This window comes from Nerophis lumbriciformis, linkage group LG22 (assembly GCF_033978685.3).
Source record: "Nerophis lumbriciformis linkage group LG22, RoL_Nlum_v2.1, whole genome shotgun sequence".
Classification (NCBI taxonomy): Eukaryota; Metazoa; Chordata; class Actinopteri; order Syngnathiformes; family Syngnathidae; genus Nerophis; species Nerophis lumbriciformis.
Genome location: NC_084569.2, coordinates 37,474,273 through 37,532,458, shown reverse-complemented (window position 1 = coordinate 37,532,458; position 58,186 = coordinate 37,474,273). Strand labels below are relative to the sequence as shown.

The window sequence follows — 58,186 nt, the reverse complement described above, 5'->3', positions numbered from 1 at the left end:
GACTACTGCGCAGTACGAATCCGAAGAGGTAAACAAGTGATTGTTATTGTTTTTGCAAAACCAATGCACACAACATGTAGACGGACAAACTGTATATAAGAGGAGGAAAATGTGAGTGTCGGTGAAATTCTTCTTTTTGACAGTCTTGTGTTTTTGCGAGTGGGAAATCTGGCTGACGTGGCAATTTTACATATGATTTGCATATTTAAATGGGGGCGTGGACAAAGAGTGGCCCAGTCACGGCAAAATTGATTGGTATGTACACAATTACCGTCTTTTTCGGACTATAAGAAGCACCTAAAATCCTTTCATTTTCTCGAAAAATCGTGCGCCTTATAACCTGTCATGTCTGTGTGATCATGTTTTGTTTTGGTTATGTTCGGTTTGGTTTTTGGACTCTTTGTGCACTCTTGTTTGTTTTGTTTCCATGACAACCCATTCGTTTTCACCTGTCCTCATGTCACGCACCTGATTAATTTGGACTCACACACCTATATCATTAATCATCCATCCATCTTCTTCCGCTTATCCGAGGTCGGGTCGCGGGGGCAGCAGCCTAAGCAGGGAAGCCCAGACTTCCCTCTCCCCAGCCACTTCGTCCAGCTCTTCCTGTGGGACCCCGAGGCGTTCCCAGGCCAGCCGGGAGACATAGTCTTCCCAACGTGTCCTGGGTCTTCCCCGCGGCCTCCTACCGGTCGGACGTGCCCTAAACACCTCCCTAGGGAGGCGTTCGGGTGGCATCCTGACCAGATGCCCGAACCACCTCATCTGGCTCCTCTTGATGTGGAGGAGCAGCGGCTTTACTTTGAGCTCCTCCCGCATGGCCGAGCTTCTCACCCTATCTCTAAGGGAGAGCCCCGCCACCCGGCGGAGGAAACTCATTTCGGCCGCTTGTACCCGTGATCTTGTCCTTTCGGTCATAACCCAAAGCTCATGACCATAGGTGAGGATGGGAACGTAGATCGACCGGCAAATTGAGAGCTTTGCCTTCCGGCTCAGCTCCTTCTTCACCACAACGGATCGATACAGCGTCCGCATTACTGAAGATGCCGCACCGATCCGCCTGTCGATCTCACGATCCACTCTTCCCCCACTCGTGAACAAGACTCCGAGGTACTTGAACTCCTCCACTTGGGGCAAGATCTCCTCCCCAACCCGGAGATGGCACTCCACCCTTTTCCGGGCGAGAACCATGGACTCGGACTTGGAGGTGCTGATTCTCATCCCAGTCGCTTCACACTCAGCTGCGAACCGATCCAGTGAGAGCTGAAGATCCTGGCCAGATGAAGCCATCAGGACCACATCATCTGCAAAAAGCAGAGACCTAATCCTGCAGCCACCAAACCGGATCCCCTCAACGCCTTGACTGCGCCTAGAAATTCTGTCCATAAAAGTTATGAACAGAATCGGTGACAAAGGGCAGCCTTGGCGGAGTCCAACCCTCACTGGAAACGTGTCCGACTTACTACCGGCAATGCGGACCAAGCTCTGGCACTGATCATACAGGGAGCGGACTGCCACAATCAGACAGTCCGATACCCCGTACTCTCTGAGCACTCCCCACAGGACTTCCCGAGGGACACAGTCGAATGCCTTCTCCAAGTCCACAAAACACATGTAGACTGGTTGGGCAAACTCCCATGCACCCTCAAGGACCCTGCCGAGAGTATAGAGCTGGTCCACAGTTCCACGACCAGGATCATTAATCATGTTCAAGACTATTAAAGCCGATAATTGCCAGGAAGTCAGCCTGGCGACATTAACTCTGTTTAACTTCTGCTACCTCCTTGACACCCATGCTATCTGATATCCTTACTACTCATGCCATTGTCATGCTGCCATAGTTTTCATGCTGCTCGTTTCTTGCCACGTGACTTTTGTGTATTCTTGTCACAGTAAGTGTTTATTTGTTTCATGTTCATAGTTTTTTGCCCAAGTGCTAGTTTTTGTTTCATTAGTCAAGTTTGTTTCTCCGCCTTGTGCGCGCCTTTTTTTTGTCCTTTTTGTTAGTGATAAAAATAAATTTGTCTTTACCTTCACGCCTTGTCCGCTCCAACTTTACTTGCATCTCGGGAAAACAAACTCCCCATAGACCACGTCGTTATGACATAACCCAATGCGCCTCATGTACGGCATGACTCTGGTTGTGCTTACCGACCTCGAAGCAATTTTATTTGGTACACTGTTTAATGATAAGCGTGACCAGTCATCATCATCATCATCGGCAGTCACTCCAACTCGAGTATGACGATCCTCCTGGTAGGGGTGTATCCCTTTATGGAGGATGCCTGTGCGTGACTTCGTTTTACGTGGGGAGACTGGTGCACAGACAGTCACCACACGATCCTTGACAGAATCGGGTCAGGGTCCAGTGGCATGGAGTTCAAGACGACTGGGGACCCTTTTCTGCTGCAGCCTTCTTCCGCCGTTGTGGTAGTTCTTAAATCTACCGTCTTCTCAGAATTTCCCCCTCAGGCCATGACATAGGTATCATTCAACTATTTGTAAGTCCATATATCATCCCAAAAGTTATACAAATATTTTATGAAGGTTGAAAAGTTACCTAGTGCCATACTTGCCAACCCTAACGGATTTTCCGGGAGACTCCCAAAATTCAGCGCCTCTCCCGAAAACCTCCCGGGACAAATTTTCTCCCGAAAATCTCCAGAAATTCAGGCGGACTCAGGTCCATGAGGACCTGAGTCCGCTAACCCACAATATAACCAGCATACCTGCCCAATCACGTTATAACTGTAGAATGATGGAGGGCGAGTTCTTGGTTTCTTATGTGGGTTTATTGTTAGGCCGTTTCATTAACGTCCTCCCAGCGCGGCAACAACACACAACAACAGCAGTCACGTTTTTGTATACCGTAAAGCAGTTCGTCTGCCGTAAACAGCAATGTTGTGACACTCTTAAACAGGACAATACTGCCATCTAGTGCATTTGATGAAAGCACTTTTGTGCGTGCCACACAGCAATGCATCATCAGAGAGGGTGTTCAGCATGGTTAGAAAAATAGTGACAGAGAATAGAACAAGGATGGACAATTCAACCCTTAACTCAACAATGAGTAGATGAGTGTTATGTGTGTGTATATGTGTAAATAAATGAACACTGAAATTCAAGTATTTATTTTATATATATATATATATATATATATATATATATATATATATATATATATATAATAAAATTAATATATAGCTAGAATTCACTGAACGTCAAGTATTTGTGTGTATATATATATATACATAAAATACTTGACTTGGTGAATTCTAGCTGTAAATATACTCCTCCCCTTTTAGCCACGCCCCCTCCCACCCCGACCAGGCCCACCACCCTCCCGAAATCGGAGGTCTCAAGGTTGGCAAGTATGCCTAGTGCTGCTTTAATTTCACTTTTTTTCAGCAGCGTGCTTCTGTAATTCTGACAAAATAAAATGACAAAAATGTTCACTGTAGACGACGCTGGTCTTACGGAATTTACAAAAAAGTAAAGGTCCTTAGCTTTCTGGAAATGTGCCCCCAAAACAATTTAGTTGAATATCTCTCGGGTAGAGACTAGTACGAGTACTATGGAGCCACAGGGGGCTAATATGAGTACTATGTATTTGAGATTATCGGACCATGGTCAGATATTTGGTAACCGAGGTCAACGCTATTTACGACCCACTGCCCTCTTGAAGTTGCTGTGGTCAGGAGACGGGAGGGGTTATCCATTGTCCTCCAACACCTGCCCCAGCTGGATCCAGGAAAAGCCCAAGCCCGAGAAATCCTCTTCTTTGTCTTCAAAGCGACCGAAAACAATGACTGTTTTACATACTTCCTATTTCTAATGAGACATGTGTTGGTGCGTGAACATTGAATATCTAATAAAAGAGGAGACGAAAACCTTCTTCGTCAGAGCGTGGTGCAGGACTGTACAGAGAGTGCAGTGGCCATGTCTCTCCTCAATATTGAGTCCAAATTGAATTCTGTCTCTGTTTGATTCCTTGCCTTTTGTCTTGTTTAATAGATGTCCTCAGTGTTTGAACGTGACAGCTTGTACCCGTGATCTTGTCCTTTCGGTCATAACCCAAAGCTCATGACCATAGGTGAGGATGGGAACGTAGATCGACCGGTAAATTGAGAACTTTGCCTTCCGGCTCAGCTCCTTCTTCACCACAACGGATCGATACAGCGTCCGCATTACTGATGACGCCGCACCGGATCTCACGATCCACTCTTCCCTCACTCGTGAACAAGACTCCTAGGTACTTGAACTCCTCCACTTGGGGCAAGATCTCCTCCCCAACCTGGAGATGGCACTCCACCCATGGACTCGGACTTGGAGGTGCTGATTCTCATCCCAGTCGCTTCACACTCGGCTGCGAACCGATCCAGTGAGAGCTGAAGATCCTGGCCAGAAGAAGCCATCAGGACCACATCATCTGCAAAAAGCAGAGACCTAATCCTGCAGCCACCAAACCGGATCCCCTCAACGCCTTGACTGCGCCTAGAAATTCTGTCCATAAAATTTTTGAACAGAATGGGTGACAAAGGGCAGCCTTGGCGGAGTCCAACCCTCACTGGAAACGGGTCCGACTTACTGCCGGCAATGCGGACCAGGGTCTGACACTGATCATACAGGGAGCGGACCGCCAAAATCAGACAGTCCGATACCCCATACTCTCTGAGCACTCCCCACAGGACTTCCCGAGGGACCCGGTCGAATGCCTTCTCCAAGTCCACAAAACACATGTAGACTGGTTGGGCAAACTCCCATGCACCCTCAAGGACCCTGCCCTCAAGGACAGTAAACTCCCGGGATTAATATTCACCGATTTTCACCCTCAAAGTTATAATAAGGGCGTGCTGTGATGGCACAACATTTGGCGCCCTCTACAATCTGTATTAACAGCGTGCCAGCCCAACACTTGTTATACAATAAGCATTTTCTGTTTGCACACGTACGTGACAGCAAGGCATACTTGGTCAACAGCCACACATGTTACATTGACGGTGGTCATATAAAACAACTTTAACACTCTTACTAATAATGCGCCACACTTTGAACCAAAACCAAACAAGAATGACAAACACATTTCGGGAGAACATAAACAACATAAACACAACAGAACAAACACCCAGAATCCCATGCAGCCCTGACTCTTCCGGGCTACATTATACACCCCTGCTACCACCAAACCCCGCCCCCACCCCAACTCCCTCACACATCACCCCCCCCCCTCTCTGTGCGGCGGTTGAGGTGGGCAGGGTTTGGTAGGGGGGGTGGGGGGGTGTATAATGTATCCCGGAAGAGTTAGGGCTGCATGGGATTCTGGGTATTTGTCCTGTTGTGTTTGTGTGGTGTTACGGTGCAGATGTTCTCCCGAAATTTGTTTGTCATTCTTGTTTGGTGTGGGTTCAAAGCGTGGCGCATTATTAGTAAGAGTGTTAAAGTTGGGTTTTTTTTATACCGCCACCGTCAGTGTGACCTGTGTGGTTGTTGACCAAGTATGCCTTGCTGTCACCTATGTGAGCAAGCGGAAGCACCATACAACGTGTGGCTGATCAGGCACGCTGGCTGTATTGGGTGCTATATGCTGTACCATCACGGCACGCATGACGCTGAACCATTCATTTAAAACCTGCGTGCCGCACCAGCTTTCAAATTCCACATACAGGTGTGGCCAGCGTGTCTGAGACCCCTGGTTTATACATAGCACAAAGCAAAAAAAAAACTTTGTATGCAGTGTTATTTCATTTAAAATTAAAAAAAAATTTTGCGGCTCCCATTGTTTTCTATAATTTGTGAAACTGGTCAAAATGGCTCTTTGACTGGTAAAGGTTGCCGACCCCTGCTCTAAGGAAAACATGAAACTGCTACAGGAAAATACCAAAAAAAGAGAAAAAGCCACCAAAATAGGAGCGCAAGACAAGAACTAAAACACTACACGCTGCATGCTTGGTTATGGTTTAAAGTCATATCCAACAATTGCGACAACGACTTTTGACTGTCAACTGAGTTTCGTTTTTTAGTGATTTCTGCTGGTGGTGTGCCGCCGGATTTTTTCAACGCAGAAAATGTGCCTTGGCTCCAAAAAGGTTGAAAAACACTGCATTACAAACATGCATACTTACATTTTAGCAGTGCAGAAAGAGGCCCATTCTCCTTCATGTTGTACAGTCAGGGAGGGTGTGTGTGTCCATGCACATTTATTTACGCACGACGCAAAACACCAGCAGTTCATTTAATATGTAAATATTCTATCCCCAGATATGCTGAAGACCACAGGTGGGTAGTAACGCGCTACATTTACTCAGTTACATCTACTTGAGTAACTTTTGGGATAAATTGTACTTCTAAGAGTAGTTTTAATGCAACATACTTTTACTTTTACTTGAGTATATTTATAGAGAAGAAACGCTACTTTTACTCCGCTACTTTTATCTACATTCAGCTCGCTACTCGCTACTAATTTGTATCGATCTGTTAATGCACGCTTTGTTTGTTTTGGTCTGTCAGACAGACCTTCATAGTGCCTGCGTTTCAACAAATACAGTCACTGGTGACGTTCACTCCGTCCCACCAATCAGATGCAGTCACTGGTGACGTTGGACCAATCAAACAGAGCCAGGCGGTCACATGACCTGACTTAAACAAGTTGAAAAACTTATTGGGGTGTTACCATTTAGTGGTCAATTGTACGGAATATGTACTGTACTGTGCAATCTACTAATACAAGTTCCAATCAATCAATCAAAAATGTGAAGGAAAAAAGACCCTTTTTTTATTTCAACCGTACTTCCCGTCAAAAGCCTAAAGACTGACTGCACAGTTCCTGTCTTCACAATAAAAGTGGCGCTCCATCGCGCCTGCGCTTTCAAAATAAGAGTCTCCGAAAGCCAGCGCAAACAAGCTAGCAAGCTACGGAGTTTGCCGCCAATGTATTTCTTGTAAAGTGTATAGAAACGAATATGGAAGCTGGGCAAATAAGATGCCAAAAACCAACCACTTTCATGTGGTATTAGACAGAAAGGAAGACTTTTTTTTCTCTTCCATTCGAAAACGTGGACGTTATCATCACTACTGTCTGATTCCAATCAATGCAAGTCATCAGAATCAGGTAATACACCAACTTATATTCTTGTCAACATGAAAGAAAGGAATCTATATGTGTTAAACATGCATGTATATTCATTAAAACACCTTTAACATGTAAACAAAAACGGCAAAATAAATAAATATAAATGATATACTGTATATATCAATGTATGTATGTATATATATATATATATATATATATATATATATATATATATATATATGTGTGTGTATGTTACTCATTAGTTACTCAGTACTTGAGTAGTTTTTTCACAACATACTTTTTACTTTTACTCAAGTAAATATTTGGGTGACTACTCCTTACTTTTACTTGAGTAATAAATCTCTAAAGTAACAGTACTCTTACTTGAGTACCAATTCTGGCTACTCTACCCACCTCTGCTGAAGACCGTCCGGGTTCATACACTGAAATTGTTCGGAATGAAGCCTGATAAACTTTAATAATTTAACGGTTTATATTTATATTTACTTGGATGGTTTTATGGAAGCATATCTTGTTGCAGATAATGTGCATTACTGTTGTCTGTTTGTAAAATAACAAATAAAATACAAATATATGTGCAGTACAGGCCAAAAGTTTGGACACACCTTCTCATTCAATGCAATGTTTCCTTTATTTTCATGACTATTTACATTGTAAATTGTCACTGAAGGCATCAAATCTATGAATGAACACATGTGGAGTTATGTACTTAACAAAAATAAGGTGAAATAACTGAAAACATGTTTTATTTTATTTTATCCATTTTCTTCCGCTTATCCGAGGTCGGGTCGCGGGGGCAGCAGCCTAAGCAGGGAAGCCCAGACTTCTCTCTCGCCCACTCACTCACTGACGTCACTCACCTCACATGCTGTCATATCTTAAAGGGCCACACACACACACACGCACACGCGACTCTCATAACAACTAACAAGACATCATGGCGATGCCAGAAGTCGAGTTTTTTTTAACATGGAGACATTCTCAATACTTTTCTTTTGTCGAGCACAAAGAAAATAACCATCCATCCATCCATCCATCTTCTTCCGCTTATCCGAGGTCGGGTCGCGGGGGCAGCAGCCTAAGCAGGGAAGCCCAGACTTCCCTCTCCCCAGCCACTTCGTCCAGCTCCTCCCGAGGGATCCCGAGGCGTTCCTAGGCCAGCCGGGAGACATAGTCTTCCCAACGTGTCCTGGGTCTTCCCCGTGGCCTCCTACCGGTTGGACGTGCCCTAAACACCTCCCTAGGGAGGCGTTCGGGTGGCATCCTGACCAGATGCCCGAACCACCTCATCTGGCTCCTCTCCATGTGGAGGAGCAGCGGCTTTACTTTGAGCTCCCCCCGGATGGCAGAGCTTCTCACCCTATCTCTAAGGGAGAGACCCACCACCCGGCGGAGGAAACTCATTTAAGCCGCTTGTGTTGGAATAATTGTTTGTAAGTTATCACAAAAGAAACGTTGTGTTGCATTGTGTTCCTGATAAGAAGATGAAGGCTGTCTTTCGAGGCCTAACAAGAGGAAGAAGGCTCGTAAAACTCCACTGTGATTTCAACACGGACAGATGGCAGGATCTGCTCAACTTCCAGAGGAACTCTCTTTGAAGTGTTAAACAAACTCTCTCTGAAGTATTTCACAAACTCTCTTCCAACTATTTGGTAACCGAGGTCAACGCTATTTACGACCCGCTGCCCTCTTGAAGTTGCTGTGGTCAGGAGACGGGAGGGGTTATCCATTGTCCTCCAACACCTGCCCCAGCTGGATCCAGGAAAAGCCCAAGCCCGAGAAATCCTCTTCTTGGTCTTCAAAGCGACCGAAAACAATGACTGTTTTACATACTTCCTATTTCTAATGAGACATGTGTTGGTGCGTGAACATTGAATATCTAATAAAAGAGGAGACGAAAACCTTCTTCGTCAGAGCGTGGTGCAGGACTGTACAGAGAGTGCAGTGGCCATGTCTCTCCTCAATATTGAGTCCAAATTGAATTCTGTCTCTGTTTGATTCCTTGCCTTTTGTCTTGTTTAATAGATGTCCTCAGTGTTTGAACGTGACAGCTTGTACCCGTGATCTTGTCCTTTCGGTCATAACCCAAAGCTCATGACCATAGGTGAGGATGGGAACGTAGATCGACCGGTAAATTGAGAGCTTTGCCTTCCGGCTCAGCTCCTTCTTCACCACAACGGATCGATACAGCGTCCGCATTACTGATGACGCCGCACCGGATCTCACAATCCACTCTTCCCTCACTCGTGAACAAGACTCCTAGGTACTTGAACTCCTCCACTTGGGGCAAGATCTCCTCCCCAACCTGGAGATGGCTGCGAACACTCGGCTGCGAACCGATCCAGTGAGAGCTGAAGATCCTGGCCAGAAGAAGCCATCAGGACCACATCATCTGCAAAAAGCAGAGACCTAATCCTGCAGCCACCAAACCGGATCCCCTCAACGCCTTGACTGCGCCTAGAAATTCTGTCCATAAAAGTTATGAACAGAATGGGTGACAAAGGGCAGCCTTGGCGGAGTCCAACCCTCACTGGAAACGTGTCCGACTTACTGCCGGCAATGCGGACGAAGCTCTGACACTGATTGTACAGGGAGCGGACCGCCACAATCAGACAGTCCGATACCCCATACTCTCTGAGCACTCCCCACAGGACTTCCCGACTGCCTTCTCCAAGTCCACAAAGCACATGTAGACTGGTTGGGCAAACTCCCAAGTTTTATATTCTAGTTTCTCCAAAATAGGCAACCTTTGCTCTGATTACGGCTTTGTAGACTCTTGGCATCCTCTCGATGAGCTTCAAGAGGAAGTCACCTGAAATGGTTTTCACTTCACAGCTGTCAGTTTTGATGCCTTCAGTGGCAATCTACAATGTAAATAGTCATGAAAATAAAAACGACGCATTGAAATGAGAAGGTGTGTCCAAACTTTACTGTATACAGGTAAAAGCCAGTAAATTAGAATATTTTGAAAAACTTGATTTATTTCAGTAATTGCATTCAAAAGGTGTAACTTGTACATTATATTTATTCATTGCACACAGACTGATGCATTCAAATGTTTATTTCATTTAATTTTGATGATTTGAAGTGGCAACAAATGAAAATCCAAAATTCCGTGTGTCACAAAATTAGAATATTACTTAAGGCTAATACAAAAAAGGGATTTTTAGAAATGTTGGCCAACTGAAAAGTATGAAAATGAAAAATATGAGCATGTACAATACTCAATACTTGGTTGGAGCTCCTTTTGCCTCAATTACTGCGTTAATGCGGCGTGGCATGGAGTCGATGAGTTTCTGGCACTGCTCAGGTGTTATGAGAGCCCAGGTTGCTCTGATAGTGGCCTTCAACTCTTCTGCGTTTTTGGGTCTGGCATTCTGCTTCTTCCTTTTCACAATACCCCACAGATTTTCTATGGGGCTAAGGTCAGGGGACCCTGGATCTCAGGAAACAGAGTGGACCGACACCAGCAGATGACATGGCACCCCAAACCATCACTGATGGTGGAAACTTTACACTAGACTTCAGGCAACGTGGATCCTGTGCCTCTCCTGTCTTCCTCCAGACTCTGGGACCTCGATTTCCAAAGGAAATGCAAAATTTGCATGGTTGGGTGATGGTTTGGGGTGCCATGTCATCTGCTGGTGTCGGTCCACTCTGTTTCCTGAGATCCAGGGTCAACGCAGCCGTCTACCAGCAAGTTTTAGAGCACTTCATGCTTCCTGCTGCTGACCTGCTCTATGGAGATGGAGATTTCAAGTTCCAACAGGACTTGGCGCCTGCACACAGCGCAAAATCTACCCGTGCCTGGTTTACGGACCATGGTATTTCTCTTCTAAATTGGCCCGCCAACTCCCCTGACCTTAGCCCCATAGAAAATCTGTGGGGTATTGTGAAAAGGAAGATGCAGAATGCCAGACCCAAAAACGCAGAAGAGTTGAAGGCCACTATCAGAGCAACCTGGGCTCTCATAACACCTGAGCAGTGCCAGAAACTCATCGACTCCATGCCACGCAGCATTAACACAGTAATTGAGGCAAAAGGAGCTCCAACCAAGTATTGAGTATTGTACATGCTCATATTTTTCATTTTCATACTTTTCAGTTGGCCAACATTTCTAAAAATCCCTTTTTTGTATTAGCCTTACACAATATTCTAATTTTGTGACACACGGAATTTTGGATTTTCATTTGTTGCCACTTCAAATCATCAAAATTAAATGAAATAAACATTTGAATGCATCAGTCTGTGTGCAATGAATAAATATAATGCACAAGTTACACCTTTTGAATGCAATTACTGAAATAAATCAAGTTTTTCAAAATATTCTAATTTACTGGCTTTTACCTGTATATTGTATTATATCATGTTGTGGGGGGGCGTGGCCTGCGGACCTGCAGTGAAGCAGGGTGTGCCAGGATCGGCTTCGAGATTAGTGACAGGTGCGTAGATGACACAGCTGTGAGTGTTTGTCGCTCTGTTAAAGGCAGCAGTCGGGAAGGAGAGGAGGTTGTTGATGGTGGAGAACGAGCGAGAGACTTTAACATGGCTGAAAAGCACAACGTATTGAAAAATAAATCATTGTTCACAAAGATGAACACGGCTGTCATGTCCGTCATTGGCGGTCCAGAGAACCCGGAGGAGCAAGACCTCCACACGTTTTTTTCATTGTTTTATTTACACAAAAGCTGTAGGCACCTGGTTTTTGTTTTGCGTTATGTCAATATGGGGAACCTTTGTCTCTTTGTGTCCCACCTACTGCATTAATTGTTGTGACACCTGCCTGTTTATATGTGTTGGACATGCCTCTCTTCTTCCCTTTTTGTCTGTGTGACTGCAGAAAAGTGAGTCGATTGTGTCATTTAGGCCTTTCTGTAACACAGTAGTTTGAGTAGGGGCACGACATTTGGCCACAATATTGACGACAACCATTTGTATTTCATTTTGACTCAGGCATGCTATTTTAGTTTCACTGTACTGTTGTATGTAACACCCTTTGTTTACAATCTATATGTGAGAGTGGCATAATATTAGCTATTTAACGATGTTGACTTCGTCAGATGCAAGTAAAGTGCAGCTGCTGTTAAAAACTCATCACACATTGAGTATATATATATATATATATTATTTTACTGTATAAATATATATATATATATATACATATACATATACATATACATATATATATATATATATATATATATATATATGTAGCTGAGATAGGCTCCAGCGCCCCCGCGACCCCGAAGGGAATAAGCGGTAGAAAATGGATGGATGGATGGATATATATATATATTAGAGATGCGCGGATAGGCAATTATTTCATCCGCAACCGCATCACAAAAGTCGTCAACCATCCGCCATCCACCCGAACCAACATTTTATCAAAACCGCACCCGCCCGCACCCGCCTGTTGTTATATATCTAATATAGACGATGCAAGGCATTAGTGAGGTTAGAAAGCTTTTGCCTGTTAAAGAAAGGAGACTGATCCAATGCAGCAGAGACATTCAATGCGTGCCACGCTGTCACGGCCCAGACGCACACCAGTGCGCAATCATCTGGGAGCCGCGCTGAGCGCACCTCCAAGCGCACTCGCGTGTGCGTCACTCAAACTGCTGCAGGCAGCTGCGTTCCATCTTCAATCAACACACCCGGCACTGATGAGAGGGACGACTACTTAAACAACCGCCGGAGATCCTCCTCCTGCCTCCCGACCACGCTTCCGCCCCTGGACAAACCCTGCCTGCCTCGCCCTTGTCTGACAGCACCGCTCCTCTCAACACGCACCTCCAACACTTACGGTAAAACCCTCCAGTTAAATTCCACACATAGTCTGACACCCATTTCCTGTTTGGTTACATACACATCTAATATATATATATATATATATATATATATATATATATATATATATATATATATATATATATATATTGATATATATAATATAATATAGTATAATATAATAGAATATATAGTATAATATCATATAATATATTGGATAATATATTGTATGAATTATACATATATATATATATATATATATATATATATATATATATATATATATATATATATATATTATTATTATTATTATTATATATATATTTATATAGAAATATATATAATTCCCTTTTGAATAAATACGCCCCAGGCTAAACGCTCTCCCTGTCTCAGTGCCGTCTCTTTCTACCCAGTATCATCACACACACATTAATATCTCTTGGCCACGCATTCGTGGCTAAGAGATATTAATGCGTGGTAATATTATTTATCATTATTATAATATTATTGTCATTTCCATTAAGAAAGTGTTGACTATTGTTGCCAATGCCCTCAGATCAGGAGTGCGTTCCTCACACTTTGTGTGCGCAGTTCCAGCAAGCAGAACGATGCTTTTAAGAAGTTAAAAAAATGTTTTAGAAAGACTAGGCCTATATTTCCGTTAGGTAAAAAAAATGTTCTGAATTTATTTCAATGAATATTAACTTGTTAACGTTATAATGCTCAAATAGGGACGAGGGCGGGGTGCACAGTGAAGCAGTGAACAATTTCGCGACAAAGATGAACCTTTATTGATTCATCTGCAGCCATGACAAAATATCAGACAATCTCCATTGTCAACGACAGGCAGGAAAATAAAGATAAACACATAGCCTATGTTCTAGGCATAGGCATAGGCTCATACGTTTTTAAGTTGAAATAAAAAAAATTAAAAAAAATGTGCCTCATAAGCCTTAGGCTGTCAATCACGCGCACAAACTTAAATTATACAATAACATGTATTTCCGAATTGGTTTAACCGCAACCCGCCCGCATCTATTTAAAATCTAATTTTTTTTAATTTCACCCGCCCGACCCGCGGATTATCCGCGGACTCCGCGGTTGTGTCCGCAAACCGTGCATCTCTAATATATCATCTCTAATATATATATATATATATATATATATATATAAACACATATATATATATATATATATATATATATACACATATATATATATATGCTGGTAAATGATTATTTTTCAATACCAGATAAATCACACTTTTGAATTTAGATTCATCATGATTAATCACAGTAAATTACTTATGTGCATAATTTCAATTAACCTTAAAACATTTAAATACCCACACACACAAATTTCATAAACTAAAATAAATAAATAAAAACTTGAATGCGCATCTTTTATTTGCTCAAAACCTAACAGTTTTATCTAAAGTCCCGTCAGTGCGTATTTTGAAGCAACTTATGCAATGACCTGATCACCACACAGAGTAACCTGCGTCGCCTTTCAGTATTTTCAAAATAAAATGATTCATCTGTGTTCATACATGATTAATGCGATCATGAACGGTCATTAATCGCCTACCTTTGACAACCTGATACAGCCCTAATATATATATATATATATATATATATATATATACACCGCATTTTTCGGAGTATAAGTCGCTCCGGAGTATAAGTCGCACCGGCCGAAAATGCATAATAAAGAAGGAAAAAAAACATATATAAGTCGCACTGGAGTATAAGTCGCATTTTTGGGGGAAATTTATTTGATAAAAGCCAACACCAAGAATAGATATTTGAAAGGCAATTTAAAATAAATAAAGAATAGTGAACAACAGGCTGAATAAGTGTACGTTATATGAGGCATAAATAACCAACTGGTATGTTAACGTAACATATTATGGTAAGAGTCATTCAAATAACTATAACATATAGAACATGCTATACGTTTACCAAACAATCTGTCACTCCTAATCGCTAAATCCCATGAAATCTTATACGTCTAGTCTCTTACGTGAATGAGATAAATAATATTATTTGATATTTTACACTAATGTGTTAATAATTTCACACATAAGTCGCTCCCGAGTATAAGTCGCACCCCCGGCCAAACTATGAAAAAAACTGCGACTTATAGTTCGAAAAATACGGTATACACATCACATTTTTGGCTCAAGCTTCAATATAAAAGGTCAACCTTTATAATTACTCTGTAAGAAAATAAAGTACATATATGGCAAGTAAACATTTCATCATGCACAAAGAGCTGTTTCTAGTTTCACGATAGTAAATAAGTTATAGCAGCTGTCAACATAAATTAAAAGCATACAATCGACATTTCATAATTTAAAAAGCCCTTTGCATCATTTACCGTTTAAGTGTTAAAGGGGCTGTTTGCAACCGTTACATTGGAGGGTGATAACTTTTCAATGTATTTTAAACATATCTCGCCCGCCCACCTGTTGTTAGCACAAGATTGGCAATAAAAGTTAAAAAAAGAGCGTCATATTTTGTGTGACTTCTTCTGGACGCGCAAAGTATAAAAAAGCTGAAAAAGGACACATTCAGTTATTATTTTTTAGAGAGCACCAAGATATTATGTAGACAATATCAGTTTGGATGCAAAAGTTCAATCACTGTTGCTTTATCTCATACAATCATTTCTGCATTTCAAGCTCAGCAACACACGTAACATTTAGACACCTTAGCTGTGTGTGTTGTGAGCTAATAATTGTGATTTCAGCTATCATTGTCCCCGCCTTCCGCCCATGCGCAGCTGGGATAGGCTCCAGCACCCCACTGCGACCTTATAAGGGACAAGCGGTAGAAAATGGATGGATGTTTGTATATTCTATCACAACAACCACATGACCTCAAATTGTTTGTTGCTTCTCTTGGACTGCTTTTGTATGTGGGACAAGTCACAGCCTGAACGCTAAACTAATTCCTTGGGCCGATGCATACTTGCCAACCTTGAGACCTCCGATTTCGGGAGGTGGGGGGAGGGGTGGGCGTGGGCGTGGTCGGGGTGGGACGGGGGCGTGGCTAAAAGGGGAGGAGTATATTTACAGCTAGAATTCACCAAGTCAAGTATTTCATATATATATATATATATGAAATACTTGACGTTCAGTGAATTCTAGCTATATATATATATATATATATATATATATTAGAGATGCGCGGATAGGCAATTATTTCATCCGCAACCGCATCAGAAAGTCGTCAACCATCCGCAATCCACCCGATCTAACATTTGATCAGAACCGCATCCGCCCGCACCCGCCCGTTGTTATATATCTAATATAGACGATGCAAGGCATTAGTGAGGTTATAAAGCTTTTGCCTGTTAAAGAAAGGAGACTGATCCAATGCAGCACAGACATTCGCGTGCCACGCTGTCACGACCCAAACGCACACCAGTGCGCAATCATATGGGAGCCGCGCTGAGCGCGCCTCCAAGCGCGTCTCGCTGCCGGCGACGGCCGGGTATATGGGCCCGACGCTCCAGCGCCATCCATTTTCAGGGCTAGTTGATTCGACAGGTGGGTTGTTACACACTCCTTAGCGGGTTCCAACTTCCATGGCCACCGTCCTAGCTGCTGTCTATATCAACCAGGGTGAGCCCACCCCTTTCGTGAGCGCACTGCGCGCGGAGTGACCCCTGTTACGCGCCCCCGGCAACAGGGGTGGCGGGCAGGTAAGCTGCTTACCTGCTGCGCGTGACGCCGGCCGCGGCGAAGGCGGACGAGGCGGGGTGTCGGTGCAGTGGGCGCGCGGTGGTGACCCTGGACGTGCGTCGGGCCCTTCTCGCGGATCGCCTCAGCTACGGCTCCCGGTGGGGCCCTCTCGGGGGAAGGGGCCTCGGTCCCGGACCCCGGCGAGGCGTCCCTTCTCTGCTCCGTAAAAGTGTCCATCTCTTTTTTTTTTCTTTTTTCTGTTGTGGCATATGCAGCAGGTGCCTGCTCGTTTTTCATATGTGGGTAACAACATTTAACTATGTATATATATTTCCGAATTGGTTTAACTGCCACCCGCCTGAATCTATTTAAAATCTAATTTTTTTTATTTAAGCCACCCGACCCGACCCGACCCGACCCGCGGATAAAATCAAAATTTTTTTAATTTCATCCGCCCGATCCGCGGATAATCCGCGGACTCCGCGGTTGTGCCCGCAAACCGCGCATCTCTAATATATGTATATATATATATATATATATATATATATATATATATATATATATATAAATATATATATAAAATAAATACTTGAATTTCAGTGTTCATTTATTTACACATATACGCACACATAACACGCATCTACTCATTGTTGAGTTAAGGGTTGAATTGTCCATCCTTGTTCTATTCTCTGTCACTATTTTTCGAACCATGCTGAACACCCTCTCTGATGATCCATTGATGTGTGGCACGCACAAAAGTGCTTTCATCAAATGCACTAGATGGCAGTATTGTCCTGTTTAAGAGTGTCACAACATTGCTGTTTACGGCAGACGAACTGCTTTACGGTATACAAAAAAGTGACTGCTGTTGTTGTGTGTTGTTGCCACGCTGGGAGGACGTTAATGAAACCCACATAAGAAACCAAGAACTCGCCCTCCATCATTCTATAGTTCTAACGTGATTGGGCAGGTACGCTTTTTTATATTGTGGAGGACCTGAGTCCGCCTGAATTTCGGGAGGTTTTCGGGAGAGGCGCTGAATTTCGGGAGTCTCCCGGAAAATCCGGGAGGGTTGGCAAGTATGGGCCGATGTGTTGTTTTTTTAATTCAATATAATTAGTCACTGTGAAAAATATAAGACATTTTAACAAATATATAGGCTATGATTTGTTAAACCAATAATGGTAACATAAACCTGCCGGTGGTGTTCTAGTTATATTTTTTGTTTGAAAAATGGAACTGTGAGCATGTTGCAAACAGCCCCTTTGAGTCACTAAAATTCACAATGCAGAACTAAGAAATCCAACATTCCTTTTGTATACTGCTTAGTTACCATGCTCATTTCAAATAAATACTAAATTACAAATATATGTACAAATAAACCCCCAACTAAGTGATATGCCACTGGTGTATCCAAAAAGGGAAAACATGCTCCACGAACATTCTTACCATCAGTTTCTGTAGGGCGAGTCACCTTCTTTGGTTCTCGACTCTTTTGTCCCACAAGGTGTATAAGTCTGTGCTTTCTTTGTCCTTGTAGTCTGGGCTTTCTTGTTCCTTGTTTTGCGTTTGTAGTTTAGCAACCCACGCCAAGGACTTTCTTCATGTGCTCATAAACCACATAGGAGATGCTGACAGCAGGAATGACTTTGAGAAAGTTGGGTGTAATGCCGCGATACAGACCAGGTACACCTTCATGGGATATGATATATTTTAACTGGCCCACCATGGTCATCTTTGGGCCACTCCCAGTGCAGGCTAAAAATAGGATAGATGGTAAGAAGCCACACAGGTTTCACATTTGACTACCGTATTTTCCGGACTCCAGAGCACACCGCTAAGCCATATATTAGCCACAAATAAATACGTCGTGAAATGAGTTGTATACATAAAAAGATTTTGTAAATGTTTATTTACATACCTTCATTATTTCCAAATGGTGTCTGTAACACGGCAGTAAAACGGTTGATCAAACAAAACAGAAGTTATCGCCATGGACCATCTAGCTGCGGAAGCTAGTTCTCCAATCAGCTAAACAGATTGAATAAGTCCACGGTGACGTCTTGGTGAGTTTATGAAACGGGAACAATACAAACAGAATGCCAGTGTAAGTTAATAATAATAATAACAACAACACAGGTACTCGTAAACTTGTTAGCATATTAACTAATGCTAACAATGTTAGTTTGATTACATTACAGTAGCACATACGAATATGCATGAAAACAACAGACATCACACTTGGGATGGTTTAGTAAGAATGAATATCCATCCATCCATCTTCAACCGCATATCCGGAATCGGGTCGCGGAGACAACAGCTCCAGTAGAGACCCCCAGACTTCCCTCTCCAGAGCAACATTAGCAACTTCCTCCTGGGGAATCCCGAAGCGTTCCCAGGCCAGAGAGGAGATGTAATCCTCCCATCTGGTCCTTGGCCTGCTGCGGGGTCTCCTCCCAGTGAGACGTGCAACGAGGACCTCCCTAGGGAGACGCTCGTGAGGCATCCGCATGAGATGTCCGAACCACCTAAGGTGGTTCCTTTCCAAGCGAAGGAGCAGCGGCTCTACTCCGAGTCTGTCTCGGGTGACTGAACTTCTCACCCTATCTCTAAGGGAGATGCCAGCCACCCTTGTATCCGCGATCTTATTCCTTCGGTCATGACCCACACTTCCTGACCATAGGAATGTAGATAGCTCGGTAGACCGAGAGCTTTACCTTCTGGCTCAGCTCTTGTTTCGTCACAACAGTGCGGCAGAGAGACTGCAATACCGCCCCAGCTGCTCCGATTCTCCGGCTGATTTCCTTCTCCATCTTTCCCTCACTCATGAACAAGACCCCGAGATACTTAAACTCCTCCACCTGGGACAGAGTCTCGTCCTCTACCTAGACTGTACAAACCATCGGTTTCCTGCTGAGAACCATGGCCTCAGATTTGGAGATGCTGATCCTCATTCCAGCCGCTGAACACTCGGCTGCGAACCGATCCAGTGAGAGCTGAAGGTCACGAACCGAAGGTGCCATCAGGACCACATCATCTGCAAACAGCAGTGACGCAACCTTTAGCCCACCGAGACGTATACCCTCTCCACCATGGTCACAAATCCTGTCCATGAAAATCACAAACAGGATAGGTGACAGAGCGCAGCCCTGGCGGAGACCAACCCCCACTGGAAACGGATCCGACTTACATCCAAGCACCCGTACACAACTCTCACTTTGGTTGTACAGAGATTGGATGGCCCTCAGCAGGGTTCCCCTCACCCCGTACTCCCTCAGCACCTCCCACAACATCTCCCGGGGGACCAGGTTATACGCCTTCTCCAAATCCACAAAGCACATGTAGACTGGATAGGCATACTCTCAGGCCTTCTCCAGGATTCCCGCAAGAGTAAAGAGCTGGTCAGTTGTTCCACGACCAGGACGGAATCCACATTGCTTCTCTTGAATTTGAGGTTCAACTATCGGCCGGACCCTCCTTTCCAGTACCTTGGCGTAAACTTTCCCAGGGAGGCTGAGTAGTGTGATACCCCTGTAATTAGCACACACCCTCTGGTCCCCCTTTTTGAAAAGGGAAACCACCACCCCAGTCTGCCACTCCCTTGGCACTGTCCCAGACTTCCACGCAATGTTGAAAAGGCGTATCAACCAAGACAGCCCCTTAACACCCAGAGCCTTCAGCATTTCTGGACGGATCTCGTTAACCCCCGGAGTTTTGCCATTGTGGAGTTGTCTAACAACCTCAGTGACTTCACTTAGAGAGATCGAAGTCGATCCCCCATCATCCTCAGGCTCTGCTCCTGTCAGGGAGTAGTAGTTGGGTTCAGGAGTTCCTCAAAGTGCTCTTTCCAACGCCCTACGACTTCCTCACTTGAAGTCAGCAGAGTCCCATCCTCGCTGTACACAGCTTAGATGGTTCCCTGCTTCCCCCTCCTGAGGTGCCGTATGATCTTCCAGAACTGCTTTGGTGCCCCCCGATAGTCCTTCTCTATGGATTCCCCGAACTGCTCCCACACCCTCTGCTTAGCCTTGTCCACAGCCACGGCCGCTGCCCTTCGGGCCTGTCCATACCTTGCAACTGCCTCCGGAGTCCCCTGGGATAACATACCCCGGTAGGACTCCTTCTTCAGTAGGACGGCTTCCCTGACCACCGCTGTGCACCTGGGTGTTCGAGGGTTACCTTCTTACCTTCTTACTAAGACCTTCTGGCCACAGCTCGCAACTGCAGCTTTAGCAATAGAGGCTTTGAACATTTCCCATTCCTGTTCAATGTCCCCAACCTCCACAGGGATGGCAGAGAAGTCCAGCCGGAGGTGGTAGTTGAAGTCCTTCCGGACAGAGGACTCCTCCAAACGTTCCCAGTTCACCCGCACTACACGCTTGGGTTTGCCAAGTCTGTCCAGAGGTTTCCCTCGCCATCTGACCCAACTCACCACCAGTAGGCATGAATAGTTTTAGTTATATTGTAAAACTTACTTGCTTGCAGTGATGAAGGAAGAATCCATACGAGTTGAAATGCTATGGACGACTAGAAGGATGGAACGGCACTTGTACTTCCGGTTAAAAGCACTAAACAGAAGGAAATGCTGTAGACATTCACCCCACAGCACTTGCAGTGAGCAAATTCGTCCAAATAATAATAATGAGCACAAAAAATATTACACTTTCTTAGTTTCTGTTTAAAACTATTTGTTGAATTCAAAACACTATGGCTAAAATAATTAGCCGCACCGTTTTATACGCCTCAGGGTTCAAAGTGTAGGAAGAAGTAGCGTCTTATAGTCCAGAATTTACGGTAATCGGAATGTACAGCATGTCTCACCTTGTGCCTGCATGCGTGTCCGAATTAGAGCGAGGGGATACGAAGCCAGCTGGCCACAGGTGCTGGAAACGGTACCACAGCCCAGTAAGACCAAAACACCTGGATCGGCAGAGTCCACACAGTACCTCTGAAGCCAGGCATTCTTTAGGGTCTGAAAGCAAGTGAAAAACAGTTTAAACCAGAAATAAGATGGGTGGACCTCCAAAGACATGCACGTGGGGATAGATTGATTGGTAACACTAAATTGGCAGAAATGATTGCTCCCATTAGCTGCATTGCTAGCCACCTAGAACTAGTTGTTTATTACAAATTAAAATGCAAAAAAAAACAATAACTATTGTCTTCTTGTCTTTCCTAAAGATTGTGTATGTTAGGCAAAATTAAAAAGAAAGTGCAGTTCCCCTTTAACTAAGTGGTATTGACATTAGTGAGAGCCATAGTGTTGATTTAATGATATATAGGTATACACACCTCGTACACAGCCAGGTCAATGCCAGCGTAGGGGATAATACCAAGTGTATTTGGCAGGTAGCCCTTATAGAAAGCCCGGATTCCCTCTTTTTTCAGGATGCGTCTGGCACAGTCAGCCACACCTGAATATTGCCCCGTGGTCCTCAATGTGAGGCGAGTCTTAAGCACCTACCAAACCACGTGAGACAGAAGACATGAACAGATAAAGAAAATACTCATTGGCAACATGATGAAAGAGGAAATACCAGAAAGTTGTTCATATTTTGGGGCTTTTTCACATCAGGAATGGTTGGTTTTGCAGTAAACACCATTTTTTTAAACGAGTCGCAACAATTGAAGATCCATTGCACTGGTGGTCCTCTTGCATATTTGTAATGTTCTACTTGACATGTATTTAAGTCGGGAATTTGGGGTAATGAGAGTAATGTGTTCCGCTGGTCGTGGGCAAATTTACAGTTAACTCTTAACAATCCGTCACCTTGAACACACCACACCGCGGTGTTTTCTGCTATTCATGTATGAATGTGGCATGCTGTTTATCGGCCTCATTTGATGTTAACACGAGAACTAAACAATCAATCAATCAATCAATTCCTTTATTGTCATTGTCATAATAACACTTAAGTCATACATGTCAACAAGATTTTGTTTGAGCTTTGTCTAGTGCAGGGGTCGGCAACCTTTACCAGTCAAAGAGCCATTTTGACCAGTTTCACAAATTAAAGAAAACAATGGGAGCCACAAAAATCTTTTGAAATTTAAAATGAAATAACAATGCATATAAAAAAATTTTTTTTGCTTTGTGCTATGTATAAACCAAGGGTCTCAGACACGCGGCCCACGCCTTAATATGAAATTTGAATGTTAGTGCGGCCCGCAGGTTTTATATGAATGCCGATTGACAGCGTCATAATTGTCAACCCGGCCAAGTTTCAGGGAAACTATTCTCTTGAACGTGCCGTGATGGTACAGCATATAGCGCCCACTACAACCGGATTGCCAGTTCAACCACAATAGTATGAGGCTTCTGCTTGCTCAAGTAAGTGACAGCAAGGCATACTTGTTCAACAACCACACAGGTTACACTGACGGTGGCGGTATAAAAAACTTTAACACTCTTACTAAATATGCGACACACTGTGAACCCACACCAAACAAGAATGACAAACACATTTCTGGAGAACATCTGCACCGTAACACAACATAAAAAAAACAGAACAAATACCCAGAATCCCGTGCAGCCCTGACTCTTCCGGGCTACATTATACCCCCCCCCACCACCAAAACCCGCCCACCTTAACCAAAGCACAGAGGGGAGGGGGGTTGATGTGTGAGGGAGCAGGGTTGGGGTGGGGGCGGTGTTTGGTGGTAGCAGGGGTGTATAATGTAGCCCGGAAGAGTCAGGGCTGCATGGGATTCTGGGTATTTGTTCTGTTGTGTTTATGTTGTGTTACGGTGCAGATGTTCTCCCGAAATGTGTTTGTCATTCTTGTTTGGTTTTGGTTCAAAGTGTGGCGCATTACTAGTAAGAGTGTTAAAGTTGTTTTATATGGCCATGTGGCTGTTAACCAAGTATGCTTTGCTGTCACTTACGTGTGCAAGCAGAAGATGCAAATAACAAGAGGTTTGGCTGGCACACTGTTTATACAAATTGTAGAGGGCGTAAAATGCTGTACCATCATGGCACGCCCTTATTATTAATGTAAGGGTGAAAATCGGAGAATATTAATCCCGATAGTTTTCTGCAAGAGGCACTGAAATCCGGAAGTCTCCCGGGAAAATTGGGGGGGCCGGCAAGTATGCAGCTGAGCCGCATCAGAGTGATCAAAGAGCCGCATGCGGCTCCGGAGCCGCGGGTTGCCGACCCCTGGTCTAGTGGCATAGAAACTGCACTGAAGTGCAGGTTGACCATAGTTTACAGTTTAGTATTGTCAAGAAGATGGCGAATAGAGGGGCGTGGGGGTGGGAACAGTCAGATGTCTGATGGGTGTTACGTTGATGTTGCAGCAACGCAATGTCCAGAGCACAATTATTGAGTTGGTGAAGAGTGAGGTAATAAGATGGTCCGGGGCAGCAAAAGGGCAGGCTGTTCATTTAGCAGTCTCACAGCCTGGGGATACAGACTGTGAGACATTCTATACCTCCTTCCAGAGGGTAGCAGGTTGAAGAGGCCATGTGCTGGGTGGTATCTGTCCTTCAGGATGTTGTGTACTCGCTTTAGGCAGCGAGTTGTGTACATGGCACTCATCTCTGGGAGTATCGTCCTTGTAATTTTCCCCACTGCTTTAACCACTCGCTGGAGGGCCTGTTGGTTCGCTTTAGTGCAGCTAGCAAACCACACTAAAAATCCGTAAGTGAGGACACTGCTGATGGCACACTTGTAAAAGTTTACCATTGATTTCTGCGGAATGTTTGCGCATTTTAGTTTCCTCAAAAAAAAAAGGACGTTGTTGGGCCTTTTCGACTGTAGAAGCAGTGTTAATGCCCCAGCATAGATCATCTGTTATGTTCACAACTCCCACTTTAAGACAGGCATTTCGAAAAAAATTAACATATCTATGTTAAAGATTTATGAGCATCTAGACAACACATCACATGTCATGTAGTCAACCAATCAAAAAAGATACAAAGCGGGGAACCGGCTCCCAATCAGAGCTGTTCCATTTGCGACACACAACACTGCTTAAAGGGGAACATTATCACAATTTCAGAAGGGTTAAAACCATTAAAAATCAGTTCCCAGTGGCTTATTATATTTTTCGAAGTTTTTTTCAAAATTTTACCCATCACGCAATATCCCTACAAAAAGCTTCAAAGTGCCTGATTTTAACCATCGTTATATACACTCGTCCATTTTCCTGTGACGTCACATAGTGAAGCCAACACGAATAAACATGGCGGAAAGAACAGCAAGCTATAGCGACATTAGCTCGGATTCAAACTCGGATTTCAGCGGCTTAAGCGATTCAACAGATTACGCATGTATTGAAACGGATGGTTGTAGTGTGGAGGCAGGTAGCGAAAACGAAATTGAAGAAGAAACTGAAGCTATTGAGCCATATCGGTTTGAACCGTATGCAAGCGAAACCGACGAAAACGACACAACAGCCAGCGACACGGGAGAAAGCGAGGACGAATTTGGCGATCGCCTTCTAACCAACGATTGGTATGTGTTTGTTTGGCATTAAAGGAAACTAACAACTATGAATTAGGTTTACAGCATATGAAATACATTTGGCAACAACATGCACTTTGAGAGTGCAGACAGCCCAATTTTCATCAATTAATATATTCTGTAGACATACCCTCATCCGCGCTCTTTTCCTGAAAGCTGATCCGTCCAGTTTTGGAGTTGATGTCAGCAGGCCAGGGAAGCTAGGGTCGATATTCTTCTCTTGATCATCTTCGGTGGCATAAGGGACGGTGTGAGCCAAGACATCCAGGGGGTTTAGCTTGCTCGTCTGCGGGAACAAACTGCCGCCATTGTTTGCCGTGCTACCGAGGTCCTTTGTCCCTGAATTGCTCACACACTCCGACAGATTCAATGGGGGTCTGGCGGCAGATTTCTTTGACTTTATCGTTGGAAATGCATCTGCTTTGAGTGTCGCAGGATATCCACACATTCTTGCCATCTCTGTCGAAGCATAACTTTCGTCGGTAAAGTGTGCGAAACAAACGTCCAATTTCTTGCCACTTTGGCATCTTTGGGCCACTGGTGCAACTTGAATCCGTCCCTGTTCGTGTTGTTACACCCTCCGACAACACACCGACGAGGCATGATGTCTCCAAGGTACGGAAAACAGTCGAAAAAACGGAAAATAACAGAGCTGATTTGACTCGGTGTTTGAGAAAATGGCGGATTGCTTCCCGATGCGGCGTCACGTTGTGACGTCATCGCTCCGAGAGCGAATATTAGAAAGGCGTTTAATTCGCCAAAATTCACCCATTTAGAGTTCGGAAATCGGTTAAAAAAATATATGGTCTTTTTTCTGCAACATCAAGGTATATATTGACGCTTACATAGGTCTGGTGATAATGTTCCCCTTTAATGATGATGATGATGATGTGGTCCTGATGGCTTCATCTGGCCAGGATCTTCAGCTCTCACTGGATCGGTTCACAGCCGAGTGTGAAGCGACTGGGATGAGAATCAGCACCTCCAAGCCCGAGTCCATGGTTCTCGCCCGGAAAAGGGTGGAGTGCCATCTCCGGGTTGGGGAGGAGATCTTGCCCCAAGTGGAGGAGTTCAAGTACCTCGGAGTCTTGTTCACGAGTGAGGGAAGAGTGGATCGTGAGATCGACAGGCGAATCGGTGCGGCGTCTTCAGTAATGCGGACGCTGTATCGATTCGTTGTGGTGAAGAAGGAGCTGAGCCAGAAGGCAAAGCTCTCAATTTACCGGTCGATCTACGTTCCCATCCTCACCTATGGTCATGAGCTTTGGGTTATGACCGAAAGGACAAGATGACGGGTACAAGCGGCCCAAATGAGTTTCCTCCGCCGGGTGGCGGGTCTCTCCCTTAGAGATAGGGTGAGAAGCTCTGCCATCCGTGGGGAGCTCAAAGTAAAGCCGCTGCTCCTCCACATGGAGAGGAGGCAGATGAGGTGGTTCGGGCATCTGGTCAGGATGACACCCGAACGCCTCCCAAGGGAGGTGTTTCGGGCACGTCCGACCAGTAGGAGGCCACGGGGAAGACCCAGGACACGTTGGGAAGAGTATGTCTCCCGGCTGGCCTGGGAGCGCCTCGGGATCCCCCGGGAGGAGCTGGACGAAGTGGCTGGGAGAGGGAAGTCTGGGCTTCCCTGCTTAGGCTGTTGCCCTTGCAACCCGACCTCAGATAAGCGGAAGAATATGAATAGATGGATGGAACAATGATAATAGTTCAAATTGTAAGTTTAAAGTCCTTTCTTTTGCTTGTACATTCTGGGTGTCTCGTTTAGTAAAAACCTGTAAAATTCAATTCCGTTTTTTTTTAGTTGGTCTGTCACTCTGGTATAAAACTAAACGAGAAACCGCACTTTTCAGGGGGGATTTTGCCTATCATTCCCAATCCCTATGTGAGACAAGACACATATTTGTCATGATCGGTGGTCCGAATCATGTTTTTGTTATGATCTGTTAGTTTTAGATTCCAATAGTTCCTGTTTTTGTGCACCCTTGTTTGTTTTAGTTACCATGGCGACTTATGATTTTCACCTGCCTCTGGTGTTCAGGACGCGCACCTGTTTCCAATCTAGAGATCATTATTCATGCGTTCGTTACGTCTCGTCTCGATTACTGTAACGTATTATTTTCGGGTCTCCCTATGTCTAGCATTAAAAGATTACAGTTGGTACAAAATGCGGCTGCTAGACTTTTGACAAGAACAAGAAAGTTTGATCATATTACGCCTATACTGGCTCACCTGCACTGGCTTCCTGTGCACTTAAGATGCGACTTTAAGGTTTTACTACTTACGTATAAAATACTACACGGGGTTTAGCTCTGTCCTATCTTGCCGATTGTATTGTACCATATGTCCCGGCAAGAAATCTGCGTTCAAAGAACTCCGGCTTATTAGTGATTCCCAGAGCCCAAAAAAAGTCTGGGGGCTGTAGAGCGTTTTCTATTCGGGCTCCAGTACTATGGAATGCCCTCCCGGTAACAGTTAGAGATGCTACCTCAGTAGAAGCATTTAAGTCCCATCTCAAAACTCATTTGTATACTCTAGCCTTTGAATAGCCCCCCTTTTTTTAGACCAGTTGATCTGCCGTTTCTTTTCTTTTCTCCTCTGCTCCCCCCTATCCCTTGTGGAAGGGGAGACACACAGATCCGGTGGCCATGGATGGGGTGCTGGCTGTCCGGGGTCGGGACCCGGGGTGGACCGCTCGCCTGTATATTGGCTGGGAACATCTCTGCGCTGCTGACCCGTCTCCGCTCGGGATGGTTTCCTGCTGACCCCACTGTGGACTGGACTCTTACTGTTATGCTGGATCCACTATGGACTGGACTCTCACAATATTATGTTAGACCCACTCGACATCCATTGCATTCGGTCTCCCTAGGGGGGGGGGGGTTACCCACATATGCGGTCCTCTCCAAGGTTTCTCATAGTCATTCACATCGACGTCCCACTGGGGTGAGTTTTTCCTTGCCCTTATGTGGGCTATACCGAGGATGTCGTTGTAGCTTGTGCAGCCCTTTGAGACACTTGTGATTTAGGGCTATATAAATAAACATTGATTGATTGATTGATTGATTATTTAAGCCTGCCTTTGCCAGTCAGTCGTCCTGGTGTCATTCTGTCACGGTTGTATTGCGTAACGGCAATGCAGCCCTCAAACACTAAGATTTGAACATGTAACATGCCTTTTAAAAAGCAAAGAATACTTTTAGATGGAAAATATTGTATCAAAAACAATACAATAGAATGTAATGACAACAACTACAGTAGTTTTATGAAGTAATGTAATAATAATGTACAGCATTAAAAAAAATACATTTAAATATATATCGTGTGTTACTTGAAACACTGGATGTTTCTGTGCCATTATTACCTGCTTGGAGTAATAAGGATGATTAGAACATTTGGTGTTCAATTACAGTAAGCGTGTTCATCCCTCCTCATTTCACACACCAGAGCATTTTTTACCAAGTCTTCAGTTTTCACAATATTGTATTAAAAAGTTCATGAAAAGTTTAAAGTGCTGACCTCCATGGGGTAGATGATGGTTTGGGCAGTAGCTCCCGCCAAAGAGCCAGCAATGAACCTTTCTTGTACTCTTAAACCGCCGCCCTCTCTACTGCCTCGGATAAGCCACTTGATCTAAGGAGGGGAAAAGGGAATGAGGAAGAGTAACACAATTATTGCATTAGTAGCTTCCTCCGTTTTTTACGTTAGCGCTGTTGATATTGAGATGTTAGCTCTGTATCCGTATTGACTCTCTCCGTAAGCATTTCACTTTTATTTACAAATTTGTACAATATGTCAAACATTTTTTTGAATGATTTTAGAAAATTGTGGAAGTAAAGAAAATATCTGTGGCTTGTAAACTGGTGTATATAGATCAACCTTTTTTTTTCACGTGGAGAGAAGCTTCCAAATTTCCCTCTTCTTTTTTGTTATTGGTAATAATTAAGCTATTAATAATTCTTCTGTATGTTGTTAAGTGAGAACTGCACATTTTGGGGGGGAATGTTGCCTATAAGCAGCGTTGGGTTAGTTACTGAAAACCAGTAACTAGTTACAGTTACTAGTTACTTTATTTCAAAAGTAACTCAGTTACTAACTCAGTTACTTACACCAAAAAGTAATACGTTACTGTGAAAAGTAACTATTTAGTTACTTGTGTATATATATATATATATATATATATATATATATACATATACATATATAAATATATATATATATATATACATATATATATATATACATATATATATATATGTCTTAATAAGGTTATCCAAAAAATAGTGCTCGATACCGTACACACATACATATAAATATATATATATATATATATATATATATATATATATATATATATATATGTCTTAATAAGGTTATCCAAAAAATAGTGCTCGATACCGTAGTAGAGCGCAATATATGTATGTGTGGGGGAAAAAAATCACAAGACTATTTCATCAGAGATGAAATAGTCTTGTGATTTTTTTTCCCCACACATACATATATATATATATATATATATATATATACATATATTTATTTATTTATTTTTTGCCCTCTTTAATGCCCTTTTAGCCTTCATTTCAGTACTGTTATTGCACTGGAGAATAATACAATCTGTTGATCAACTTGACATGCATTTGCAATACTGAACTCTGCTAAGCAATGTGGTCTACATACGACACACAAAGACAAAGATATGTTTCAAAAGGGCCAATTTGTTTCAGGCCAGAAGAAATTGACAAAACTATTTGAAATAGCTGCAACATAACATACATAAGTAACAAACAGCATAATAACAACACAGCTGTAAACCAAGGAAGGCACACACTACACACACAAAGCCTAACCAGGCGTTTTTTTCTCTCAAGGAATTCTGAAATAAAATCATGTCTGAAGCCCAGAACACTCTACACATTTCCCCAGTTTTAGTTTAGAGATAAGTAAAGATTGGCCTGGCCCACTAGCATCCCTCTTTATGTTTGTGAACTATATAGTCTATACATTTAGAGTGATGTGATAATCAAACACTCTAGAAGTCTAGAATGAAAGAGTATATAAGAGAATTGACAGAGTGTGTGTACTTTCAGTGCGCAGTGCCTCGTTAAAATCCAGCCGCTGTTGCTTAGGAGGTGAAGTGTGTCTCTCTTTACTAGCTTCCTCGAAGCATGTTCCTTTTGTAGCTGTTTCAGCAGATTTTAATTGCTAGGATAGGATCTTTGATCCAAGACACAACTTACATTTGACTAAAATGTTATTTTCTTTGTGGTTGACAAAAAAAAAGTAGTGAGAATATCTCCATGTTAAGAAACTCGTCTTCGTGCTTCGCCATGTCTTGTTAGTAAACACAGACACGCCCCCTCCCACACACACACACATACAAACACACAGCGCACGGCGCGCCTTTTCCTTGTCGCCTCTTCCGCAGCGCTCCAATAAAACACACTCAGATCTTCTCAGTTTCTAGCCGATACTACATGAAAAATAACGTAAAATAACGCAGTAATGCATCATGTAGTAACGGTAACAGAGTTACTGAATATAAAAAATAACGCGTTAGATTACTAGTTACCGCCGAAAGTAACGGCGTTACTAACGCCTATAAGTCACAATCTTTATGAAAAAACAAGAACACTTTTTTTTTTTAATGCATTCCAACTCATACACAAACGTAAATAGAAGTCTGCTTACAATGGAGTCAATAGGTGGTCCTCTATTCTGCCCATGAATTCCTCTTAATAACCATCCAAAAACCGCCAACAATACTCCAGTGACATTTCGTGACCTGAATATTAACCAAGCATTAGTGATACTCTAATTTTAAGTGCTAACACAGACAAACTATTTTTAGCGGCGCCGTGATCACAGAGCGCTAACTAGCTTGTGCACATCATCGGGTGGTGAGCTGCTTCCTCGCCTCGGAGCATGTGAAAGTTTATTGTAGATCATAAATGCTGGATGGATGAGGACATAATCTGAGAAGTTGGTCAACTTTGACAGCCAATTTAAGTTAGTTAAAGTTAAAGTACCAATGATCGTCACACACACACTAGGTGTGGTGAAATTTGTCCTCTGCATTTGACCCATCCCCTTTTTCACCCTCTGGGAGGTGAGGGGAGCAATGAGCAGCAGCGGTGTCCGCGCCCGGGAATAATTTTTGGTGATTTAACCCACAAATTCCAACCCTTGATGCTGAGTGCCAAGCAGGGAGGTAATGGCTCCCATTTTTATAGTCTTTGGTATGACTCGGCCGGGGTTTGAACTCACAACCTACCGATCTCAGGGCGGACACTCTAACCACTAGGCCACTGAGTAGTATTTAGACCTGGAAATGGCGAGAACGAAACAAAAGGACGCTTCGTTCCACCCCCATTTTTTCTTCGCAAGGATTATGACTCATTCTTCATCTAAACGGAAATATATGAATAGAGATATTATCGGCCGATAAATGCTTTAAAATGTAATATCGGAAATTATCGGTTTCAAAGTTTTCGGTAACGGTTTCAAAAAGTAACATTTACGACTTTTTAAAACGCCGCTGTGTACACGGACGTAGGGAGAAGTAAAGAGCGCCAATAATCCTTAAAGGCACTGCCTTTGCGTGCCGGCCCAGTCACATAATATCTACGGCTTTTCACACACAAGTGAATGCAACGCATACTTGGTCAACAGCCATACAGGTCACACTGAGGGTGGCCGTATAAACAACTTTAATACTGTTACATATATGCGCCACACTGTGAACCCACACCAAACAAGAATGACAAACACATTTCGGGAGAACATTCGCAGCGTAACACAACATAAAGTTAAAGTTAAAGTTAAAGTACCAATGATTGTCACACACACACTAGGTGTGGCGAAATTATTCTCTGCATTTGACCCATCACCCTTGATCACCCTCTGGGAGGTGAGGGGAGCAGTGGGCAGCAGCGGTGGCCGCGCCCGGGAATCATTTTGGTGATTTAAGCCCCAATTCCAACCCTTGATGCTGAGTGCCAAGCAGGGAGGTAATGGGTCCCATTTTTATAGTCTTTGGTATGACTCGGCCGGGGTTTGAACTCACAACCTACCGATCTCAGGACGGACACTCTAACCACTAGGCCACAACATAAACACAACAGAACAAATACCCAGAACCCCTTGCAGCACTAACTCTTCCGGGACCTCCCCCCCCCACACCACCTCAACCCCGCCCCCTCCTAACCCTCCCCACCTCAACCTCCTCATGCTCTCTCAGGGAGAGCATGTCCCAAATTCCAAGCTGCTGTTTTGAGGCATGTTAAAAAAAATAATGCACTTTGTGACTTCAATAATAAATATGGCAGTGCCATGTTGGCATTTTTTTCCATAACTTGAGTTGATTTATTTTGGAAAACCTTGTTACATTGTTTAATGCATCCAGCAGGGCATCACAACAAAATTAGGCATAATAATGTGTTAATTCCACCACTGTATATATCGATATCGGTTGATATCGGAATCGGTAATTAAGAGTTGGACAATATCGGAATATCGGACATCGGCAAAAAAGCCATTATCGGACATCTCTATATATGAACATCCAAACAGTCAGCATCCCAGTGAAAGCAAACATTGTACAGTAAGTGATGTTTTATTATGTTTGTTGGCTCTCATGAAGTCTGCAGTGAGTAATATTTAGTGATGTTGTTGAAGGAAAAAGCAAATGTTTTGATGCCCTTCCATCCATCCATCCATTTTCTACCGCTTATTCCCTTCGGGGTCGCGGGGGGCGCTGGAGCCTATCTCAGCTACAATCGGGCGGAAGGCGGGGTACACCCTGGACAAGTCGCCACCTCATCACAGGGCCAACACAGATAGACAGACAACATTCACACTCACATTCACACACTAGGGCCAATTTAGTGTTGCCAATCAACCTATCCCCAGGTGCATGTCATTAGAAATGTGCCTGTTACAACATTATATACTTACAGCGTTTACAGATACATAAAACCTTAATGGAGGTGTTTGGGCTCCATTGTAAGCAGACTTTTGCTTGTGTTTATTTAAGAGTTGGAAAACATATGTGTGTTTGTCTTACAAGAGGATTGTAAATGATCGAGAAAATTTCCCCAAGAAAGTGCAGTTCCCCTTTAAGCTTGCTTGTGGCGTTGATAACGAGACATTGATCAGTGAATTGGTATTTTCCTTGTTTAAGGGTGTTGCCCCAATGGACAAACTTTCCTTTTGATTTCTTAATGAATTTACTACATTTATTTTAATTGAGACTAGGGATGTCCCGATCCGATATTTGGATCGGATCGGCTGCCGATATTTGCCAAAAATTGCGTATCGGCAAGGCATGGGAAAATGCCGATCCAGATCCAGTTTAAAAAAAAAACTCCGGTCCGTGTTTTCCAACGCACCTATTTAAATAATACATTCCACTTTTCTGCTGCTCCGTAATTTCCGTTCCGCATTTTCCAGCACACCTTCAACACATCCACAATTCTCACGCAGTTGCTTTTAGCTGCTGGCATTACACGACAGGCTCTTCTCACTCTTTCCTGTGTCTCCCTCTCACAGACAGCAGCGCACCTTCTTACACACGTCACATACTGTCACGTCATACGTCACATACTGTCACGTCATACGTCACATACGTATACGTCCTCTCCCAGCAGAGAGCGAGGTAGCAGCATGGCTAACGTTAGCTGTGATGCTAGCGCAGCCGCTAAGGTGCGCGCCTGCTCAAGCGTCCTCTGCGCACGGCAAATCTATGCCACGCACAAAACCAAATAAAAAAGTAAGCGCATAACAATTTTCGACACACGGACACGACAGAGACAACAGTTTTCGTCATCATTGTTCAAATATTGTAACGTCTTTCGAGACGCTTATCTCCATTCGGTGCCACACGCCCACACCATCAAAATGCCGAGGCAGGCAAAAATTTCCACATCAACACCGTATGAAAAAATTTGTGATTTTTTTAGTTGTGATTTCCTTCTCTGCATGAAAGTTTAAAAGTAGCATATATTAATGTAGTATGAAGAAGAATGTTTTAATGTAGACATGCAAGCCTTGAAAGAAAATTTTGAAAATCAAGACTACATTTCCTGCAAATGGGTGCATTTCTACCCTATATTTTAACTTTAGATTTATTCTCATATCAAACTCTTTTGGCTGTCTTTTTGACACTTACATCAGGCGCCCCCCTCCACACCCTGGATTATAAATAATGTAAATAATTCAATGTGATTATCTTGTGTGATGACTGTATTATGATGATAGTATATATCTGATAGTATATCTGTATCATGATGTGGATCCCGACTTAAACAAGTTGAAAAACTTATTGGGGTGTTACCATTTAGTGGTCAATTGTACGGAATATGTACTTCACTGTGCAACCTACTAATAAAAGTCTCAATCAATCAATCAATCAAAACACATAGAATCATCATACTGCTGTGATTATATGCATCAAGTGTTCATTCAAGGCTAAGGCAAAATATCGAGATATATATCGTGTATCGCAATATGGCCTTAAAATATCGCAATATTAAAAAAAGGCCATATCGCCCAGCCCTAGTTCAATGATGCCATTTCTGTTTGTCATGTATAATTTTGTCTATTTTGTGTTTATCCTTGAATAAACAGGTCAGTTTCTTGTTACCAACCATTGTGTATTATTCAAACTCCCCTAATTCAGCTGGCTAGTTGTGATCAAGAGTACTAAAACCCTTTTCAACATGATTCTGACAACTAAGTAGGCTAAATAACTTTAAACTTTAATACATGCTCGGATAGGCCAGTATCGGTCAGTATCGGTATCGGTCAGTATCGGTATCGGATCGGAAATGCAAAAACAATATCGGTATCGGATCGGAAGTGCAAAAACCTGGATCGGGACATCCCTAATTGAGACGCCCCTGACCTGAGACTGACCTGTTCATAGGCCATAAATTTAATCGCAGATTCTGGAGCAATCTTGAGAACATTGATGCCATTTCCCCTCCAGAGTGAGAAGACGCCACCTTCTCGGATCATCCCTCTCAGTCCAGACCACACATTTGCCCCTCCAGACGCAGAACCATGTACCTTGACACAAAAACACAAACCAGGTCAACTGTCTGACGATACACGGTGCTAAATTTGAGCACAGACTCCCTCATTAACACTGCACTGACCCTCTGGAAAATGCTCCATTTCCACTTGTGAACAAAACTCATCACTAACACCTTTAATTCATAACTTATGAAAGTAAAAAACTGGGTAATGATTAAATAATAATCAAACACAGGAGGTAAAGGTAAAATTGAGTAAATTGTACAAATACAATTCTGACGTACACACAATCAAGATGGTGGACAAATACATATAAAACCAATGTATCCTGGTAACATAAACATTACTTGTGGCTATTTTAGACATTTTACAAACCCCGTTTCCATATGAGTTGGGAAATTGTGTTAGATGTAAATATAAACGGAATACAATGATTTGCAAATCATTTTCAACCCATATTCAGTTGAATATGCTACAAAGACAACATATTTGATGTTCAAACTGATAAAAAAACAATTTTTTTTTGGCAAATAATCATTAACTTTAGAATTTGATGCCAGCAACAGGTGACAAAGAAGTTGGAAAGGTGGCAATAAATACTGATAAAGTTGAGGAATGCTCATCAAACACTTATTTGGAACATCCCACAGGTGTGCGGGCTAATTGGGAACAGGTGGGTGCCATGATTGGGTATAAAAACAGCTTCCCAAAAAATGCTCAGTCTTTCACAAGAAAGGATGGGGCGAGGTACACCCCTTTGTCCACAACTTTGTGAGCAAATAGTCAAACAGTTTAAGAACAACGTTTCTCAAAGTGCAATTGCAAGAAATTTAGGGATTTCACCATCTACGGTCCATAATATCATGAAAAGGTTCAGAGAATCTGGAGAAATCACTCCACGTAAGCGGCATGGCCGGAAACCAACATTGAATGACCGTGACCTTCGATCCCTCAGACGGCACTGTATCAAAAACCGACATCAATCTCTAAAGGATATCACCACATGGGCTCAGGAACACTTCAGAAAACCACTGTCACGAAATACAGTTGGTCGCTACATCTGTAAGTGCAAGTTAAAGCTCTACTATGCAAAGCCAAAGCCATTTATCAACAACATCCAGAAACGCCGCCGGCTTCTCTGGGCCCGAGATCATCTAAGATGGACTCATGCAAAGTGGAAAAGTGTTCTGTGGTCTGACGAGTCCACATTTCAAATTGTTTTTGGAAATATTCGACATCGTGTCATCCGGACCAAAGGGGAAGCGAACCATCCAGACTGTTATCGACGCAAAGTTCAAAAGCCAGCATCTGTGATGGTATGGGGGTGCATTAGTGCCCAAGGCATGGGTAACTTACACATCTGTGAAGGCACCATTAATGCTGAAAGGTACATACAGGTTTTGGAACAACATATGCTGCCATCTTAGCGCCGTCTTTTTCATGGACGCCCCTGCTTATTTCAGCAAGACAATGCCAAGCCACATTCAGCACGTGTTACAACAGCGTGGCTTCGTAGAAAAAAAAAAAGAGTTCGAGTACTTTCCTGGCCCGCCTGCAGTCCAGACCTGTCTCCCATCGAAAATGTGTGGCGCATTATGAAGCGTAAAATACGATAGCAAAGACCCCGGACTGTTGAACGACTGAAGCTCTACATAAAACAAGAATGGGAAAGAATTCCACTTTCAAAGCTTCAACAATTAGTTTCCTCAGTTCCCAATCGTTTATTGAGTGTTGTTAAACGAAAAGGTGATGTAACACAGTGGTGAACATGCCCTTTCCCAACTACTTTGGCACGTGTTGCAGCCATGAAATTCTAAGTTAATTATTATTTGCAAAAAAACTAAATTTTTATGAGTTTGAACACCAAATATCTTGTCTTTGTAGTGCATTCAATTGGATATGGGTTGAAAAGGATTTGCAAATCATTGTATTGTACTGTATTGTACTCAGTGGCCTAGTGGTTAGAGTGTCCGCCCTGAGATCGGTAGGTTGTGGGTTCAAACCCCGGCCGAGTCATACCAAAGACTATAAAAATGGGACCCATTACCTCCCTGCTTGGCACTCAGTATCAAGGGTTGGAATTGGGGGTTAAATCACCAAAAATGATTCCCGGGCGCGGCCACCGCTGCTGCCCACTGCTCCCCTCACCTCCCAGGGGGTGATCAAGGGTGATGGGTTAAATGCAGAGAATAATTTCGCCACACCTAGTGTGTGTGTGACAATCATTGGTACTTTAACTTTAACTTTAACTTTATTCTGTTTATATTTACATCTAACACAATTTCCCAACTCATATGGAAACGGGGTTTGTATTAGAACAACTGCAACAGTGATACCTTGGTTTCCATTAGGACTCTGTTCCAATAGGACAAAGACCGTATCATATGAAAATCGAAACAATATGTGATGGTATACGAAAAAACTAATGCGTATGAAAATGGAGGTGTGTATATTTTCAAGGCTTAATAAAACCTATAATTTCAAGTGAAATGGAAATGACTTACCTGAAGGAAGACTTTTAGGCGATCTAAAGGAGCAGTTCCTGTCCGGGACACCGCCCCAGCCACTGCTCCAGCAACCAACTGCCTCCATACCAGACCAGACCGTCGTTCCTTTTCCGAGAACTCATCTGGCACCGTCAAATGTTCCCCAATGTCAAACATCTTCCAACAGCAATAGAGAACAATGCATTTGACAATAAATCTTGAATGATTTATTGTAAAGCTGTAACTGATAGCTCAGTTACAGCTCTTTTTATTACCAAAAATGTGTTATATGCAGTGTTGGGTTAGTTACTGAAAACCAGTAACTAGTTACAGTTACTAGTTACTTTATTTCAAAAGTAACTCAGTTACCAACTCAGTTACTTACACCAAAAAGTAATGCGTTACTGTGAAAAGTAACTATTTAGTTACTTCTTTTTTTCCCCTTTTTTTAAGGCTCCTATTAATGCCCTTTTAGCCTTCATTTCAGTACTGTTATTGCACTGGAGAATAATACAATGTGTTGATCAACTTGACATGCATTTGCATCACTGAACTCTGCTAAGCAATGTGGTCTACATACAACACACAAAGACAAAGATATGTTTCAAAGGGCCGATTTATTTCAGGCCAGAACAAATTGACAAAACTATTTTAAATAGCTGCAACATAATCGCACTTTAACTTTAACTTTAAGTAGATAGGATTAAGGCTGCGGTTACGTAAATACGTCGACGTCGTTTTTGTGCGTCGGCGCGTCGCATATTTACGTCACACTACTTTACTGTCATGGCGGAGCGCAAAGCAGACGATGCGAGCGAGGGGAAAAAAGCACGCCAAAAGTCGTCAAAAGTGTGGGAGTATTTCAATAAACGGCCTAATAATGTTGTTGTATGCACACTGTGTCGAGCGGAAATGGCCTATCATAGCAGCACAACGGCTATGAACGAACATTTGAAAAGAAAACCCCCGACAGCGTTCTTGCCATCACCATCAACAAGTCAATCGTCCGCGTGCGTATACGTTGTCATTATTACACAAAAACATGAATGTGTCATTTGTATCTGCGTTGTAAATTCATAAACTAAAGCACCGTTTCGCTCTGAGAGGCGCGTTTGGCGTGCCTGTTCAGTGTTTACAAAGACGCGCTCCTCTTTAATGCTGTGGAGAGGCGGCGGCAGCGAGCGAGCGGCGAGGCGGGGCGCGCCGGGAGCGACGCCGCAATCGTGCCCAGGTGCGCGATCCGCGCAGTTGGAAGAGAAAAGACTTTGTGTAAAATTAAAAGATTGTAAACCTGGCAAAGCCGTCTGGCGTTCAGTCTGTCGGTCCTGAAAGAACCCCACGGCACAAGACGTGTCACAAACGCTAACGTTAATTAGTTGTGCAAATACCTTTTACAACATTAACAGTTACATATACTATGTACAAACCAACAATTAACTTTCACTTTAATCATACTATCATTGTTGTGTTATTAAGCAAAATAAGCAATACTTTTACTTTTGTTGAAATGTTTACACTGTACACTTTTTTGTATTGGATGTTTAGCTTTATTTTTGCACATTTTAGCAAATAAGCAATACTTTTACTTTTGTTGAAATGTTTACACTTGTTACAGAATATTTCCGTTTTGCACTTTTTTGTATTGGATGTTTATCTTTATTTTTGCACATTTTAAAGCAAAATAAGCAATACTTTTACTTTTGAAATGCTTACACTATTCCAGAATATTAAGATTTGCACTGGATGTTTACTTTTATATTTGCACATTAAAAAGCAAATAAGCTACTTTTAATTTTGTTAAATGTTAAAAGTTTTAAATGTTTACATTGTTACAGAATATTTTGTCATGTTGTTGTCAATGTTGACTGAGTGGCCATACTTTTTTTTTTGTAAATAAAAGCCATGCCTTTTGAAAAAACTGGCCTACATTTATTTTTTCCTCTTCATTTTAAATTAAAAAAAAAATCGGTAAAAGGAAAAATAATCTATAGATTAATCGATAAAATAATCTATAGATTAACCGATTAATCGAAAAAATAATCTATAGATTAATCGATAGAAAAATAATCGTTAGCTGCAGCCCTAGATAGGATCTTTGATCCAAGACACAACTTACATTTAAATAAAATGTTATTTTCTTTGTGCTCGACAAAAGAAAAGTATTGAGAATGTCTCCATGTTAAAAAAAACTCGACTTCTGGCATCGCCATGATGTCTTGTTAGTTGTTATGAGAGTCGCGTGTGCGTGTGTGTGTGTGTGTGTGTGTGTGTGTGTGTGTGTGTGTGTGTGTGTGTGTGTGTGTGTGTGTGTGTGTGTGGCCCTTTAAGATATGACAGCATGTGAGGTGAGTGACGTCAGTGAGTGAGTGGGCGAGAGAGGTGAGTGAGCGGCGACAGTGAGTGAGTGCGTGCAGGTGCTCTAGCTTGGTGGATGGCTGCGTCCAATAAAGTCACAAAGTTGCAACAAACCGCCCATCTTGTCATTCACCCTCAGCTGTAAAGACCCACTGCCGGGTAAAGTGAAGGTTGTTAGCCCCGAAGACGTACATATAGGCCCTGGAGGAACGTCTCCCTTGCGCTCCTCAACTGCGGTATGGGAGTCCCCCCCCACCCCCACCCACAAAAAGCACGCCTTTTCTTTTCCACCGCTGCAATAAAACACACTCGGATCTTCTGTTTCTATCCGATACTACATGAAAAATAACGTAAAATAACGCAGTAACGCATCATGTAGTAACGGTAACTGAGTTACTGAATACAAAAAATAACGCGTTAGATTACTAGTTACCGCCGAAACTAACGGCGTTACAGTCCCAACACTGGTTATATGTGCTTTATGTTGAACGATTGCACCAAGAGAAATACCTAGTTTGTGAACCCGTTCTCAAACAATGGCAATAAAAAACTATTCTGATTCTGATTCTGATATCCACAATTGCATGGGCTGATTTATGGGAGAACATATGATTTCTTGGTCATTCTTCAGAGAATATGAATGATAACACAAAAGCCCTTTTTCCACTCATGATTAATGGTTGGGTGAAGCTATTTATTGGCAAACAACAGTGTGTACTCTTTTTAAATCTAAATGACAAAAGAAAGTACCCAAATTATCCTAATCAAAAGTTTACATACCCCAGTTCTTAATACTGTCTTAATATTGTCCCCTTTAACATCAATGACAGCTTTAAGTATTAGTTGTTGGTTCTTTCTCATTCTTCTTGGCAAAACGCCTTTAGTTCCTGTAAGTTCTTGGACTGTCTTGCATGAACTGTACATTTGAGATTTCCCCCAGAATGGTTCAATGATATTGAGGCCAGGAGATTGAGATGGCCACTCCAGAACCATCACCATACCTGCCAACTTTTGAAATCAGAAAAACCTAGTAGCCAGGGTCCAGGGGCCACAGGCCCCGGTAGGTCCAGGACAAAGTCCTGGTGGGGGGTTCATGCCCCCCGACGCAAAATGATTATTAGCATTCAGACAGGTTAAAATGTTGCTAAAACCATCACTTTTCTATCAGTCACAGTGACTTTTCAAAACAAAAATATTACAGCAAAAATCATATGGGTTGATTGACATGTTTATTCTGTAAGCTAACTTCAATAGTTTGAAATTATTTTGACAGTTAATGCCAGTTATCCTGTCAACCTTTCACAATACTTCAATTTGTTAATTGAAAGTATAAACAGTATAAACACTTTTTACAGTAAACAAATGGTAAAACAGTACTAAACAATTCCATTAAAAAAAAATTGGTGTCATTATTAACTTTCTGTCCAAACTTGTATAATCTACTGCCTTGTTCAATTGTAAAAAATATTCTGTGCCTAAAATTCACATTTCTATCACAATTATCATACTGTAAAGATGGTAAGCTAACTTCATTAAAATTAATAGTCCTGTCAATAGCATGGAATTACAATTCAAATGTAGTTTTTTTGTAAGCCTTTCAAAAGAATTCAAAATATGAAAAATTAATGAAAATTAATTTAAGCCATCAGACACTGTGGAAGCCGTATTGCATTCCCTCAAAGACAGAAGTACTGACAATACTTTTCCAATGTCGTCATCGAAATATCGAACACAAATGGGGTACAGTTTTACATCGTCATAATCGGTGCTGCCGTCAGTCGACATGCTAAATGGTTCCGTCTTCATGATATCGGCGATACTTTTTGAGGATTCTGTTCCAAGACACTGAATAATGTTTGATGTTTTGGTTCGACCACATCCATATTTTTTGGCGATTTTCGAGTCGGGAAACATTTTCCGAAATAACTGTCCCATGTGATCAGCCAGTGCGATTGGAAGTCCATGCTCAATTATTGCCTCCGTAAATAAAACTTCGGCATTTATCACATCCAAAGAACGTTGAAAGTTTTCCACTTGTATCGCTAGCAACGGCATTAGACTTGTGTTTTTTTGTCCCAACGTGGTCTTTTACATCGCTAATTCCTCCGTGTCCGATCGAAAAATCTTGTCTGCACAAGGTGCAATTCGCGTAGTTTTCACCCTTTTTGGAACGGATAATTATTCCCGGATAGGCTTTTGAATATTCTTCACGGAATGACTGCAGTTTTCTTTTCGGTTTAAGACTCGTTTGCGATTTTTCTCCGGCTGATTCCATGATCGTTCGCTCGTTTGGAAACAATGGCAACTGGTGCTATAAATAGCCTCGCGCATGGCATTCGGAATGGGTCGATAGGAAGTTACGGGAAGCAGTGTCAATTGTCATTGTTGTTACGCGATTTCGTGAATAAAACTTTAAAAAAAAAAAAATTTTAATTAATGAAAAAACTTATTTTTTATCACTGCAACCGTAACCCGGAATAGGTTGATGAAAACCGTACTAATTACGGGAAAACCGGAGTAGTTGGCAGGTATGCATCACTTTGTTCATGTTGGAATGTCCAAAAACGTCCCATGCACAGCTTCCGGTCTGATGAGTGGATATTTTCCTCCAGTATTTTCAGATAACATGCTGCTTTCATCTTGCTATCAATTTTGACCTCTATAGCTCACAGATCCCCAAAACATCAGTGATCCACCTCCGTGTTTCACAGTAGGAATTGTGTTCCTTTCATCATAGGCCTTGTTGACTCCTCTCCAAATGTAGTGTTTATGGTTGTGGCCAAAGGTTCAATTTTGGTCTCATCTCTGTGCTTTTTTGCGTAATGCAAGCGAGATACTTTGTGAAATTTGCGAAGAAATAGCTTTCTTTTGGCGACACGACCATGCAGCCCATTTCTTTTCAAGTGCCTCCTTATTGTGCATCTTGGAACAGAGAGTCCTGTATTTCAGCTGAAAGTAGTTGTGGATGTTTCTTTGCATCTCAAACAATTTTCTTGGCAGTTGTTGCTGAAATATTTTCTGGTCGACCTGATTGTGGTTTGGTTTTAACAGAATCCCATATTTTCCACTTTTAATCAGCGTTTGAACACTGCTGATTGGCATTCTCAATTCCTTGGATACATTTTTTATACCCCTTTCCTGTTTTATGCAGTTCAATTACATTTTCTCGCACACCCTTTGACAACTTTTTTGCTTTCTCCATGACTCAGAATTCAGAAACGTCTGTGCAGCACTGGATGAAAGATGCAATGGTCTGTGAGAAGCCCAGAAACTCACTGACTTTTAACACACACACACAGTAATTACAAAGAAACAGGTCACAGGTGAGGATAGGAATCACGATTACCCATTCAAACCTGTTTGTGTCAACTTTTGTGCATGTTATCAGGTCAAAGTCACTGGGGTATGTAAACTTTTGATCAGGGTCACTTTCTTTTGTCATTTAGATTCAAAAAGAGTAAACACTGTTGTTTGCCAATAAATAGCTTCACTCAACCATTAACCATGAGTGGAAGAAAGGCTTTTGTGTTATCAATCACATTCTTATGTAAACTTATGAGCACAACTATATGTATATGTATATATATATATATATATGTATATATATATATATATATATATATATATATATATATATATATATATATATATACATACATACATACACACACACACACTGGTATAAATATAAATATATATATATATATATATATATATATATACACACACACACACACATATATACACATGTGTATATATATATATATATATATATATATATACACACACACACACACACACACACACACACACACACACATATATATAGGTATATGTGTATCTATGTCACGACTGGGACTGTGGCGTGGTTTGTTCTCCCGAGGTGCAAAAGATTTGGACCATACGTGGCGTGAAGGGGAGTACATGATTTATTTAAACACTATAACTACAAAAGAAAAGGATCAAACAAAAGGCGCGCACAGGGGCGGAAGTACAAAACTTGACTATAAACACAAAACTTGCACAAAGGCAGAAACTATGAACAATTAAACAAAACTTGCAAACTATGGCATGAATAAAGAAAACTTACTTGGACGAGAAACCGGCATGAAAAAAGAGCAGCAAGGGTCTTAAGGGTGTGTGGAGAGTGTGCAGAAGCATAAATGCGGGATGTCGCCAGAAAGACAAACTGAAAACAATGAACTTAAATACTACAGACATGATTAATGAAAACGGGTGCGTGACTCAAAACGTGAAACAGGTGCGTGACGTGACAGGTGAAAACTAATGGGTTGCTATGGTGACAAACAAGAGTGCATAATGAGTCCAAACGTGGAACAGGTGAAACTAATGGGTAACCATGGAAACAAGACAAGGGAGTGAAAAGCCAGAAACTAAAGAGTCCAATAACTAAACAAAACAAAACATGATTACACAGACATGACAATCTATTTATTCATAAACATTCCAAATGTATGCCATATGGCTTGCCATAGAGGTTGGAGTAAGCCAATTGTATCGCAATTCTCAAGTAACACTCAAGTCTTTAATCCCAAATCCAAGTCAAGTCAAGTCAAGTCTAAAGACAAGATAGGTCCAGTAAAGTCTTGAGTAAGTACGAGACAAGTCGGGTAAAAACTCAAGTCAGCAACTTGAGATATTCGAGTCCTTCCAAATCATTGAAACTGTTAAGTCATTGTGTATAATACAGCTGAATACACACATTTGCTGAACACTCCCCTAATCTCTCAAGTTTTACAAAGTTGTAACGCTAAAGTCCGAGTCAAGTGATGTCAAATACAAGTCGAGTTGCAAGTCTTTGATGGAAGTCCAGCCCAAAGTCATCTAAATTGCGACTCGAGTCCACACCTCTGGCTTGCCAATCCCTGAGAGTCCCCAGACCCCAGTTTGAGAAATCATGTTTTATGATACCTCCCCTACTCCAAAACTGCAACTGAGGAGGCGGTGACTGACAACACCTTGTTGTTCAAGAAGTGGGAATCTGTTGGGATTTACAGCTTTTTTAAAAAGCCACTGTCAAAAGTCGAAGACAAAATGTGACAATACTTGAATTTTGTTGAATCAAATTAGCCAGTATATTTACAAACACATCATACATTCTCTCTATGTCCACTACTTGCTGTACATATCCTACCAAGTCAGACCTACACTGTTTCAATGTCCATTTCTCTGTTCTCAATTGTTGATGACTGATGATAGCAACCAAACCTAACCCCCCCCCCCCTCCACACCCCAAATTGCAAATAATGTAAATAATTCAATGTATACACCCTGATGAGTATCTTGTGTGATGACTATATTATGATGATAGTATATATCTGTATCATGAATCAATTTAAGTGGACCCCGACTTAAACAAGTTGAAAAACTTATTGGGGTGTTACCATTTAGTGGTCAATTGTACGGAATATGTACTTCACTGTGCAACCTACTAATAAAAGTCTCAATCAATCAATCAATCAATCAATGCATGCAATCGAACATGTTGAAAAGAGAAACTGGAGATTGTGATGTATCATGTTGTATGCTTGCATGTTCCAAATAAACTCAAACTCAAACTCAATGCTTCCCCATGCAGCTTTGATCTTAGAAATACATCTCAAACCTCCCAAAACAACTGTGTGTACTATTCAAATACAAACCCCGTTTCCATATGAGTTGGGAAATTGTGTTAGATGTAAATATAAACGGAATACAATGATTTGCAAATCCTTTTCAACCCATATTCAATTGAATGCACTACAAAGATAAGATATTTGATGTTCAAATTCATAAACTCTATTTTTTTTTTGCAAATAATAATTAACTTAGAATTTCATGGCTGCAACACGTGCCAAAGTCATTGGGAAAGGGCATGTTCACCACTGTGTTACATGGCCTTTCCGTTTAACAACACACAGTAAACGTTTGGGAACTGAGGAGACACATTTTTTAAGCTTCTCAGGTGGAATTCTTTCCCATTCTTGCTTGATGTACAGCTTAAGTTGTTCAACAGTCCGGGGGTCTCCGTTGTGCTATTTTAGGCTTCATAATGCGCCACACATTTTCAATGGGAGACAGGTCTGGACTACAGGCAGGCCAGTCTAGTACCCGCACTCTTTTACTGTGAAGCCACGTTGATGTAACTCGTGGCTTGCTGAAATAAGCAGGGGCGTCCATGGTAACGTTGCTTGGATGGCAACATATGTTGCTCCAAAACCTGTATGTACCTTTCAGCATTAATGGCGCCTTCACAGATGTGTAAGTTACCCATGTCTTGGGCACTAATACACCCCCATACCATCACACATGCTGGCTTTTCAACGTTGCGCCTATAACAATCCGGATGGTTCTTTTCCTCTTTGGTCCGGAGGACACGACGTCCACAGTTTCCAAAAACAATTTGAAATGTGGACTTGTCAGACCACAGAACACTTTTCCACTTTGTATCAGTCCATCTTAGATGAGCTCAGGCCGAGCGAAGCCGACGGCGTTTCTGGGTGTTGTTGATGAACGGTTTTCGCCTTGCATAGGAGAGTTTTAACTTGCACTTACAGATGTAGCGACCAACTGTAGTTACTGACAGTGGGTTTCTGAAGTGTTCCTGAGCCCATGTGGTGATATCCTTTACACACTGATCTCGCTTGTTGATGCAGTACAGTCTGAGGGATCGAAGGTCACGGGCTTAGCTGCTTACGTGCAGTGATTTCTCCAGATTCTCTGAACCCTTTGATGATATTACGGACCGTAGATGGTGAAATCCCTAAATTCCTTGCAGTAGCTGGTTGAGAAAGGTTTTTCTTAAACTGTTCAACAATTTGCTCACGCATTTGTTGACAAAGTGGTGACCCTCGCCCCATCCTTGTTTGTGAATGACTGAGCATTTCATGGAATCTACTTTTATACCCAATCATGGCACCCACCTGTTCCCAATTTGCCTGTTCACCTGTGGGATGTTCCAAATAAGTGTTTGATGAGCATTCCTCAACTTTATCAGTATTTATTGCCACCTTTCCCAACTTCTTTGTCACGTGTTGCTGGCATCCAATTCTAAAGTTAATGATTATTTGCAAAAAAACGAACGAGTTTGAACATCAAATATGTTGTCTTTGTAGCATATTCAACTGAATATGGGTTGAAAATGATTTGCAAATCATTGTATTCCGTTTATATTTACATAAATACATTAACACAATTTCCCAACTCTTATGGAAACAGGGTTTGTAGAAAATCAATGTTACCTAAGAAAGTGCATGCAAGCCTCACATCCCCAAACAACATATTGTACAGTACCAAGCATCTGAAGGATGATACTAAGCTATTTCCAATAGATTTATAATAGGATGCTGTTGTAGTTTTAAAGCTGTTTTATCCAGACTTTTCTTAGGACCACATTCTACAAAATGTTGAGAGGATACCAGCAAGTAAGACATTGTTCTTATCATTATCAACACAATTACAGGAATTTCATGACTTACATGGGAGTGTTTCCAGTAGTGGACAATTTCCTCCATGTCGTGGAAAGGATTGAACAAGAAGTGATCTCGCCATTCTTTCCAATCAATGGTCATGGTGCCATCTTTGTCCATACTGAGAAATGTACAAAAGAAAGACATGGTCGTTTGGTCAACAGAAGCTTTAAAAAGTTGCCTACATCAAATGTTGTGAGGCGCTGACGAATGGAAATACAGTATGTTTGAATTAGGTAATACTATTTAAAATAAAAATACTTTATTACAAGCTTCTGTGTACAGTACATGTTTACTCTTTATTACTTTGAACATTTGCAGATACTTCAAAATCTTCATTTACATTTGTGTTTCTGATCAAGTAGTCAATAGTGGTTGTATCACATTACTTTGGGGTTGGATCTGTACCATTCAGAATGCACAGAAAAGAGAAAGACAGTGTGTTCTTGTCTCACATTATGATTGTGAATGACTGATAACATTCCAAAAAAAGTGCAGTTCTCCTTTAAAGGAATGTGTCAGGCTTGTCCCTGACAGTTTGGTCATGTTTTAGTTTTTCCTCTGGTAGTTGGTGCCTGTCGTGGCGGTAATCCTAGAACCCGTTGGTGGACACCGGCGGTGAGGGATGCCGTCAAGCTTAAGAAGGAGTCCTATCGGGTTATTTTGGCTCATAGGACTCCGGAGGCAGCGGACAGGTACCGACAGGCCAAGCGGTGTGCGGCTTCAGCGGTCGCAGAGGCAAAAACTCGGACATGGGAGGAGTTCGGGGAAGCCATGGAAAACGACTTCCGGACAGCTTCGAAGCGATTCTGGACCACCATCCGCCGCCTCAGGAAGGTGAAGCAGTGCATTGTCAACACCGTGTATGGTGCGGATGGTGTTCTGCTGACCTCGACTGCAGATGTTGTGGATCGGTGGAGGGAATACTTAGAATGGGCTCTCCCATTTCTGGGGCTGAGGTTGCTGAGGTAGTTAAAAAGCTCCTCGGTGGCAAGGCGCCGGGGGTGGATGAGATCCGCCCGGAGTTCCTTAAGGCTCTGGATGCTGTGGGGCTGTCTTGGTTGACAAGACTCTGCAGCATCGCGTGGACATCGGGGGCGGTACCTCTGGATTGGCAGACCGGGGTGGTGGTTCCTCTCTTTAAGAAGGGGAACCGGAGGGTGTGTTCCAACTATCGTGGGATCACACTCCTCAGCCTTCCCGGTAAGGTATATTCAGGTGTACTGGAAAGGAGGCTACGCCGGATAGTCGAACCTCGGATTCAGGAGGAACAGTGTGGTTTTCGTCCTGGTCGTGGAACTGTGGACCAGCTCTATACTCTCGGCAGGGTCCTTGAGGGTGCATGGGAGTTTGCCCAACCAGTCTACATGTGCTTTGTGGACTTGGAGAAGGCATTCGACCGTGTCCCTCGGGAAGTCCTGTGGAGAGTGCTCAGAGAGTATGGGGTATCGGACTGTCTGATTGTGGCGGTCCGCTCCCTGTATGATCAGTGTCAGAGCTTGGTCCGCATTTCCAGTGAGGGTTGGACTCCGCCAAGGCTGCCCTTTGTCACCGATTCTGTTCATAACTTTTATGGACAGAATTTCTCGGCGTAGTCAGGGCGTTGAGGGGATCCGGTTTGGTGGCTACAGGATTAGGTCTCTGCTTTTTGCAGATGATGTGGTCCTGATGGCTTCATCTGGCCAGGATCTTCAGCTCTCACTGGATCGGTTCGCAGCCGAGTGTGAAGCGACTGGGATGAGAATCAGCACCTCCAAGTCCGAGTCCATGGTTCTCGCCCGGAAAAGGGTAGAATGCCATCTCCGGGTTGGGGAGGAGACCCTGCCCCAAGTGGAGGAGTTCAAGTACTTAGGAGTCTTGTTCATGAGTGAGGGAAGAGTGGATCGTGAGATCGACAGGCGCCGTCTTCAGCAATGTGGACGCTGTATCGATCCGTTGTGGTGAAGAAGGAGCTGAGCCGGAAGGCAAAGCTCTCAATTTACCGGTCGATTTACGTTCCCATCCTCACCTATGGTCATGAGCTTTGGGTTATGACCGAAAGGACAAGATCACGGGTACAAGCGGCTGAAATGAGTTTCTCCCACCGGGTGGCGGGGCTCTCCCTTAGAAGCTCTGCCAAACGGGGGGAGCTCTAAGTAAAGTCGCTGCTCCTCCACATGGAGAGGAGCCAGTTGAGGTGGTTCGGGTATCTGGTCAGGATGCCACCCGAACGCCTCCCTAGGGAGGTGTTTAGGGCACGTCCAACCGGTAGGAGGCCACGGGGAAGACCCAGGACACGTTGGGAAGACTATGTCTCCCGGCTGGCCTGGGAACGCCTCGGGATCCCCCGGGAAGAGCTGGACGAAGTGGCTGGGGAGAGGGAAGTCTGGGCTACCCTGCTTAGGCTGCTGCCCCCGCGACCCGACTTCGGATAAGCGGAAGAAGATGGATGGATGGATGGATGAGTACAAACTTTTACTAAAATATGGACTTTTGTCAAGGGTGGAACCCATTATTCATATTTACAATGTTTCTTATGGAGACACGTGCTTCACTATACGAACATTTCCATTTACGATCCCTGTTCAAAAACCACTTATTTGTAAATCGAGGTTCCGCTGAATATATACTTATACACACACACACATATACATATACTGTATATATTATATATATATATATACTTGTATATTTACACAGACATATGTATAAACATATATACATAAATATACATACATATATAGATTTACATACATATATATATATATACATACATATAGATATATATACATAAAAATGTGTTTGTGTGTGTGATATCACTTTTCTGCAGAACTTTGTTGTAGAAATCTGCTTCCGTGTCTCTACCTGACACTGGCGTCATGCACTAGCTTCTTAGTAAACAAAGCCTGCCCACTCTGCTTCGTGCCACATCTGCCTGAAGCTGCTGTGACATAGTCCCTATGAATACCATAATAACCTCAACTCAACTCAAAAGGGCATAATACAACCACTGGAATCATTTCTACAGTTTAAGACTTACTTTAATTTGAAAACGGCATTGCACATCCTATTACCGGCTACAGTGTTGAAGGTTTTTAAAAAGAATTGGATTAAAAAGCTTAACCATCACGTATTATACCCAGGTCAGCCCTAAGATATACCGAACTGTTATAGAATGTTTACTGAAATGTAAAGGGGGTACTTATTTGAAAAAGAGGATTTTATCATTTCCTTTTCCACTTCCATTTTTATGTCCGAGCTTATGGTTCTACCTCTGCAGTATTCTGGCAGCCTGTTCCTTGGTGACATCTACCCCAAGCGTATGCAGTGAATGCTGGATCTCCCCCACATCGATTTGACCTGAAACAAGAAAAAGGGAACTTCGAATATGTGTGAGGGGTTTATATAAGCAGGAGAGTATCTCTGCAAATAGCTTCCCACCGTCATTGTTGCGATCCAACTTGTGGAACATGAGCAACAGCCTCTTCTCATGAGCCTGCAGGTAATGGGAGAACTCTTGGAAGTCCAACAAACCGTCATGGTTGATGTCACTCTCGAGAACTATCTGTGGATATAGAAAGTCAAACCTTAAGAAGGAAAGATGACAAAGATTAATTTCCATGCATATGTGAAGTGTAGGTGTATGCAGGGTGTGGTGTTAAAACATGCAAGAGAGACGAGTGTAATAGATACACAAAGTGGTGCGAGTAGGACACCTGGCCAAAAACTAAATCTCTTTTTAAGAACCAGAAAAAGAGCAAAAGAAGATACTTTTCTATCATGCTAATATCTCTTCTTATAAAAGTTAACTTTGGATTTTTTTATGCAGTGAGATGATCAATAATAAATATGAGATACATTTTTAGGCTAATATTAGGACAAAATTAAAGTATTTGGCCACCCGCCTTAACTCACACATGAACTTGAAGTACTTAGGAGTCTTGTTCATGAGTGAGGTAAGAGTGGATCGTGAGATCGACAGGCGCCGTCTTCAGCAATGTGGACGCTGTATCGATCCGTTGTGGTGAAGAAGGAGCTGAGCCGGAAGGCAAAGCTCTCAATTTACCGGTCGATTTACGTTCCCATATTTATTTGTGGCGGCCCGCCACGAAAGAATTACGTCCGCCACAAATGGATTTTTCGGCTTTTGACTCGCTCGACCGCTCATAAAAGCAATGGGACTCTGTCTGTGAATGTACCTTGTAGTTACAACTCCGGTGCAGTAGGTGGCGGTAGCCTACGATGCATTGTAACTCCGCCAATAGCACTTAATTCACCTGGTGGGCCAGAAGACGAAGACGAAGAAGACGAAGACGAAGAAGACGAAGACGAAGAAGACGAAGACGGACGGACAGACGGACGGAATCAAAATACGAGGGTAATATAGGTTATGGTAGATAGGTTATAGCTGCATCGCTCGCGGCTCGTCCTATATTTAACGTTAATCCGCGATTTCACCGAGCGTTTCACTGACGGGGTCCGGGGCAGACGGACGTAATAACAATCATCTGTTTTCCTACCGACGAGCTAACGTGTCCAGGTTATAACCCTGTTGTCAATAAACACACGTGGAGACGGTGCTTCAGATACTACATTAATACTCAAGCTAAATTGTCCACTGTCCACTGCAGCATGTGAATGCAATGAAAATAATAAAATTTGAGCCAACCAGCTGTTAAAATGTTGTCCAGGTTAATGTTTTGGCCATTAAAGGCCCTTCATTTCAAGATTTCAACTGTGATCGGGCTTTAAACATGTGGCTGACCTGTTCAGATGAGTGAAACTGCTACTGGTCAAATAATGTGAAATAGCATTTAATTTTACATGTATGCAATGCCATTTAAATGTAATTATAGATAATAATAATAATAAATACTGTGTAGTGTTGTAAATAGTAAACGGGAAGGATTTTAGTAAGATATAAGCCATGAGCACTACACAGCCAGAAAAAAACCTAGGCAGGACAAGTAAAAATATTGGGGCAAGTAGATTTGAGAAGTCGGGCAAGTAGAAAAATTAGGGTGGAGGGAACAGGTGAGACTCAGCAAACACTGAAAAATAAAGCAGGGTCAGATCAGAAATGCACTTTTCTCATGAAAAGGGTCCTATTTTATATTCTTATGTGCCTTATAGAGAGGACCACGACAAAACATACACCTCTGCCTCTGTTTCACTTTATGTTGCTGGTAAATAATATGGTTGTAGTAGTAGGCTAAAGTTAAATTATTTAGTATGCACTAATTAAAGGGGCAGAGCTTTAAGAGACATTTTAGCTTTTATATTTTATAAGATATATTTTTTGTAAGAACCACAATTAATAAATATATTTCAGTGAATAACTAATTATTCAAATTTGTATATAAATATGTACATAAAGTGTTGTAATTATATTCCAACTCCGCGTTCTTCTTGGTCATCGCCGCTGCCCCCCCCCCCCCCCCCCCCCCCCCCGACCACACCACCACAAATAGATGCCTGCCCTGTGGGAAACACTGAAGTGCCATCCCATTCCTAACCCATAGGGTTCAATATCATGTCGGTCCACCTTTTGCAGCTATTACAGCTTCAACTCTTCTGGGAAGGCTGTCCACAAGGTTGCGGAGTGTGTTTATAGGAATTTTCCACCATTCTTCCAAAAGCGCATTGGTGAGGTCACACACTGATGTTGGTGGAGAAGGCCTGGCTCTCAGTCTCCGTTCTAATTCATCCCACAGGTGTTCTATCGGGTTCAGGTCAGGACTCTGTGCAGGCCAGTCAGGTTCATCCACACCAGACTCTGTCATCCATGTCTTTAAGGACCTTGCTTTGTGCACTGGTGCACAGTCATGTTGGAAGAGGAAGGGGCCTGCTCCAAACTGTTCCCACAAGGTTGGGAGCATGGAATTGTCCAAAATGTTTTGGTATCCTGGAGCTTTCAATGTTCCTTTCACTGGACCTAAGGGGCCAAGCCCAACTCCTGAAAAAAAAAAACCACACCATAATTCCTCCTCCACCAAATTTCACACTCGGCACAATGCAGTCCGAAATGTACTGTTCTCCTGGCAACCTCCAAACCCAGACTCATCCATCAGAAGGCATCTCCACTGCTCTAGAGTCCAGTGGCGACGTGCTTCACACCACTGCATCCGACACTTTGCATTGGACTTGGTGATGTATGGCTTAGATGCAGCTGCTCAACCATGGAAACCCATTCCAAGAAGCTCTCTGCATATTGTACGTGGGCTAATTGGAAGGTCACATGAAGTTTGGAGATTTGTAGGAACTGACTGTGCAGAAAGTCGGCGACCTCTTTGCACAATGCGCAATCCGCTGACCCCTCTGTCAGTTTACGTGGCCTACCACTTTGTGACTGAGTTGCTGTTGTTCCCAAACTCTTCCTTTTTCTTCTAATAAAGCTGACAGGCGGATCGGTGCGGCGTCTTCAGTAATGCGGAGGCTGTATCGATCCGTTGTGGTGAAGAAGGAGCTGAGCCGGAAGGCAAAGCTCTCAATTTACCGGTCGATCTACGTTCCCATCCTCACCTATGGTCATGAGCTTTGGGTTATGACCGAAAGGACAAGATCACGGGTACAAGCGGCCCAAATGAGTTTCCTCCGCCGGGTGGCGGGGCTCTCCCTTAGAGATAGGGTGAGAAGCTCTGTTATCCGGGAGGAACTCAAGAGTAAAGCCGCTGCTCCTCCACATGGAGAGGAGCCAGATGAGGTGGTTCGAGCATCTGCTCAGGATGCCCCCGAACGCCTCTCTAGGGAGGTGTTTGGGGCACGTCCGACCGGCAGGAGACCAAGAGGAAGACCCAGGACACGTTTCGAAGACTATGTCTCCCGGCTGGCCTGGGAACGCTTCAGGATCCCCCGGGAAGAGCTGGACGAAGTGGCTGGGGGGAGGGAAGTCTGGGCTTCTCTGCTTAGGCTGCTGCCCCCGCGACCCGACCTCGAATAAGCGGAAGAAAATGGATGGATATATATATATATATATATATATATATATATATATATATATATATATATATATTAGGGCTGCAACAACTAATCGATTAAATCGATTAAAATCGATTATAAAAATAGTTGCCGATTAATTTAGTCATCGATTCGTTGGATCTATGCTATGCACATGCGCAGAGGCAATTTTTTCTATTTTTATAAACCTTTATTTATAAACTGCAACATGTACAAACAGCTGAGAAACAATAATCAAAATAAGTATGGTGCCAGTATGCTGTTTTTTTTCAATAAAATACTGGAAAGGATAGAAATTTAGTTTGTCTCTTTTATCTGATTATTAATCGATTAATCAAAGTAATAATCGACAGATTAATCGATTATCAAATGAATCGTTAGTTGCAGCCCTGATATATATATATTAGAGATGCGCGGTTTGCGGGCACAACCGCGGAGTCCGCGGATTATCCGCGGATCGGGCGGATGAAATTTAAAAAAATTAGATTTTATCCGCGGGTCGGGTCTATTTAAAATTAGATTTTAAATAGATTCAGGCGGGTGGCAGTTAAACCAATTCGGAAATATATATACATAGTTAAATGTTGTTACCCACATACGAAAAACGAGCAGGCACCTGCAGCATATGCCACAACAGAAGAAAAAAAAAAAAAGAGATGGACACTTTTACGGAGCGGAGAAGGCCCCCGACGCCTCGCCGGGGTCCGGGACCGAGGCCCCTTCCCCCGAGAGGGCCCCACCGGGAGCCGTAGCTGAGGCGATCCGCGAGAAGGGCCCGACGCACGTCCAGGGTCACCACCGCGCCCACCGCACCGACACCCCGCCTCGTCCGCCTTCGCCGCGGCCGGCGTCACGCGCAGCAAGTAAGCAGCTTACCTGCCCGCCACCCCCGTGGCCGGGGGCTCGTAACAGGGGTCACTCCGCGCGCTCCGCCCGCGCAGCTTACCTGCCCGCCACCCCTGTTGCCGGGGGCGCATAACAGGGGTCACTCCGCGCGCAGTGCGCTCACGAAAGGGGTGGGGCTCACCCTGGTTGATATAGACAGAAGCTAGGACGGTGGCCATGGACGTCGGAACCCGCTAAGGAGTGTGTAACAACCCACCTGCCGAATCAACTAGCCCTGAAAATGGATGGCGCTGGAGCGTCGGGCCCATACCCGGCCGTCGCCGGCAGCGAGACGCGCTTGGAGGTGCGCTCAGCGCGGCTCCCATATGATTGCGCACTGGTGTGCGTCTGGGTCGTGACAGCGTGGCACGCGAATGTCTGTGCTGCATTGGATCAGTCTCCTTTCTTTAACAGGCAAAAGCTTTATAACCTCACTAATGCCTTGCATCGTCTATATTAGATATATAACAACGGGCGGGTGCGGGCGGATGGCGGGCGGGTGCGGTTCTGATCAAATGTTACATCGGGTGGATTGCGGATGGTTGACGACATTCTGATGCGGTTGCGGATGAAATAATTGCCTATCCGCGCATCTCTAATATATATATATATATATATATATATATATATATATATATATATATATATGTATGTGTGGGAAAAAAATCACAAGACTATTTCATCTCTACAGGCCTGTTTCATGAGGGGGGGTTCCCTCAATCATCAGGAGATGATTGAGGGAACCCCCCCTCATGAAACAGGCCTGTAGAGATTAAATAGTCTTGTGATTTTTTCCCCACACATACATATATTGCGCTCTACTACGGTATCGAGCACTATTTTTTGGATAACCTTATTAAGACATATATATATATATATATATATATATATATATATATATATATATATATATATATATATATATATTAGGGATGTACGATAATATTGGACTGCCGATAATATCGGACTACCGATATTATCTTGGTCAACAGCCATACAGGTCACACTGAGGGTGGCCGTATAAACAACTTTAACACTGTTACAAATATGCGCCACACTGTGAACCCACACCAAACAAGAATAATAATAATAATAATAATAATAATAATAACTGGGATTTATATAGCGCTTTTCTAAGTACCCAAAGTCGCTTTACATGTAGAACCCATTATTCATTCACATCTGGTGGTGGTAAGCTACTTTCATAGCCACAGATGCCCTGGGGTAGACTGACGGAAGCGTGGCTGCAATTTGCGCCAACGGCCCCTCCGACCACCACCTATCATTCATCATTCAATTCACCGGTGTGAGTGGCACCGGGGGCAAAGGGTGAAGTGTCCCGCCCAAGGACACAACGGCAGCGATTTTTTTTGTTGGGATGGTAAGAGGCGGGGAGCGAACCTGCAACCCTCAGGTTTCTGGCACGGTTGCTCTACCCACTACGCCATGCCGCCCCAGAATGACAAACGGGAAAACATGCGCACCGTAGCGCAACATAAACACAACAGTACCCAGAACCCCTTGCAGCACTAACTCTTTCGGGACGCTACAACATACACCCCCCGCTACCCCCTAAGTCAACCACGCCTCCCCCCCCAACCCAACCCAACCCACCTCAACCTCCTCATGCTCTCTCAGGGAGAGCATGTCCCAAATTCCAAGCTGCTGTTTAGAGTCATGTTAAAAAAAAATAATGCACTTTGTGACTTCAATAATAAATATGGCAGTGCCATGTTGGCATTTTTTTCCGCATAACTTGAGTTGATTTATTTTGGAAAACCTTGTTACATTGTTTATTGCATCACAACAAAATTAGGCATAATAATGTGTTAATTCCACGACTGTATAAATATCAGTATCGGTTGATATCGGTATCGGTAATTAATAGTTGGACAATATCGGGATATCGGACATCTCTAATATATATATTTATATATTCCCATATTAAGAGTGTGTGTGTGTCAGATATGCGCGCGCACGTGTTATAATTATATAATGGATGTCAGCCGCAGCTGTCTCACCTCTTCAGCTTCTCCCCGCCCCAAACCACGAGCCGCCAGTCCAATTCGCAGTTCGCCGAGGTCCACCTTGCCATCTTTATTCAAGTCCAGTTGGTCGAACAGCTCCGCGTGTCTTTCCCGACATTCCGGGTCCACGGACGTTCCGTTCGGCGTCTTCGAGTTCGGACTTCCGGCGCTCGACACCCCCTCGTCCTCTTTGCCCATGAAGCTGCGAGAACGCCGGGGGTTTTTTATTTGAGTTTCATGGTCCAATATAGCCCGGCGACACTCACTGACGGCAGGCGGGAGAGACTGAGAGTGTTTCCACGGAGACCGCGGAGGGTGTTCTTTGAGCACGGGTGTGGGAACACTCTTGGCGCGATGCAGCTCCGAGTGATTCATCACGGACACGCGCGCTCCTGATGCAGGGTGGTGTGCAAAATGCGACCCGCGGATCATTTGTCATTTTCATTGGTCCCTGGCAAATTTTTCAAAATAAAATCAAACCAAAAACAAATTCATACCTGCCAACTACTCCGGTTTTCCCGTAATTAGTACGGTTTTCATCAACCTATTCCGGGTTACGGTCGCAGTGATAAAAAATACGGTTTTTAATTAATTAAAAAAAAAAAAATTTTTAAATGTTTTATTCACGAAATCGCGTAACAACAATGACAATCGACACTGCTTCCCGTAACTTCCTATCGAGCCATTCCGAATGCCATGCGCGAGGCTATTTATAGCACCGCTGCCAAGCACGAGGCACCAGTTGCCATTGTTTCCAAATGAGCGAACGATCATGGAATCAGCCGGAGAAAAATCGCAAACGAGTCTTAAACCGAAAAGAAAACTGCAGTCATTCCGTGAAGAATATTCAAAAGCCTATCCGGGAATAATTATCCGTTCCAAAAAGGGTGAAAACTACGCCAATTGCACCTTGTGCAGACAAGATTTTTCGATCGGACACGGAGGAATTAGCGATGTAAAAGAC

General features: G+C 43.0%; 1 protein-coding gene across 1 annotated transcript; it reads right to left on the bottom strand.

The window, feature by feature from the left end:
* Positions 1-17,588: 17,588 nt before the first annotated feature.
* On the bottom strand, positions 17,589-57,588 carry slc25a23b (solute carrier family 25 member 23b). The gene is made up of 10 exons (XM_061973821.2): positions 57,217-57,588; positions 50,795-50,918; positions 50,626-50,713; positions 47,384-47,495; positions 37,569-37,727; positions 34,945-35,097; positions 28,552-28,665; positions 21,861-22,028; positions 21,390-21,540; positions 17,589-18,326 (listed from the first exon to the last, which is right to left on the bottom strand). Exons 1-10 carry the CDS (start codon positions 57,418-57,420, stop codon positions 18,145-18,147), a joined length of 1,455 nt encoding a protein of 484 aa, XP_061829805.1. The 5' UTR covers positions 57,421-57,588; the 3' UTR covers positions 17,589-18,144.
* Between the last annotated feature and the right edge of the window lie 598 nt (positions 57,589-58,186).

Coding starts and splice junctions, on each gene's coding strand:
- slc25a23b (XM_061973821.2), bottom strand. CDS start 57,420: ATGGGCAAAGAGGACGAGGGGGTGTCGAGCGCCGGAAGTCCGAACTCG. Junction 28,666..34,944: donor AATTTATGGCCTATGAACAG/GTCAGTCTCAGG, acceptor TCCCCTCCTTAG/ATCAAGTGGCTTATCCGAGG. Junction 18,327..21,389: donor GACACGCATGCAGGCACAAG/GTGAGACATGCT, acceptor TCCTATTTTTAG/CCTGCACTGGGAGTGGCCCA.